Consider the following 72089-nt stretch of genomic DNA (forward strand, 5'->3'; position numbering starts at 1 on the left):
ATACCTCTGTATTAATCCTTAGCCAAATAAATCATTTCATATTCAAGAGTGTTTCAATACTATAGATTACTTTTTGAATTATTCAAATTGGAGATTCCATTCAAAGATGGTATGAATTTAAAGATATCTACCAACACAGACTCGGTAAGCCAACAATTAGCACCTCCATTTGCTTGGTGGAAGCTGATGACGCTAGAATGTGCTGTGCCACATAAAAAGATGTGAAGTAAAATAAACTCATTACCAAAGAGCCGAATTTTCATGGCATCTTTTGGTTCTGTCATAGTGACTTCTCACTTATCGTTTTCTGATATACATATCTATCGATACACAACACAGGTACCTACTAAAGAAGATTAAAAGTACACCTATAAACAATAGGCCAATAGGCAGCCTTAAGTTAAAGAGCAATCTCTTCCAATTAACTCTTGAGCAATTGAAAATGTGAAATAGACATATGCAATGAACAATGAATGGATAACAATTTCTAATTTAGGTTCAGTTTTTTTCCAATTTTATGTTGAAATTCTTCTGTTGTAATGTTAACAACTGTTCCATTAATGTCTCTATAAAGGAATAGATTTTTTTTTTCATATTTTCCAGTTTTAAACTACTTCTTTTACAGCCAAATATCAATTTGTATTTGTATGCAGAAAAATAATGCAACTGAACTACATAACATGATACAAGTAAGTTTAAAACAATCTAATTTAAACTAATATATCAACATCATTTAGGTAGAGTCAATAAGTGAGAAATCACTATGAGAGGTCAAAAAATGCCATGAAAAATTCCGCTCTCTGCTCATTACCATCAATAAAGTACCTACCTAAGCAAAGGCAATGATACAGCCGACCATGTATAATAATAAATTTACTAATATACCAACCAACATAGGTCAAAAATATCCAAGTTGAAGTGGCAATGGGCGGCTCACATCACTCAGAAGAACAGATAGCCGCTGGGGGAGAAAAGTTCTCGAGTGCCAATCATAAACCGCAAGACAAGTGTTGGCAGCCCTCCCACTAGGTTGACTGAGGACATTGTGAGAATTGCAGGCTAGAGTGAATAGGCTGTTACTACTGAACCAGTACACAGATACCTTGGGCGACATCTGTACCTAACATCAGGTGAGATAGCGGTCAATCACGGTCAGTTGTATGGAAAAAAAACTGTGGATTGTGGCGAGTTGTGATTTATATTCTGGCGTTCTAGAGGGAGGCCTTTGTTCAGCAGTGGAAGTCTTCTGGCTGATGATGATGATGATCACACCAATTAACCAAGTCCGAAAGTAACCTAAGCTTATGTTATGAGTAAACATTCATATTTTTCATACAAATATCTGCCCCGCCTGGGTATCGACCTCAAACTTCGTATAAATAATCGCCATATATAAAACATATTTAAGAGAAATCTCATATCAACTCATTACATCTAACAATACTCTTCGCACACGATTCATTACTTGTTATTATATATGGACAAAAATTACTTAATTCTCTTGCTAAAAAGTTTTCAAAACTTCCTCAGAAAACTACGCAGTTTGACATTTGGTTTGCTAGCTTGACGTTTGTTTGTTTGTATCATTTAGGTATGACGAATGCGTGAGAACACGAAAAGTACAAAATTTTCTTGAAATCAGCATAAAAACTTGCTTTAAACCATATCTTGAGCAAGCAGAATGTTGGAAATGTATAATTTGAATTATTTATTGGAATTTTAGGTCCTTTTTTCAGTTAATAATCCATTTACGGTGTTTTACCGGTTTTAAATGAAAATGTGAAACGCGCTTTATTAATCCGTTCGTTCTTTCCATTCACGAAGCCTCCCGAAGATCAACTCGAAAGTTGTCTATGGTTTCGACACAAACGACACGTAAACGAAATTACTTCGTGGTAGCACTCACAGACGAACTTCGTTCAACTTTCGTTGCGGGCGAAGTTTCCAACTTCGAGTTTCGTGGTAGCAGTCCAGATCCTCAAGCGGATCCGAATCCTTAATGACTCCTTTCAAATCTTATTGACTCCGGAGTTACTAACTCCGACTGGATCGAGCGGCTCGCCTCACTCGTGATCGCCGTCACGCTCACTCACACTGACTCGCTCCGTCCGCCTGCTTTCGCTCTCGCTCGGCTCGGATCGGATCGGCAGGGCTACTACGAAACTCGAAGTTCGTATCGTACCGTCCCTCTCGCTCTCGTATTAAATATATAAGTGTCAGAGGGACCGCACGACACGAACTTCGATTTCGGAGTTTCGTAGTAGCCCTGCGGATCGGATCTTGGACTTGGATCTTATTATCTATGTTTGGTTGGTCGGTTCGGTTCGGTTCGGTTCGTAGTAGCCCTGCGGATCGGATCTTGGACTTGGATCTTATTATCTATGTTTGGTTGGTCGGTTCGGTTCGGTACTCGGACTTGGACTTACGAACGAATCTTTCTCTCTCTCACGAATCTGTACTTCAGTTCAGTCAGCGGGTGGGGCACCGCAGTACCGTACCGACACCGACCGACCGAACCGAGCCGGGGCGGATCGGCCATAGATAAATTAATAATCGCTCGAAAGAACCGGAGTCAATAAAGGAGTCGGATTCAATAAGCGGATTCGGTACCGACACCGGAGCTGGATGTAGTGAGTCAGATCACTTCTCGGAGTTGAGATTACCCATGTCTAATACAAATAAGTTGGTAGGTGGTGATCATTTCCCATCAGATGACCCTCTTGCTCGTTTGCCTCCCTTTCATAATTCATTTCATCAACACATCAACATGCTTGGCAATTTTCACTTTCCTTCCATTAAAAATAAAACACGGCGCAACTGTCGCAAAGGGTCGCAAACCATAAAACAATAGTACATTACTGTAGAGGCCGGGAAGTAGGGGGATAGGGATAGACATAGACAGGATAGGGATGCGAGGCCGGCAACCCCATGTTCCGGCCGAGGCTTGTATAGTGCTTTTCTCAAACATTACATGAAATAAAAAAAAAAAAACAAGAAATGAAGCTGGCGGGACGCTAGTCTGGTCGCCCTGTTGTGTACGCGCGTGTCGCGCTGGCTGCTGGCGGTGCTGCTGTGCGTGCTGTGGTGTTGCTGTGCGTGTCGCGCGCGCGCGTTGAAACAAAAGACTGTCGCATTGCCGGCCAGCGGCCTGCAAGGTTGTATGAAATCTCTTTGCAGGCCGCTAGAGTGACCGCGGGCACGCAGCTGAGCCACAGCGCCTGCAGCGCGATACTTCTAGGCCTATTATTTTATAACACAACGTCAATATTTCATGTCATGTTTGAGAAAAAATGTTTGTAAGTTAAGTAAGTATTTATATAGCAACATTATCTGAAGATTTCAATCAAATTGCCGCCATTTCCATATTTGACTGGTAAACTCTCATTTGTAATGAATTAGTTTCTTAGAGCAACTGAGATTAGCTATCATGCTTTTTATTGGGGTTTTAACTTGAACCCATTGTTAAACTAAGCGAAGCAGATATTGATTACCACACAAAATTTCGCCCATAGACCGTAAGGTCGAGGTACTTTGGCACTGAAGGGTAACTTTTGGGATTAACTCGGTCCTAGTTTTATTATTGCTTTGAGAAAATGGCTCTTTGCCATGGTGGCCATGTGGTTGGTGTTGTTTGATCGATCACGTTTTTATGTTTTTTCATGTGGCAGGTACTTACCTCATGCGGAATGCGGTTTTTTATTTGAAAGCAGGTTATCTAGCGATGGTTCTTAGACATGTTTTATCAAAATCGGTTCAGCCGTTCTTGAGATATTGAACTATTTACTTAGCGTACTTCTTGTTGCGTCTGTTAGGGGTTGTCGTGTCGTGTTATTCACTTGGGCTTTCTTCGTTGTTGTATGATTACAAACAACCAAGTAAGAAAGGGTCATACAATAATCAAATCAGTCCAGCGACACTACGTCGTGAAAAATTTGCCAGAAAAAGAGCCTAGGTATTTTTATAGCACTGACAATATCTGTTATTTGCATTTCTTAAGTTTTTTTACCTTTGATATTTTTTTCATATTTTTTGAGCATACGATGGACGGCTGAAAAGTTCTAAGCCTAAGGTACTTTGAGGTTGCATATGTGTTAGCGGTACTGGCCACTAAAAAAGACCATTTAAAAAGTAAATAATTAAAATAAAAAAACCGGCCAAGAGCGTGTCGGACACGCCCAAGATAGGGTTCCGCAGCCATTACGAAAAAAAATCGAGTAATATTATGTGCGTAACACAATTAAAACAATACAGTCTTAAAATCTATTACCAGAAAAAGAGCGTATCTTCCGGTACTTAGGTCCTTTTGTAGAAAAGCGCAGTTTTCCGGCAATAACTCAAAAACGGTATATCCGATCATGTTGAAATAAATTTTCTTTGAAAGTATTTATTAAGCGTTACCTTATCATATTTTTGGACAAAAGGTTTACAAGATTATTTCCGGAAATCTTCACTTAATCAAAAACATTTTTGAGAAAACTTACTATCTTTTCAAAAGAGCTGTCAAACTATGTGCCACATGTTGATGCGAGTTAAAAAAAAATTCTTTCAATTTCTGTACGTGTATGGAGTGCCCCCCCCCTATAAATATTTATTTTCGTAGGTAATTTAACTACAAAACTAAATAGCGGCTTTGACAAGACATCTGTACTCCAAATTTCATTGATATATACATCTAGTAGTTTTCGAGTAAAATGCATGTGACATAAGGATGGACGGACAGACAGACAGACAGACAGACGGACTTGACGAAACTATGAAAATAAGGGTTCCGTTTTTGCCATTTTGGCTCCGGAACCCAAAAATGTCGTGTTTCTTTTAAGAAGAAGAATAAGAATAAGAATATTTATTTGCGAAAATGTAGTAGTAAATACAGTTGGAGAAGCGTTTTTGAGTGCGTACATTTTACTTTAACAAGCATGCAAATTTTACTTATAAACTATTGATTTGTACCATATTAAATAACATTAAAATACTATATTATGTCAAACTCAGAAGATGAAATTTAAAGTTATTCGCTTATTGGATCAAAATAATGATTAATGATATAATAACACTTAAGTATCTAGACAAAAATTACGTAATTTATATTTATACTCAGGCATGTCAAAGTTCCTTATTTCTATGGGTAGATTATTATACACCTTTACCATCATACATAAAGCAATTTTTGTAAAACAAGCTGTTTTCGACAGCGAAGGATAGCAAAGAAGAGTACCGCGGCGAGATTGATGTTTTGTTACGGATGCTTACTTCTAAAGAGGCCCATATTGGTTTTTACAAATAAACCCATTTCATAGATGTATAGGGAGGGTAATGTCATTATTTTTAGCCTATGAGCCTTATTTTATATATTATACTAGCTTTTGCACGCGGCTTCGCTCGCGTTAAATTTGGCGTAACATAGATTTACTTTCTACGACCCTTTTTCAGCTTTCTATTATTGCAAGAATTTAAAAATCTGCCTCGAAATTGAATTCACTTATTTTTAACCCCCGACGCAAAAAGAGGGGTGTTATAAGTTTGACCGCTATGTGTGTCTGTGTGTGTATCTGTCTGTCTGTCTGTGGCATTGTAGCTCTTAAACGGATGAACCGATTTGAATGCGGTTTTTTTATTTGAAAGCAGGTTTTCTAGCGATATTGAACTTTGAAGTGACAGTCGGGGGTTTTCTAACTTTTGGTTGGTTAGGTTGTTATCTTCTCAACAAACTGTTATCGACCTATTAGAAACTCATAAATAGCTTGCGAGTTCGTTTCAAAGAAATCGGAAACCAAACCAAGGCAACAAAATCAAATGTTAGTTAATGATTATATCATGGACAGGAATATTTGGAAATAACTCCGATCCGCATTAGCGATCCCTTCAAATAGCGAGCGAACCTACTGTGTGAAAAATAAAGTTGTGTTAAATACTTGTGATGTATACATATCATTTAATAATATTGTAAATCTGTTTAAAAAAAATATACCTCGTTGAGTTTCTTGCCGGATTCTTCTCAGTAGAGGTTTTTCCGAACCGGTGGTAGATTTTTTTTGACATTCATAAGTGCTTGTTATAGCCTAAATTGAATAAAGATATTTTGACTTTGACTTTGACTTTGTATCTCAAAAAATACAACTAAAAAGTAAAAAAAATATTATGCACTACCTAGCTGTTGCCCGCGACTTCATCTGCGAAAAATTCGTTTATCCCTATCCCGCGGGGACCATGCTGATTTCCCGCAAAATTAGCCTAAGTTAATATAGTATAAGTACCTAGTAATATTTTTTTTTTATCTATCTTTATCTAAGCGCCATCGGTGTCGGGGGACCGCTAAGGTTAATACTTTAAAAAATTCAACATATGTAGGTACTTTAGTTTCCTGTTAACCTTAGCGGTCCCCCGACATCGATGACGCTTAGATATAATTATGTATAGTACATAATTATTTTTTACTTTTGAGTTGTCTTTTTTGGCGGCGTTTTTTTTCGGGCGTTTTTTTATTTTTGCTGGCGTTTTTTTGTCGGTTTTTTTTTTTAATTTTTAATTTAAGATTTTTTATTTCATGTTTTTTAAACTGAATAGAAGAAGAAGATAGATATAGATTACTTTATTCGGTAATTAGTACTAACCTTAACTCAAAAATCTTCAAAAATATCCCCAATGAATGACTCAAATTAAATTATTTACGGCCTGCAAACTGCTACAACAGCAAGCATTTTGACGAGGAATCTCAATATTGCTGTAATATTGTGTACTCGAACGATGAACTGCGTAATAATATCATTGATATTATATCACCTGATTATTTGAGAACTATAAACTGTATTTTTTTACGGTTTTTAAATAAGCAAGTTGGTGAAAATCGAGTTCTATGGTGTCCCCCGGTAGGTACTGACAAAATTAACCGACTGGGTATATCATTGCATCTCAAAACTTTTTAGTAATATTAGAACTGCGTTAAGTTGCAGCTTTTTCATGTAATGTTTTTGATGGGATACATATCGATAGCTTTAGGTTCAATTGGCGTAAAGGACAAAATACCGAAAATGAGTTATATACAGTTTTGTGCAGAATTTTAAGCTCTATCTATCTGTATTGTTAAAATTTTGATATCTTGAAAAATTCGACCTTTACGCCCCATACGAGGGTCAAACTGAAATTTCTTAGAAAAGCAAACTAGCAAGTTATTACTTTTATTATATCTTTTCAAAATAGTGTCCATTCCAAAATATAGTTAATTAGTTACAGTTACGTTACTTACTTGCGTACAGTAAGTATACAATGCATTCATTTACCTTAGGGGATCATTCTTAATTTACTCAAAGGTTAAAAAGTCCTGCTTTGCCGGAAAACAATCTATCAATCCTATAATAAATATGTAATAGATCTTAGATTAGTAGTGTACCTAGGCAATGAAAGTTCTAGCAAAATACACCAACCGTGCCGTCGCCACATCGGTTAGCTTTAGTATTTTCCAAACTGCAAAAGCAGCAGAGCTCAATCTACCCGCGATTTCTGTGACGTAAGGTCCCCACTGTAGTTTAGAATCGAGCGTTATTCCTAAAAATACTGTTGATTTTACAAATTCAATAGTTTGACCATTTAACTTTATAATAGAAACTAAATTCGAGCTAGATGAATTTATCAACGAGAATTTAATACATTTAGTTTTCTTAGGATTTAGTAACAAATTATTGGCAACAAATTATTAATATCTTCTTCGCTTACTCGGGATTCAAAATCAACACTCGCAACCAAAAAACAACTTTGCTCTCTTGTTGCACAAATAACAATTTTATCTAATCGTCGTCGGTGTCGGGGGACCGCTAAGGTTAATACTTTTAAAAATAACATATGTACTTTAGTTTTCTGTTAACACAGTGAATGGATCGTAGCACACCTTTATGAATAGCCAGAAAATCTCCAAAAGAGCTCGTCTGGCTGTGCATAGAGGGGTGCTGGTACCAACACTCATGTATGGAAGTGACAGTTGGGTATGGTAGGAAAGGCATCAGAGTAGAATTAATGCGGTAGAAATAAGAGCGTTAAGAAGTATGTTAGGTGTGAAATTGAGTTGAGTGACAGAATTAGAAATAGTGCGATAAGGGAACGTTGTATAGTCACACGGATTGAGAAAGGGATGCTTGGATGGTTTGGGCATGTTGAGAGAATGAATGAAAACAGATTCACTAGGCAGATCTATGAGACGAGCTTGAATGGGAACGTTGGAAGAGGAAGGCTAAGACGAACGTACCACGATCAAATCGAGGACGTTCTGAAGAAAGGTCGGGTCAGGAGTACTCTAAACCGACGTGCATGCATGAAGAGATTGGTGAATGTAGAGGAAGCGAGAGTTGTATGCCAGGATCGTAGCAAGTGGAAGGATGTAGTCTCTGCCTACCTCGTTGGGAAAGTGGCGTGATTTTATGTATGTATGTATGTTATTACTATTTCACCTTGTGGATGGGAATTGACAAAGAAACTACGAATGCATTGGATTATATAATTATATTATAATTAATATATTTAAAATCACCATTATAATTCCATGGGTGCCAAATAACACGAATTATCTGTAAGTAATAAAACACCTTATCGCAAGAACACAAAACCAACAATTATAAAATAATATAATTTAAGGATTTCTTCCAGTTAATTAACTAAGTAAATACGAAGTAGGTAGTTAGGTACCTATGTACTAAATAACAATTGCAAATATCATGCTTAGTTAAAATTCGCAAGATACACAAATTAATAAAAATATAACAATTTCCTCGACTCCAGTAGCATAAGATCTAATGTAGGTCTTCTCAACTTTTCCTAAGGAGAGCAGAAATAAAATTGATAAATAGTTCTGGTTATAACTGCTGAATTATTATAGTTAACGTATGCAGAATTAAATCTGCACAAGTTGTTGAGCATATTTTAAAGATAAAACGTTCGAAATTTGAAATTTTGTGAATGTCATTTGTTTCCAAGTACATTTTTTAGTAATTTGAAAAATTTTCATAGTTGGGCAGTTTTCGCTGAATTTATTGGGGAAAATCGAGAAGAAAGACGTCGAGAAAAAGTGTGTAATTTTTACACCATTCATTCAGACTGCCCTAAGTCGAAAGTAAGACGTACAGTCAAGGGCAAAGATATCGACACAGCCAAAGTTACAAAATTATGTATACACGACTTTATACACTTAACATTAAGGCCGTATATACATATTTTTGCAACTTTCTTCTTGCAATCTTTGCCCTTGACTGTACTATTTATAACATTTTGTCATCTTATTCCTTACAAAACAACACTAGAAAATCTAGAAACAACATCTAGAAAATGTGTCTCGGGGAAGATAAGCAGTTTAAGCAGTTCTTCGAAGAGGAGTCAATTAAAGAAAATGATGGATGGCTGGTCGTGTGGCAAAATCATACACAGAACTTGGAAAAAAATTGACTGTGACGGGAAAACAGTGAAAAAGCATATTAATAAAATGGGCTTTGTTAAACGAACAAGAAAAGTCAAACCGACCGTCTCTGAAACGCAAAAACTCAAACGAAAAAAACAAGTCTAGTGGGCTAGAACCATAGCTGGGCTAGAACTCGTTAATCCGTTAATCGTTAATTAAGGAAGTTAACATTTCGACTAACGAATTAACTTTTAAGTTAACTTATGAAAATGTTAACGGACTCGTTAACTTCCGTTAAATGTCCCTAAGTCCGTTAATCGTTAATTTGGTGCCAACAATTTACCAAAAGATACCGCACGCACTCGCCGCGCCCTTTGAGTATTCTACTAAAAGGAGATGGAAACACTGACGGGTTGCTAAGGGGCGATGCACTCCCACATTATGCAATTTTACAAAATAATGAAAAAGCACAATGTTCGTACACACGCATGAAAACTGAATTCCTAAACACAGCAGTAATTTTCATTCACACATTAAAAGACGTCTTGTCTGGACATGACATTTGTACGTCACACATAGACAATAACGTAAAATCAGTTAGGGCTTTGGCCATATCGATAATAATGTCGAGCATTTAATCGTTCGTACATTCATTAATTCATTAAATCCTAGTATTTTTAATAGAAAATACGGTTTGTAAATAAATGTGATTGCTATATTAAGGTTTTCAATGTGTTTAGAGCAGGGGTGGCCCAACGGTCGATCGCAGTCAACCGGTCGATCGCGACTATTAGTCCAGTCAATCGTGGCAACGCAAAAATTATAAATACTGAACACTGAACTATGCTGTTTCATTAAAGATTTGAAGAAGTATGTAATTAGTAGATCGCACAGGGGTTCGTCAGTAAACAGTAGATCTTGGGTCTAATCAAGTTGGGCCCTCCTGGTTTAGAGTATCTCTAATGAAAAGTCTAATACACTCTCGTTAGTAATCCCCTTCTTACGCCCTTAATGTACATTGTACTATTGACGCATTATGACTTATCTAGTAATCATACGTAACGTACCTATGCTGTATCAACATTTGCGAAGCAAAAGGTCTATAGTGACATAATGTCAGTCATGGAGGAATACAAATTGGGAAGCATAAATCTTTAAGTAGGTACAAATACGCTGGCCGAAAAGCTTTGAGATGAGAAGTCTTACCATAAAGGTGAAAGTTAAAATTAGTCCTGATGCGTCTCTGTACTTTGGAAAAGACGTCAGATTCGACCTTATGCATTTCAATATCTCTTCAACGGAAAGAGATAGAAATATAAGGGTCTGTGTGGTAGACAAAGAAGTATTTTAAATAAAGTACCTAGTGTAAATAAGTCAATTTCGACGGATATTCACATCAGACCTTATGCAACTCGAGTCGAGTATACTCTCAAGAAAATGTTACCTACTCAAAGCTAGTTGTTCCTTCCATTAAAAAATATAATTTTGAAAGTGTTTAACTTTATAATCATAGAAACACAAAATTATGGATTAATCACAAGGAAAATCTTCGAATCCTTCAGTCTTGCCGTGTTCTTTTTTTATTATGTCTGCTGCCTTCTCAGCTATCATGATTGATACCATTCCAGTTGTCCCTCTTGGCATAAACGGCATTATACTGTCATCTGCAACACTCAGCTTCTTTATTCCTTTAACTTTTAAATTATTGTCAACAACCAAACCCATAGCACAAGTGCTGGCGGGATGGAAGATGGTAGTGGCCATACTTTTAACATAACATGCCCAGTAATCTTCACTATGATATTCTAAATCATCACATTCTGGAAGCGGTGGTCTGATAAATCTACCTTCAACATCAGAGTATTCCGGGGTATTTTCTAAACTTTTGATCTTCTTAACAGCATCTATCATTCTTTCTAAATCTTTTTCGGCAGCGAAGAAGTTGTTAAAGATCTTTGGAGGATCAAATGGATTAGCACTGCGAAGAGTCACCCTACCTCTAGACTCAGGCTTAGTTAGCGCAACTAAAGAAAAAATCTTTTCTTTTTCAGGGTCTGTCAGGTAGTAGGCTGTCGAAACTTCTAAATTATAGTTAAAATTGACTGTCATTATGTAAAAAATAAGTGGCGATAGAGTTCCAAATAATACTGTAATATGTTGTAAATCTAGAGTTCCTGTTGATGAAGAGAAAAAGCCAGAAACTATAGGAGCCGGAAAGGATGACAATTCAGTGAGAGATACAACTGTATCCAATGCAGATATTACATTGCTCTGCCCAGATAAAACAACAGGTACAAACACATGGTCTTGCAAATTTTCGCCAACTGGTAAATCTTGAACTACAGGGATGTCTAGGCGTTCTAAGTCCTTTTTTGGGCCTATTCCAGACAACAATAATAATTTTGCTGAATTAAACACGCCAGCACAGAGTATTACTTCAACATCTGCATATACATTTATTCGACCAAACTTTGTAGCTATTCTCACCCCAATAGCCTCTTTATTGTCATTTATTAGGATCTTAATGACTTGTGCTTCTTTGAGGATGTGGAAATTATCATTGTTTTTTATCGGAAGCAAATATTCTTCAGCAGTACTAGCTCTCCTGCTTTGTTTTTTATCACCCTTAATGTTTAAATACAATTCACCCGTACCATTAGGCATTGGTACGAATGGATCTTCAAGTATATTCATGCCTAATTCTGAGTAACCTTTAAGCATTCTTCTATTTTTTTCTACAAATAATTCATTATTACTTTGAGGTTTAACACTAAATGGGCCTTTATCGCAGTGATATTCTGATGTTGGTCCGTTGACAAGTTTTTTATCAAGCATATTTTCTGCTTTCTTGAAGTACTTGAGCACAGATTCCCAATTCCAGTTGGTATGGCCAGCTGCAGCCCATTCATCGAAGTCTAGCTTGGAACCTCTAAAAAAAAAAATTACTTTATTTTTTATTTATATATGTATAAGAGGGGTAAAACGAGCATTCGGGTCACCTGATGGGAAGCAATCACCGCCGCCCATGGGCATCTGCCAACACGAGGGGTGTCACAGGTGCGTTGCCGTGCCTTTGGGAGATCGATAGGCTCGTTTTTTAAAGATATCTAAGCTGTACTGCTCCGGAAACAATGTCCCAGGAAACTGGTTTCATCAAGCATTCAAAGATCAAGGTGGTGAGGATGAAATGATTGACGGGTGCGCGAAGTACGGCAGTGAAAAATAGCTGCAGGCAACAATCCGAATAATTCAACTGAGCATTCCCCATTACATTAAAGAGTTACAATACAATACAATACAATACATGATATATGCGGTACAAAATGCAGAGATATGCTACCTACATCCCTCTGCATTGCCAGAGGATTAAGCCGGTCAGAGAGTGCCCGGTTGCCAACAAATCTAGCAGCTCTGCGTTGAATGCGGTCAAATGGATGAAGCTGATACTGGGTTTATCTCTAGTCTAGGCGTTTCATATAGGTACCTATACGAACAGAGCCCTCCACCCACAATATCTTTAAACATCTCTTAAACATGCTAAAAGTAACGTTTTCTAAACACCAACATACATTAACAATGTTCAGCAGTTATCTAAGTTTTTGTGGTAGGGTGGGTTATATTTGGACCGATAGGTATATCTAATACTAGCTTTTCGCCTGCGACTTTGTCCGCGTTAAAATAATTAAACTATCGTAAAAAATAGTTAAAATGTCAATAACCATTATATGTAAATTATAAATATCAACATATTTGAATGTCAAAAATTAAAATATCGTACTCTTAATAACATTTATTTTACATAATCTAGTATAATCTCGTTGTTGTGGTCACAGTTTTAACCTAACCGAACCAAATATTTTTGGTAATTCATCATTTAATCGAATGTGTATAATGTTCCATAGGTTAGGTTAGGTTAGTATTGCGTCAAGGCACGAAGCGCCTCAACTGGGCGGAATAGGAGCTCTGCGCGGAGCTCTCCGTCGACCCTGTCACGTGATAGTTCACACATAGGATTTTCGACGCTCTGTACTTCGATACTTTGTACTTCGATATTTATATATTTCGATATATTGGATATAGGTTACCATTCGACAATATAAACTTTCGTTATTTTAATTTTCAATATTTTGAACATCGACATTTTGACCGTAGGTATTTTAATTTTCGATATTCAAATATGTGACCTTCCTAAAAGATCAAAGTTCCACACAAACGTTAAATGCCTTCTTGACCCTTTTAAGGGTAGAATTTTTAAAATCGCTGAATTACGTGTTATTTTATTTGTAATTAAAACCCTTTACAAAAAGTTAGAAACACAAGCTGAGATATGGGGTGCATAGGGAAATTCGTGTCGGTACCCTTGAGCATCAGTGGTGTAGCGGTATAGCACGCGGTACGGAATACCGAGGACCTGGGTTCGATTCCCAGTGATGGTCTTATTTTTCTGTTTTTTCTGTGCATCTATATTTCAGTTTGTATTTTCAATTTCGGTTTTACGGGATGACCGTAAAAGTAAAAATTTGGAATTGAAATAAAAAATACAAAAAGATTCCAAAAAACCAATCTTAAAAGTTTCAACGTTGTAACTTCAAAAATTACGGATTTACATACAAACTTTGAAACACTATTAAGAACCCTTTAGACGTCGAATGTCGAAAAATCCCATCTTAGTGGATCTTTACAACCTTCAAGAAATATGTCTGCCAAATTTCAAGTTTTTGGCTCCAAATAGTTCATCATCATCATCATCCCAGCCTATTTACGTCCCACTGCTGGGCACAGGCCTCCTCCCAGAATGAGAGGGCTAGGGCCGTAGTTCCCACGCGGGCCCAGTGCGGATTGGGAACTTCACACACACCATTGAATTGCTTCGCAGGTTTGTGCAGGTTTCCTCATGATGTTTTCCTTCACCGTAAAGCTCGTGGTAAATTTCAAATGTAATTCCGCACATGAATTTCGAAAACTCAGAAGTGCGAGCCGGTGTTTGAACCCACGATCCTCTGCTTCAGAGGCGATAGGTCAAACCACTAGGCCACCACGGCATCAAATGCACAGACAAACAGACAGACAATAATTCTAAAAATCGATGTTTTGGGTTTTGTTGCGCTAATAAAGGCCCCTAGTAACAGTTTTTCTCAAATATTTCTAATGTACAGACACCGACCTTCTACAGATTTATTATATGAATAGAATAGATATAAGTAGATAGAATAGATAGATAGATTTAAACCCTTTAGAAAAAGTTTCAACGTTCTAGCTTCAAAAATGACGGACTTGCATACAAACTTTGGACCCCTGTTAAACCCCTTTAAAGGTCGAATTTAAACAAATCTCTTCTTAGTGGATCTCTGTGACCCTCAAGAAATATGTCTGTTACGGCTGGGCGATGATGAATCAGTCAGGACAAACTATTTGATATAAGTAATAATAATAATAGAATAGATAGATATATCAAGTCTCTTTTTTTTAAATAGTCATTAAATATTGTTATAAAATACTTTTTATTCCTTATTCCGTGAGAATTTAGAAAAGTCTCTTCTTAGTGCACCTCTTTGGCTCGGGTAAGTAATAGAACCAATATAAACAAAACATATTATAATATTCATTACGTATAACTTCACTTTCTATTTTTTTAAATAATAAAATTACCTACGTTTGCTATAATGCTCATAACGTATAATGATAAAATATATAATTTCATGATGTATAATCAGCTATGGACATAAGTACATTGAGTAGGTATAACAATCAAATAATAAAATATTCGCAACCTCTAACAACCAAAACATGTAACATTAATTTAATCTTACAACGGAAAACATAACTCAAAAATATAAATTAAAAAAATATATATTACTCTTTTACGGTTTCCTTGCTGCAGCCTCGTAAGTTACAAATCTTAAGCAACCGTTTAAATTTAAACAAACATTGATTTACCTTTGTACCAATAAATGATTGATAGTAGAGCTTCCACCGAGTACTTTGCCCCTCGTGTGTGCCGGTCTTTTCCCATGTTGTGCTTGCGACGTACGTTCATCCACTTCGGAACGGAAATCCCAGTCGTAAGGGCTATGGGTTGCTAGTACCCAGAGTCCAGGTATCTGCGTAAAATAATTGTCACTGGTCGATTTTTTCAAATCCCATCTAAAAGTATAATTGCGAAAGTTTGGATGCTTCAACATTTGCTACTCCATCCCATCTCGCAGTAAGCAATAGGTACAGAAAACACAGGTATAACACGTTTATCCTGCTTTATATTATAAATGTAAAAGATTGTGAAGATGTTTGGATTTTTGAATGTTTGTTACTCAATCACGCAATAACGGCTGAACGGATCTCCATGACACTTGGCGTATGATACTTGGCGTATTGAGACATAGGATACTTGCAATCCCGGCAATGTGTTACTGTGTGATAATATTTTAAATTTAAACAAGAATAGAGGGCACTGTCCTGTCTAAGAACGGTGACATACCTACCTCGGCCGGCTCTCAGGATGACGTGTTAACTTCGTCTGCAATCAATGGCTTTGTGCGAGCGAACGTTGTCCTTACAAATAGTTACCGTAACCTTTTTTCAAGCCAAACTCTAACAGCCTTATTCATAAAAAATCCTTAATTGAGGTTTGATCGGTCTGTTACTTAGCAGACTGATTAAGCTTGTTAGACGGTTGTCAAGAAGTATGATTCATAAACGCTTGCTAGCAGTCTGCTAGTTGTTGAGCTGCTGATAGACGGATTAGACGCGTTATGTTGGCCACCTTGACAAATCAAAGACAAAAAATGGCCTAATCGATAATTAAAAAAAAAATTGACAGCAGTGACAGCAAATAAGCAGGAAAAAAAATAAAAAGCGAGATGTTTGTTTTCCCGCCATTTCCGATCCGCATGTTTATGTTGTGCAAAAAGCCATAATTATGTTAATCATCCCAATTTTTTTTTCATATTTATTGTTAATTTATTGTTGCTAATTTAGAGGATTTTTAAATACAAATTCCTGAAAATAAATTTTCCTGTTTTTTTTTAATCTTTGCGTAGCCCTGTCTTCACTATAAATATCTTCGGTATGGTTTTTTGCTCTTGTCAAAGTCAGCTGTTCAAACTTGTGGCGGCCATTTTGTGACTTAGTAGGGAGATAAAGGAGGGTCTACGGTCCTCTAACTTTAGCAGAGCCTTGATCGACTGATTAGCGCTAACAGACGTTTATGAATCATGTTTTTTAGCATCGGGCCTTCAAGGAGCCTTCAAGGAGGCTCTAACTTTTTATGAATAAGGCTGTAAGGCTGTAAGACATTTATTTATTGCGTTGCCATGGTAACAAGAATCGTGTAAGTAAACGGTTGTCGTTGTTTTTTTTTTTATAGATATATTTCAAAAATTGCACGGGATAATTATGAAACAGTTCAGTTATCTTAAATGGCATTGTGCTATTTCTATGTGGTGGGTTAAAGCTAGTTATGACATAATATATTCTAGGACCCACTTCGTTTATCGTCATACCCTGGGAACTAACAATGCAATTTTCTGGGATAAAAACTATCCTATTTCCTTTTACGGGACTCAAACTAATCTGTATACCCAATTTCATCTAAATTGGCTCAGCAGTTTAGACGTGAAGAGGTAACAAACAAACAAACATCAAATAAACATACTAACTAACTACTACTATTAACTTATGATACTACGCGAGGGACAGCGCGGTAAGCGAATTCTTTGTTCATTGCATGGTAGTCTCATCGCACAGCGGTCGATTGATACGGTACCTAATTAAATCAGTTTGAAATTAGCTTTGTCACGACACTGCTCGAAAATGTGGCCATAGATAACCTAAACCCAGTACACAAAAATGCTTATAGGTATTTGTACATTTAACAGCTGACTCATTTATGGCTCGTAAAACACGACAACAATGAAACACGTTACGCTAACAGTTCGTAGCCAAATATAAATTTCATAGTACGATTCGACTTTTTCAAATATATTTCATAATAATTTTCTCGGCCTGCTGCAACGACAAATGGACCAATCAAAACTAATCGTCTGCTACATGTGAAATTAAATTAACCAATGAGAATGCGTCCTTTTTGACTGTTATGAGTTATGAGGTGTTTTTTTTCTTAAACGTATAATATGCACAAAATGCTTTAATTTTTTAAGTATGAAAAAACGCCACAGCATTAACTTTTCAAGCCTGCTGCGCACGGCTCTGTATTGGCTGAACAGCCAGGCTGCTCTGCTCAGTGCGCGAGCATACATCCTTGTCATGCTCGACTTGCGGCCGCAGCCAGGCTGTTGTTTTTATTTTTTTAGGGTTCCGTACCCAAAGGGTGCTAACGGGACCCTATTACTGAGACTCCGTTGTCTGTCTGTCTGTCTGTCTGTCCGTCTGTCACAGGGCTCTATCTCTGAAGCCGTAAAAGTTAGACATTTGAAAATTTCACAGATTATGTATTACTGTGGCCGCTATAACAACAAATACTAAAAATAAAATAAAATTACAAATTAAAGGGGGTCGTCATACAAGAAACGTGTTTTTTTCAGCGGTTTTTGGTTGCTAGGCGTTATTAGCCGTTGCTAACGCGACCGAGTCGCCTAGCAACGGGTAGCTATGTCGTTTGAATATTTACCTTTTAGTTTGCAATTTTGAACTTGAATTGAACTGATTCACCAACTAAGAAGTTTTGCGTAGTTAAGATAACACGTTGCACCTATATTTAAACCTAATGTAATGTACAGGTTAATTAAGACTAAAATAAAAAAAATGTTTACAAAATATACATACATACATACATACTTACATACATACGCTTGAAAAACATAACCCTCCTTCGGGCAGTTCGGAAAAAGTTAACGTTTCAGGAAAATGGGTAAAAATACGAAAAAAAAAATTTTTTCTTTTCCCATAATACCTAAGTAAGCTGATCAGCTGATTGGGCTTTTTAAATGGGAAGACGAAAAACATTTTTAATTTTAAGACACATTCACCCCTTAATTAAATAGTGTCGGGTAACAATTTATACACCTTCAGTGTATATATCACAAAGATAAACATTAAATAATATAGAACTAGGTTATGTATATATAATAATTACGTTAGATACTTAAATAAAATAAGTTACTTATTAAAAATTATCATCATTTAATGATGATAACAATAAAATTCAATTTATTAAAATCTCAACCACGGGGAATTTGATTCTTGTGTACGCGGCAACACAGAACGTCGTTTAGGGTTCATGTTATTTTATTTTGTAATTTCGAAATTATACGATATTTACTGATGGTAAGTGATCCCAGTGTCCTTCTTATTTCTTGTAGTATTATTTTTACACAGTTTCACTGCGCAAACTGGCATTTTACTTCGGTTTATGACCAAAATTTAACAAAACATTCGGTACATGCACCTACGCACAGTTTGCAACGCGACTGACTCGACTCGGGCTCGGGTACGCCGAATTCGGCGTACTATTTGTTGCCGCATTTAGCAAGTACGCCGGCGGTATCTAGTCGAGCGAGCGCGCGAGACCAATCATTCATCTAAGGTTATTATGGATATTTTTGACGTCTTGAGAATATACCTATAATATATAATAACCTGTGTCCTTGATTGTACCTAAATATAGAACCTTTAGGCTGGAAACAGTGCTCGAACGACGGTCAGCGCTGACCGTCCGTCAGCGTAGCTATATCTATGCGAGTCTATGAATGCGCACACAGCTACGCTGACGGTACGCGCGTGATTTGGTGCGCGCGTACGGTCGGTCGAGCCGTCGGTCCGGCTCGTCGGTCGCGCGGCGTCGGTCGACCGTCGAGCTATGAGATTGTATGGATGCGTTCAGTGCTTCGCTGACGGAGCGATCGACCTGTGCCCTTAGTGTAAGTTTTCGGTAACAAAATACGTCTCGATCGCGTTTGCGTTAAAATCTCAATTTGTATGAAAACACGAACATCGCAAACGTTCCGCTAGAGGCGCTGTTCGTGTTTGCATAAAAATTGAGATTTTAACGCGAACGCGATCGAGACTTATTTTGTAACCGAAACTTACACTAAGGGCACTGTGAACTGTACACACGCGTCGCAGTTCGCCGTCAGCGTAGCACTGAATGAATTTTCGCAACCGACGGTCAGCGCTGATGGTCAGGATGTACGATCAGGACGTACCGTCGGTCGAGCAAGTGTGCGAGTATACCTTGAATATTATGACCAGTTTTTCTGTGAGCGCCTTTTGTCCACGGCGGTGACTGTAAGTGGCTTGCCTTTATATTTGGTCCATCTCTTGTTCAGTATCTTATCCTATCTTAGTTAAAACTAACCACACCAAAGGCAGGAGGGTCGGAGCCAGCTTCGATCACCAGTACGCGCCATTCAGACACCTCCGCCATCCGGCGAGCCATCACGGATCCCGCCGTACCAGCGCCCACGACGATAATGTCGAAGTGATCACCATCTGAAAACATAAGATACGTTTTAAATTTTGAGTTGCAAATGCAATTACTTAAGAGCGTTTATACCTGCTGGGCTGGCATTGTTGCATTTTTGTTAGTTTTTCTCGATTATTCCATAAAAATTTAATGATAAAATGTGGGCTGATAAAACTAAACAAAACTAAACTGTTATTATGTTATATAATATATGTTATGTTATATAAGTTTAATGTGTCTACTCCACTAATTATTATTATTATATTTTTATTTATATTAGTCGCCTAGCAACGGCTAGCTATGTCGTTTGAATATTTACCTCTAAGTTTGCGATTTTAATGATGTTTTATAAAAGCTTCGAGTACTGTGTGTCTGATTGTGTGGTTTATTCATTTTTGTGCAACATTAATGAAGCAATTAAAAATGAAAATGAAATGAAATTATTTATTTCGCAGGAACATACACAGGTGTTACAAATATTACACATGTCAGAAGAAATATTACATAGGTACATGTCATGTTTGTTCTGCCCCAATGTGGCATGCAAAATCTTAACCTAATCGCAAATTAATAATCCTACTAATATTATAAATGTGAAAGTTTGTGAGTGAGTGAGTGAGTATGTTTGTTACTTCTTCACGCTGAAACGGCTGGACGGATTTAGATGAAATTTGGCAAAAAGTTAGTTTATAACCTGGATTAAAACATAGAATACTTTTTATCCCGGTATTCCTACGGGATAGGGATAAAATCTTGAAATAACAACCTCTGGGCTTAGAGTCATGAAATTTGGTATGTAGGTAGTTGGACGTTTGGAATAACAGATAGGTGACTTTTTGACCCGATATTCCCACGAGATATCTAGGGATAAAATCTTGAAATAACAACCGCAAGGCTTAGAGCCATGAAATTTAGTATGTAGGTAGCTGGACCTCTGGATTAACACATGGGCCACTTTTTATCCCGATATTCCCCCGGGATAGGGATAAAATCTTGAAATAATAACCGCTGGGCTTAGAGTCATGAAATTTGGTATGTAGGTAGCTAGACGTCTGGAATAACACATAAGCGACTTTTTGACCCGATATTCCCACGGGATACCTAGGGGTAAAATCTCGAAATAACAACCACTGGGCTTAGAGCCATGACATTTGGTATGTAGGTAGCTGGACCTCTGGAATAACACATAATCTATTTTTTACCCCGATATTCCCACGGGATAGGGACAAAATCTTGAAATATTAACCGCTGAGCTTAGAGTCATGAAATTTGGTATGTAGGAAGCTGGATGTCTAGAAAAACACATAGACGACTTTTTGACCCGATATTACCACGGGATACCTAGGAATAAAATGTCGAAATAACAACCGCTAGGCTTAGAGGCATGAAATTTGGATGTAGGTAGCCGTATGTCTGGAATAACACATAAGTACGCTAATTTTTATCCCGATATTCCTACGGGATAGGGATAAAATTGAAATAATAACCGCTGGGCTTAGAGTCATGAAATTTGGTATGTAGGTAGCTAGACGTCTGGAATAACACATAAGCGACTTTTTGACCCGATATTCCCACGGGATACCTAGGGGTAAAATCTCGAAATAACAACCACTGGGCTTAGAGCCATGACATTTGGTATGTAGGTAGCTGGACCTCTGGAATAACACATAATCTATTTTTTACCCCGATATTCCCACGGGATAGGGACAAAATCTTGAAATATTAACCGCTGAGCTTAGAGTCATGAAATTTGGTATGTAGGAAGCTGGATGTCTAGAAAAACACATAGACGACTTTTTGACCCGATATTACCACGGGATACCTAGGAATAAAATGTCGAAATAACAACCGCTAGGCTTAGAGGCATGAAATTTGGATGTAGGTAGCCGTATGTCTGGAATAACACATAAGTACGCTAATTTTTATCCCGATATTCCTACGGGATAGGGATAAAATTAAAATAATAACCGCTGGGCTTAGAGTCATGAAATTTGGTATGTAGGTAGCTAGACGTCTGGAATAACACATAAGCGACTTTTTGACCCGATATTCCCACGGGATACCTAGGGGTAAAATCTCGAAATAACAACCACTGGGCTTAGAGCCATGACATTTGGTATGTAGGTAGCTGGACCTCTGGAATAACACATAATCTATTTTTTACCCCGATATTCCCACGGGATAGGGACAAAATCTTGAAATATTAACCGCTGAGCTTAGAGTCATGAAATTTGGTATGTAGGAAGCTGGATGTCTAGAATAACACATAGACGACTTTTTGACCCGATATTACCACGGGATACCTAGGAATAAAATGTCGAAATAACAACCGCTAGGCTTAGAGGCATGAAATTTGGATGTAGGTAGCCGTATGTCTGGAATAACACATAAGTACGCTACTTTTTATCCCGATATTCACACGGTATAGTTTTGTAACTAAGGGACCCCATACATCCCTGTATTATTATTATTATTATTTTGTATTTTTTTCTTTAATTGTATACTGTAGTTTTTAAGTATTTTATTTGAAATTATTTTATTTTGAAAAAATGACTTTCTGCCAAGTTTCTTGCGGCGCATTCTTCTTGGCAATGATGGTCTTTCCGAAAGCGCTGGTAGTATAAAAAATGACGTGTAAAAGTGCCCATTGCGGCCTATTTACTGAATAAAGGATTTGAATTTGAATTTTGCATTTTAATTTGGATAGGGAAAATTTTTGAAACTTTAGCACTGGGTTTAGTCTTGAATTTTGTACAGTTATTCACAACACAACCTCAATGAAGACCACGATATAAATATTGGAAATATAAATGCTGGCTCGTGCTGAGTCACCGACTTCGAGCTAGTACGTACCTACTTACCTAGAAAAATATTTTTCAAGGGTTTTGTAGTCGGTTCCATTTTGTGTTATTTTTTTATTTTTATATATATAGATTACTTCGCTACCACGACTACCACTAGACATGGGTAATCTCAACTCCGCGAAGTGATCTGACTCACTAGATCCAGCTCCGGTGTCGGTACCGAATCCGCTTATTGAATCCGACTCCTTTATTGACTCCAGTTCTTTCGAGCGATTATTAATTTATCTATGGCCGATCCGCCCCGGCTCGGTTCGGTCGGTCGGTGTCGGTACGGTACTGCGGTGACCGAACTGAAGTACAGATTCGTGAGAGAGAGAAAGATTCGTTCGTTAGTCCAAGTCCGAGTACCGAACCGAACCGACCAACCAAACATAGATAATAAGATCCAAGTCCAAGATCCGATCCGCAGGGCTACTACGAACCGAACCGACCAACCAAACATAGATAATAAGATCCAAGTCCAAGATCCGATCCGCAGGGCTACTACGAAACTCCGAAATCGAAGTTCGTGTCGTGCGGTCCCTCTGACACTTATATATTTAATACGAGAGCGAGAGGGACGGTACGATACGAACTTCGAGTTTCGTAGTAGCCCTGACGATCCGATCCGAGCCGAGCGAGAGCGAAAGCAGGCGGACGGAGCGAGTCAGTGTGAGTGAGCGTGACGGCGATCACGAGTGAGGCGAGCCGTTCGATCCAGTCGGAGTTAGTAACTCCGGAGTCAATAAGATTTGAAAGGAGTCATTAAGGGATTCGGATCCGCTTGAGGATCTGACTCTTTTGAATCTTCAGATCCGGATTTACCCACCTCTAACTACCACCCGTTCAAATGTTACCTACAGATAGTTCAACTCAGTTGTGCGCGCGGCCCTATGTGTGCGTGCGCTTGTAAAATATACAACTTTCACGTGACGCGGCAGTCGTCCTCCGAGCAAGACGTGTTCTAATCGCTTTACCCACACATAGGGCCGCGCGCACAACTGGAGTTGAACTATCTGTAATAAGAATAAGTTAAAAAATAGTTACATTTTTTAAATTTTTCTAAGGACACATAATTACATTTTATTACTTAAAATTAAAAAATGGCAATAAAATATAAGTTCTTATTGAAACATTCATTTTTAAATACAATCTTTTTTGCTGACTGTATTTTTTGTTGATTGTACTTGCATTGTCATCTAAACTACATTTCCGTACCAAATTTCTTATTCATGCCATTAACCATGGAGGAGTTTCCTCCTGCGGAGATGACCCTGGCTGGATCACCAGGCCAGGGTGCCACTACAAAATCATTGTATTGTGTCAAGGGCAGACCTCTTGAGGGGAGGTTTGACCTTAAAAGAGGCCTAGTAGGTTACTCTTTGAGTAAAACAATAAGACGTTTTAACATTTTTTTTTTAATTACAAATTGAACACAAAAAATAATAGGCCTTGTATGACAAAATTAAAAGTAAAAGTATTACGAGAATCTCAGGTATTAAGTTCAAGCGATTTTATTGAGATGTCGGTTCTGATTATTCGGTCTCCCTGGCCTACACTTCCCTGGAGTCGGAGAGAAGAACCCGGAGCGAAGAGGGCTGGCCACAGCAGGGGGGCCTGGTCCAGCTGAGTGGTCTTCGGAGCCGAGGTCAAAAGGGGCCTTAGGGCGGCAGGACGAGCAGCCTGGACAGTGTTCCACGCCGGAACGATCAGGGTCTTGGACGAGCCAGGAAGGATGTGCAGTGCTCCGGAAGTTAAGGCCGTCACCGGATTTACATAAGAAGGGCAGAAGTACCGCTTGTGGCCACTGTACCGTTTGTGGCCATTTATTGTTTAAATATACGTTTGAAACAAATTTATAGTAATAAATCATTACAAACTTTATCCGTTTCAGTATAAATAAACTTTTGAAAACTCACTAAACATATTTTTAATACTATAACTTTATATATATATCTGGCCAAAAACGCGCTTAAGGTGGCCAAAACCGGTACTTCTGCCCTGTGCCAAATCTCAAGTCAATCCGACCACTGGAAGTGGGTTAAATTTAGCCTCCAAGATTTGACCCAAATAAATAAACAGGGCAAGCTAATAAAAGTCGAGAGAAATATAACCAGTCGAACGATATTTAGTACGATTGGACTCGTCGGAAATATTAGGTAGGTACCTACACAAGATTACAAAGTAGGACTTGAGCGCCATAATTTAGGTAAGCGTGCGACTCGAGAGCTTGAGCAGCAAACCGTAGTCGGTACGGTATAAGCTGATTCTCTCTGTCAATTGTAATGGGCAATATAGACAGATTAGTTTAGTAGAAAGTGGTGTTGAGACGCATCAGTAGCCCTCATTCTACGGATAAATAATTGCGCAGAAACAAGCCTCGGACTCGGAGCGGGCTACGGAGGAAGACACAGACTTCTCGCGTAATTTGGATGGGTTTATCATTTTATGGCACGGTCCGCCACATGAGAGGCCCGTCAAATGTAGACTGAACCATAACTGGCGCCACAGTGCTTGCCAACGCACTCGCATAAGACGATATCCTATGGCGAACGCTATTCAATACTGGTGAGAGGCCAAACCGCTGGCTTTCGTGGCTACCAGCACCATCGTACTCTTTAATATTATCTAATACAGCTAGCACTATAGGCTGGATTTATCCGTGGAGGATAAAGAGCCGGAGAAAACCATAGTATAAGAAGCATTATATTTCAGAATTAGTATTTTAAAGTGTCTAAAAAATTTCTTATAGCAGTAAGCACTTACCGTAAGGGTAAGAGAAGTCTTTACTTACCTTGAACTGGACTGTTTTCTGGCCAGCTGACATTTACAAAAGACGCTACTGTGGCCAAAAGCTGCAAAGAGCTGACGACAGAATCGATCGTCGTCGTTGGATTAAAGTTGGCATGATTGCCCAGTGTTGACGAGAGGATATCCATCGCGTACCAAAAACAACTTGAAATTCGTCAGATTTTTCAGGTTGAGCGCTTTTATATAGGTTAGGTACAGATACATACTGCAATTTATTAATTGTTTTATCAACGTGCTCTTTTCGTAGCAATGGGTATGGTTGTCAGAAAAAACAAATACATTTGAATATTCACTTTTGTTCTAAACTATAAAACAAATACCTATTTACCTTCTTAGGATTACACCTCTATAATAGATACGCTCTACTGTACTATATGTCTTTACGGTACAAAACCTTTTTCTCCCTAATATATCTTTAAAACAATATACGTCAAATGACATTAATTTGTCATAAAATGAAAATGAAAAATTATTTATTTGACAATGTTAAAGTACATTAATTGGTATTCTAATGCACATCGTATCTAGAGTTGATATTCAAGTATTTCAAGTCAAGTCCTTATAAAGTGCATGTATGTATGATCACAGTATTTACATTCACTGAATAGATTTCACACAATACCTACCCGGATTTTATAACGACGGACGAAGGCACCCGATGTACTATTTGCAATGTCAATAATAAAAAGAAAAACCAGCCAAGAGCGTGTCAGACATGCCCAAGATAGGGTTCCGTAGCCATTAAAAAAAATCAAGTATTATTTTTCTAAGGTTTTCGTATTGTGTACGGAATCTTCCATGTTTAGGTATATTTTATACCTTAGGCTGCTATTTACGCTTAAACTGCTACTAATTATCAAGCAATCTTAGCAGTTATATTTTTCCTTGTAAATTTACTGCCATCCTGGTTTTTTTTAACCCAATAGTTATGATTTTAGAGGGGGGGGGGGCGGCGACGCTCGATTGTAATGAAACTTGCACTCCCTTAACCACCTCTTAGCAGATTTAAAAATGATAATAATTCGATGCAATCGCGGCGCACAAACTTTTAGTGACCTTGTACCTTTTCCTGGGGGCCAATCAATGGCCGCCATGTGGTCGACAAGTTTGGATGTGTATTCTTTTGAATTAAGTGAGCATAATACTGGCGACCAGGGCTTGTTAACGTTACCAAATTCACACTATACGTAACGTTAAATAACGGTAAAAATCATATAAATACCTAGTACCGGTATTAAAATTTAACGTTAATTGATAACTTAACATTATTTAACGTTACCTAATTACCGTTATTTTTACCGGTAAATTTACTTTACATTGTAGGGCTTGTTAACGTTACCCAATTCACATTATTATAACGATACCGAAGTAACACTATCGGTAATTTTTGCTATGCTACCGAGTGTTGCCAATTTAGCGCGTGCATACTCGCTCGATAAATGAAGATAATCTGTCATTTAACGTTACCCAAGCTTACCGGTAAATAGTAATATAAATACCGTTAAAATGATTTAACGATACTTTTGAATTAACGTTAATTTAATGAATAGCTGATAACGTTATAAGTAAGGGTAAATCGTTTAACGTTAATTATCATTTAACGTTAAATCGGTTTGACAGTTGGTAACGTTACCACTTTTTACCGGTATTTAAAGCCCTGCTGGCGACAACTGTCTCAGAGACCGTAGGTAGGTGGTTGTGTAATATTCATACGAGGTCTCCCAGACCGAACGCAGGTGGTTGTGTGTTTTATTTGTTAACATTTTTAATATAATTAAAAAATATATTTTTTGATTTTTTAGTAAGACATGCCTCCTAGAAAAAAATCATCATTGAAAAAAAGAGACTAATTTGTCTCGAATGTTCGAAAAATTATTATCGATTGCCGACAAAAATGGTTGTTTTGAGGGTTTCCAATTTTATAAAAATAAAATGTTAGTGTAAAATTAAATTAGTTAAATAACTTAGTTGATCATTCAATTTGATGAAACTTTAATAATAATCTTTATATTATGTTCCTATTCTTTTGATCTCATATCCTCTTCGGGTAAGTAATTTTACAGTAGGGATAAGAGAAGTACTGAAATGTGTTAAGTTTATGAAAAAATCTATTGATTTATTTTGTAATATTTATTGCAAATAAATAGCATAGACTGTTAAAATTGTATTTATTACTTTTTTATTAAATTTTAACTAAATTTCTATAATTATTGCATATCCTTTAAAACTAGTGGTCTTCTAGACCGCTCTTTGGTGGTTGTGTTTCTGAAACAGGACGTAGGTAGTTAAGGGTTAAAGTTGAATATTTCGCAAATACTGAATCGAAAAATCGTCCTGGCAACCCCGCAATGGTTTTAAAAGACCTATCCAACGATACACCCCACACTATAGGATTAGTCAAAGAAAAAAATCACCCCCTCTTTACGTCTATGGGAGGTACCCTAAAAAAGTTCATTTTCTTTATTTTACCACTGTCGACGTGAGTGATATGTATATTCATGCCAAATTACAGCTTTCTAGTCTTCTGATCTCTGAGCTTTCTGGTCTCTGAGCTTAGCCACAGATAGACAGACAGACAAACGGACAGACATGGCGAAACTAAAAGGGTTCCTAGCTTGACTACGGAACCCTAAAAAGACAATATAAATAAGCACAAAACTTTATTTTTAACTAAAAAATGTCCTAAAGAAAAACCCCGGTTATAGTAGGTAGGTACCTACTGTAAAAGTCGTTCAGCAGCTGATAGAAGGCAAAGAGGTGGATATGCCGGAGGGCGTTAATAAAAATTGCGTGCAATATTTTAATAGTAGATTGTTCAACAAGGGGCTAAAACAAGCCGTAATGCCGCTTAGCCACTCGAGCAGAGCTTATAGTTCGAGGTTATAGTTTGAGTGGCATTATGGTTGTTTAGGGGCGTTTTCAAAAAAAGTGTACCCATACATTTTTTTTATAATTTTGGAAAAATATGGTTTTTCCTACTTAGAATCAAGAGTACAATCGATTCCGATAGTTTAATTTTTTTTAAACTGACTCGTAAAACTTTGTATAAAAAAATGGGGGCATTTTTTTAAACGATCAGAATGTTAATGTAAACACCTGACACTAGGATGTGTATAATTTTACACCTTTGCCTTTCTGCTATTAAAAATAATATTTTTTTCTTCCCGCTCTTCTGGCTGTCAACACTGTGTCAATGTCAATACCAATCTCGTGTACTTGTGATAAAAATATAATAAAAACACATTAATCTGTAAAATAAATGTCTTTAATGTAATAAACAAATAACACCACAACACAGAATCGATTGTGCTCTTGATTTTGAGTAAGAAAATCATATAATTTCAAGATTTAAAGTACACTTTTTTTGAAGACGCTCTTAAACATTCTACTTTTCACTTTGAATGCGCGGAAAAAAAACAATGTTTTGCACAAATATTATATTTTAGAAGCGTACGCTCAACTAATGGACAGGCCATCTGTACAAAATTTAAATAGTTAAGCGCAGTTTTTCTTTTCTTTTATTGTTTATGAAGTGACCCTTAACTGACACCGGCACACAACTACCCGCGTTTTCATAAACCAGCAGGGTAGTCGCGCGAGCAGAGCAGCGGCGCGCAGTGCGCGTGTTGCAGCAGCCGCTGAGTCGCGTTGCTCCGAAGACGAAGGGCTACGGATTAGCCCGAAACATGTCGAGCTAAACTCGATTTAAGACGTGAGTTATCCGGGGTCATTATATATAAGTTTAAAAAATAATACTTTATTTGTGTTTTTTTTTGTCAACCATACTTTGCACAGCACAAGCAATTGGTCATGCTTCATATTTTTGTTGTATGGTTTTTATAATTTATTTCATAAATAAAGACTACTAGCTTATGCCTGCGGCTTCGCTCGCATTAAATTCGGGGTAACATAGATATACTTTCTACAGTCCTATTTTTCCTGTTTTGATTGATTTTCGGAGCATTATGAGGAACACACAGACAATCGTTGTTTAAGACAGATGGTGCAAACTATTGGAATTCAAAATCGACCTAAATAATCATAATTCATACAAACTTTGAACTCTTGTTTCACATATTCAGGGGTAGAGTTCCAGAAAACGTTAAAGTACCTATGTGTTTCTTTTGCCCGCGACTTCTACACGATTTAGGATAATTCCCGTGGGATAAGAATAAGTAAATTCAATATAAAACTACCCTGTCCCTGATTGAATTGAAACAGGCTACCCCGCGAAATCGAAAAGTTCACGCGGGATAGATATTATGAATCTTTTAATCGATTAAAAAAACACTTTCACTAATAGAAAGCTACAGTTTTTGACTGACATTGGCTACCTACTTTTTCCTCGGAAAAATGCAAAATTCCCGGGAGTTAGAAATAAGCGACTTCTATATTAGGACCACTTAAAAAATCTTTCACTAATAGAAATCTACACTATTTTTGATTGACGTGTGCTACGTCTATCTCGAGAAATTTTATTTTAAAATCCTTAATTGTCAATCTAAGCATTTTAGCTTTCTATTATTGAAAGAATTTTTAAATTGAATTCACTTATTTTTATCACGCGAAAAAATGTTTTTTTCTTAAATAAATAAGTACCCTTGTAATTAAGGATAGTAGTAGTTTTCTATTGGTGAATGGATTTTTTGTAGTTTCAAGCATTATCCCCAACAAACAATGTTTAGACATTCCTTATTTTTAGGCAATAACTCAAAAACGATATATCTATGCGATTATATGAAAACTAATTTTGGTTGAAAGTAGTTACTAAGTTTTGTCTTTGTTATTTTTTAAATGTTTTTAGAAATATTGATTTTCATTATTTAAACCAAAACTAAGTAGCGGCCATCACAATACACCTATGTTCTCCGAATTTCATCTATATGATTTGTAGTTCTTGAGTAAAATGCCTGTGTCTGACATATGGATGGTCAGAACAAAACTATATGGGTTCCGTTTTGTCGTTTCGACTACGGAACCTAAAAATCTGCTTTTAATTCCAAAGATTTAGGCTAAGCGTTAATGAGTTAGTGAGTCAGGTCTCCTCTTTTTAGGGTTCCGGAGCCAAAATGGCAAAAACGGAACCCTTATAGTTTCGCCATGTCTGTCTGTCTGTCTGTCTGTCCGTCCGCGGCTTTGCTCAGGGACAAGTTGAAAGCGGAAAAACCTCATGCAAAGTTCCTTCGATCTTCCTTTGCCCCATCATAAAGACGATGTAGCTCTGTCCACATATCTTTCGACGTTCCACATCGAATTACCTTGTTTAAGGTTTCTTCGGTCATGTTGGTCGTAAGGATAAGCAATGCATGACTGTCGAGACTTTGGTACTTGTACGAATCAGTCTTATATTTTAACAATTCCTCAGATGACGCCGTCGCCGCAGGCGGATCAGGCTTTGTCGCTATACCTTGGATTATATCTAGCGTAGGTACCTCCGCAATAGCAACGAAACTTTGTATTTCCAGGTTTGCCAGTTGGTACTACCTTCGAGTCGTCCAATCTCGAATTTAATGTTTGATTGAACCCATTTTCGTTCGATTTGAATGTTCCGCACTTTTTGAAAATTAGACCGTTATCCGGTTTAAGCTTCAAATCTTATTTTTGCGCTCTGCTACAATATTAAAGAAATAGTTATTTGTGCAACAAGAGAGCAAAGTCGTTTTTTGGTGCGAGTGTTGATTTTAAATCCCGAGTAAGCGAAGGAATCTACAATTGAATCACGAGCGATACTCGTAGCGAGTGATTTTAGCTTAGAATCCTGAGATCAGCGAGGGATTCAAACACGAGATGCAAAAAAACTTTGGTCTCGTGTGAGTGTGACACATACAACTTTTCACCTGAGCAGCGAGAACATTTAAATTAAAGGTTGAAATAAAACCATTTAAATAAATATATATTTAGAAGACAAAAAAATTCAAAAACCTTAAAATATAATGCGATTGTTAAGAAATAAATATAGTACTTACTTTATCATGTTTAAAACTTTTTCTCGGAAATGATTCATGCACAGCTGCAGTCGCCATTACATCTTAAAAAAGTCACTTAATAAGGCCAGACAACGATCAACAGTCTCCGGTAAATAGACAGGTTTTGAATATGGAACGAAAAAGTATCATTAAGTATAAAAATAAACCTTAAAGTGAATATGATTTTATTAGAATTTCTATTGTTTGAAACATGAATATAAATAGATTACTTGTAAATTCATTCAATTTGACAAATAATTTCATTTCATCCAACTTTACCTAAGAGATAGGCAGTATACGGAACGATTTTATAAAAAAAAAACAAGAGCTGGCGGCTTTCGTAGAACGAGGTTGCATACTTTATTAAAATTGCATAATTTATTAAAAGTGGGAAAATTGTAACATTTCGGTAATTTTACGCTGTCATATAATTCACTATGTATTTTTAATTTCACCTCGTGTTTTCGTTTTTCAATTTGACCTTATTATAATACATTCGTTATTGTCATATTTTTAATACCAACGGTGCCAAGGTTTTTTTATTAGGTTGGCAAAATTCTTCTTGCTTAATTAAAAAGTAAAAAGAAACTAAGAAAAAAGTAAAATCGATCGGGATATTCGTTCATTTAGGTACTTATGCTCGTTTTGTTTGATAATTTATCTTTGTACTTTTTAATTTTTATTTGAGATAATCATCGTACAAGCTTCGAACAATAAGTGCTATACTAAACCCCTTTAATAATGCTAACAACGAAACGAATTAAATTGAAAGCGCATTTGTCAGTTCGCATTACTAACATAAGAAGAACAAAATGAAGTCAGTCTATGGCGAAAAAGCGAAAAGCATTGATGGATGAGATTGATGGCGGCAATTTGCCAATATTAATTTCGAAAAATTTCAAATGTTTACGATGTAAACAAGCCAGGCATTACCGCAAACAGTGTCCTAATGTTGAAAATAGTTCTTTGGCGGATTCGATTTGTAGCATTCAAAGATGGCGGATGTAGACAATATCTAATTTTGCTATTTCTGTTTCTTTGGCTAGTTGAAGTATAATCTTGATAGTGTTTTATGCGGCGATTAACCTTAACAGTGAACAGTGATCCCAAAATCTTATATTGCTCTCGTGTCTAACATTTTTTAATGCGCAAGTGGTCTCCACGTGGTTTCTGGAATTTTACAATCAAGTTGCAAAAACTACAATCACCGTACAACGTGCCTCTCAAAGAGAGTTTAGCTTGACACTGGCGAAATTGTCCTATTAATTAGGATAGAAAAACCATATTTTAAAAGAGAAGAAGTACCTAGTTCTTAGGCGTTAAAGAAAAGTACCGCCAAACCCTCAAATGCATTCAGTGCTGTGTTTTTGAGTGGCAATTTTAAGAAAAACTACTAATATGTCGATTCTGGAGCTAGTGTTCACCTGACAGCTAACGAAAGTTGGATTAATAAAAAATGGTCAAGTGCGAGTCGGACTCGTACATGAAGGGTTCCGTAAACAGTTCAGTAAAAGTTTTTCTAAAATTCTTCTAATTTAGGTTTTTTTTTGCTGACTGTACAGAGGGGGTAGGAAAACCTTCGTCAGTTATTAAATTGATTCCTTTACAAAGTCATAGTCTCTTAGTACGTTTTGAAACCAAAGTACTAAGTAGACAAGTGCATATCAAATTATACTTACTTGACATGATACAAGGGTCAAAATAGTATACACCTCTAACATATATCTAGTTTCATATCAATACAAAACCTTTTTAATAAACAACTTCGTAAAAGTTTCAATCAAATAATGTTTTATTTAATTGTCAGCGTTTGTCAGTGCCAAGGTGTAGTGATAGGGTTGCTATGCTCACCTGATTATGTTTAGCAGGTTGACAGATTGACGCAGTATGTCCTACTCAATCGGTAAAGCAGATTAGCGCTCATACTGAGTAGAGGAAAATAGATCTTAGGGTGACAACCTTTTTTTTACTCCGACTGTACTTTATGCCCCTGGTTACCAAAGTACTCGTCAAGACGACAAACGAGTCCAAACTCGATGCGGTCGTGTCGTTTACCACAGAGTTCCTATGGTCACCCGCTAGCTTTATCATCAGATCAACTCCATGTTATAATAATATTGCATTGTCATCGGATTTATACATGCGTGTAAAATTTCAGCTCAATCGGTTGAAGATATCCACTTTAAATTTTAGTTGAAAGATTCCGCCCGAGCATACATAGTTACATTACATTTATTAATAAATATAATGCTTGTAATAAGTTTTTGTAAAAAAAATCATTTTTAATACAAAGTTTTTTTGCCGAATGTACTTTTTATTGACTGTACTTGCATTGTCGTCTAAACTAGATATATCTGTACCAAATTTCAAGTCGGTACTTTAGCTATTATTGTGGAGTTTCCTCCTGCAGAGTCGATCCTAGCAGGACCACCAAGATGTCACTATCAGATTATTGTATTGTCACCAAATTTTCATAAGTATGCCAAATTTTAAGTCGATCGGACCACTGGAAGTGGGTCAAATTTAGCTTCCAAGATTTGACCCAAAAAAACAATAATAAACAAACAAACAGGGCAAGCTAAAGAAAAGCTTCTAAAAATATCGCCGAAATGTAAACACTTATGCAAGTGTTTCGAATAAAAAACAATTTGAATTCTCATCCCCTTTGGTTCTGGCTGTTTGCTTCTGAAACCGTTGCCCGCAACGCGCCGCGCGCGGCAAAAAAAAAAGCTGTCAGCGCGGTTCATTCGCGGGGAATTCGGCGGACTTTGTATGTTGTATAATTAAATAATAAGAAGCTCGACTAGTGTGAATAAATTTTAAACTATATTATAAACCTTGTAAATAGTGTTAAATACTTAGTATGATTTTTTTAGTGTAAAAAAACAATAGCTAAACATAGTGATTAATACGGTGTGGATTTGGCGAGCGCTTTATCAAAGTTGGCTTCATTGAGGTTTGTGGTTCATAAATTGCTTTATTAATTTTCCACAAAAACGAATACACCACAAAATCAGACAGTCACTATTATTATATTATCGTAGCCTTTATAAAACATCATTAAAGTCGCTAACTTAAAGGGAAATATTCAAACGACATAGCTACCCGTTGCTAGGCGACTCGGTCGCCTTAGCAACGTCTAATAACGCCTAGCAACCAAAAACGCTGAAAAATAAAACACGTTTCTTTTATGACGACCCCCTTTAATTTTTAACTTTATGCCACAGTAAGTACCTAATACATAATTTGGAAAATTTCAAGTGTCTAACTTTTACGGCTTCAGAGATAGTCTTGTGACAGAAGGACAGACAGACAGCGGAGTCTCAGTAATAGGGTCCCGTTGGCACCCTTTGGGCACGGAACAAAAAAAAATGGTTCGTATGAGCCGGCCATTCGGGAGATTGCTGTGGTAAACAAGGTAAGCGTTCCTGTGTTGTGCAGTGGCTATAATAGGAAGCGACAGCGAATATGAAATCGTTGTTCTGATGAGTTTTTTTTTGGTGATATTTTTTATAAAATTTGCGTTTTCGCGAAATTAATCTGAGGGTGTCATGGCCACTCAATGGAGTTTTTTTTCAAAACGGCCACGCCAAGGCCACGCCAACTGACGGTAAAATTTTAAATATGGTGCCGCCGCTCCAAGTCTGGGGATACGTTAAGTTATTGCATTTAAAATTTACACCTGTATGCACACACTGTTATTACAATTATATGGATAATTAAAAAAAATCCAATCATCTTCCAATTCCATTGTGAGCGTGTTAAATTGCTAAAAAAACATGCCAAGTTAATTCCGCATTCAAATTCGACATCTGAATCAACATGGTATATCAGGTCTTTAATACGAATTTCCAGACATAACGTCATATAATTATATGTATTTAGTTCCAGCACAATGTAAAGATACGAGACAAACATGAAACACGCACACACATTTTGTCGTAATCACACTGATTTTTAGACGACAACACTAGCACTCGAACTTGTTAAGTGACATGTGTAAAGACCGATTCAATGAGGGCTATCGTTTTTTGTCTCACTAGATGGCGCACTGTTGCGTGAGGTTTTTAAGTATGGCTTTCAAAGTATGTTATTACGGGTGTGAAAACAAATTTTAGATTAAAATCATATTTAATACACCTTAAAACCGTAGCATAAAAATATCGAGCATGCCACAGTGTTGCAAAGTCCCCGTTTTGTTCGGAAAAAAGGGAGGACAAAGGTTTCCGAAAGACAAAACTGTCTCAAAACACAGACATTCATTGCCCCGGAACGCATATTTGCCATAATTAATTACAGATATTGCAAAATATTTACAAAATTATTCTAATTATAAATAAACCCGCGTAGCTCACCCAAAAACTATGAGATTTGACATTTCGGAGACCTCACGCTACACTAGCGCCTCTAGCGGCGAATTCATTCGCGATAGCCCTCATTGAATGGGCATCAAAGAAATAATGAATGAATGAAAAAAAAATACAAACATTGGAACATAGAACATCCTCCTTTTTTGAAGTCGGTTAATAAATTATGATTGGTTTTTTGGAGTCTTTTTGTATTTTTTGTTTCTGGGAGTGCTGGTCTCTTTTTCTGGTTTTTCTGTGCATCCATGTCTCAGTTTGTATTTTCGATATCATCCCAGCCTATATACGTCCCACTGCTGGGCACAGGCCTCCTCTCAGAACAAGAGGGCTTGGGCCATAGTTCCCACGCAGGCCCAGTGCGGATTGGGAACTTCACACGCACCATTGAATTGCTTCGCAGGTTTGTGCAGGTTTCCTCACGATGTTTTCCTTCACCGCATAGCTCGTGGTAAATTTCAAATGAAATTCCGCACATGAATTTCGAAAAACAGAGGTGCGAGCCGGGGTTTGAACCCACGACCCTCTGCTTGAGAGGCGAAAGGTCAAACCATTAGGCCACCACGGCGATATTTTCGATATCGGTTAATAAAATTAATATAATTTCGTCGTTTAGAAAGAAAGTGGTCATTTAGTACAATTTTCGGGAATTTTAATAGTTTTTCACTGCGGATTTACCTACCTATAGGTTGAGTCATTCACGATGACGCGTGCCGCGGTTCTTATTATAATGTGATTAATGGCTAATTTTGACAAAATCACGCGTGTTCGTGGATGGCACTAGGTATACTCGTAATTTAATGACAGAAAATTGTAGAAATCTGATTAATTAGATCCATACGCCTATAAAGCTAAATAAGAGGGTCACTGAATGTATTAGTGACAGTACAAGATAAGTAAAGTACCACTTTATTCAAAGTCTTTCTATAATGTATTAACTCTACCTGCGTACCCGAAGGTTAGGACTGCAAATCTAGGAATTTCCTGCGCAGTGCCAAAAAATAATGTTAAGTACTAGAGCAGCGTTTCTCAAATGTCATTCATATCCCAACTAGCACACAAGCGCTATAAGAAGCTGCATAATAGGCGGATAAAGGATTTTCATAACGGCCACGGCTCCACAAACAAGAGTTACAGTGGATTTATAGGGTTATTCACACCTGTTACCAGTACCACCAATTATCCTTCGGGTTTCAACCGAAGACGATTATAATATTACAGTGCAGCTCGTGAGATGGTGCTATCTTCCTCACACATTTAGAGCTATAAAACTAAAAAAAAATAAAGCTTCGTTTCCGGTTCCGCTCCCCACCACTGCGCGCTAGCAACTCTGCGCCCGCGTCGTCTAGCCTCATTACGTGTTTTTGTGTTATCGGAATCACACCTCCCGGTGCTCCATAAATGGGAAAGCTTATGCCAAGAGTTATTGGCTATGATAATATTAAGTGAAAAAAGTGCAGAAATCATTGGAAAAACCACGTTGTTCAAAATCACTAGATGGGAACATGATCCTTATGATGCTAGCGAGTCAGGTAAAATAATCATTATTACTATTTGTATTAAAAACAGCACTAAAATTGTACTGGAATACAGCTGCGGACAGAAATTAGGTGATGATAAAATACACCTACCCGCATATTTTGACCGTCTTGATCAGACCGATAAAATTATGATGTAATTATTAATATTTAAACTACGTAACGTACGTCCCAAATTCAAATGAATATACTGATGATATTTATACTCTTCATTTAAATAGTGTTGAATCACGACACAAGTATCACAAACCTTTTCTATTTTTACATGACTTGAATATTGTTTAAAGATTAACTAAAGTCCTACCTACATTTCACTCTAATAATGTCTCGGTCTTGGTACTGTACACAAGTGGCGTTAAGGATAATAAATGCATATATTGCTTCACTTTAAAAGTGTTGAGACTCTGTTAAAATTCCTTAATTGTACATATCGACAATCCACTTTAATACGTAGTATAGAAGTCCTGTTACTCCACGTACATCGTGTCGAGGACGCTTGACATATAATATAATTATGTACGTATGTACATACAATTCATTTTAATAGTGTACCTGTCAGCAGTGTCGATATCTTGTTACCCCGCTTTAATAGTGGTAGCCTTTTTGTTACTCCGCGTAAATCGCGTCGAAAACTCATAAATACATGACATGTACAATAATACTCCACTTTTATAGTGCGAGTCCTTGTTGCTCCGCGTAAATCGCGTCTGAGGAACCATATAGAGGTACATAACATATTGGTACAACAATACTCCACTTTTATAGTGTGTGTCTTTGTTGCTCCGCGTAAATCGCGTCTGAGGAACCATATAGAGGTACATAACATATTGGTACAACAATACTCCACTTTTATAGTGTGTGTCTTGGTTGCTCCGCGTAAATCGCGTAGAGGAACCATATATACATAGCATATAGATACAACAATACTCCATTTTTATAGTGAGAGTCCTTGTTGCTCCGCGTAAATCGCATATATAACATGTGCAACAATACTCCAATACTGCACGCAAGTAAGGAGCGTAGATGATGTAAGTATGCTTAAACCTACTAATCAGGTCAATCTTCGTCTTAATAAATTATTATTGCATTATACAAGCCACCTACTGTAAAAAGATCTCGAGGTGCTCTAAACTCTGGGGGGGCGCCGCCGCGCATACCAGCAACGACTGAGTGTCGGGCGCCCCTGCTGTCGACCGCCGTGGGACTACCGCGCCGAGCCGCCGCCGCCCGCCGGACCAGCGCCAAAAACGGAGGAGCCGCTGAGGAACGAGTCGCCACTGGACGAGAAGTCGCCGCAGGTAGCTGTAACCGGCCTCACTTTTACTTACTTTTACTTTTACGATGAGTGATGCAGATTCACAAACGATTAAGTTATCTTGGTTTTGGATCACAAAACAGAACTTTTAATACTCAACCCAAAGCTGAAATAATTGATATCTAAATAATATAATTCTAAATTAATTAATAATTAATAACAATAATTAATTGATATTCTATAATTAAAAACTGAATTTATCTTACCCTATAATTGGTACCAACTCTAGTTTCTGTCCTACCTAAATAGAATTGAATCCAGAAGGATTCAAGGTGTATCAACCTAACACTCAATCATACACCTACTAGCCCGGGTCGGCAGCAAATACCCGGTCAGCAAGCAATCTCCACCGTCACCGGTCAGAGCGTTCTCGCTGACCTGCTGGTGTGTGACGAGGAACCCGGATATTGATGATACATACCGGAGCATTAGTGAGTCTGTGGTCGCCCATGTGACGAAAAATTCGTCTTATCAATTCTCACAATGCTTAAGTCAAACACTGATTTACACTAAATTGACAAGAACTTAGAAATCTGTAGAGATAATAAATATTTTATCATGGGTGACTATTGTACAACGCTTAAGCTATTACAGCACAGCTATTTTATAGCAAAACTAATCTTTAAATGTATGTAAACATATTTATAAAAATAAAAATGCAGAAACAGAGTACGACTTATGTGAAAGAAAGGTTTGTACTCACAAACATACTTAAACCAGCGCTTGAGCACTTAATTTAGGTATGTCTGATTTACTAGATATCTGAGAACTATTCATTTATTCATTGTAGACTATTTTGCCAACTTAATTACTACCAGCAACGAATTAAAGAAATTACCAGTATTAGCACAAAGTAAGACCTTACCGGTTACTGTTTTTTCGCAACGTACCTAACGTTTGGCAACCTGGTTCAGCTCGCAACTTTTCATTTTGCACAAACTCTGTGTGTGTATATGCAATACCACAAACATGGTTTTTATGTTATTTTATTTTTCTTTCAAACTAATAAAAAACTGATTAACAATCGAGACGCATTCATGCTTAGAAGTTGTTTTGCAGAATTCTTAGCGTTTCAAAGTTCCGCATGCTCCGCTGTCAGCTACGACTGGATGTACAGTAAGTTATAGTTTTTAGCACTGATGCTGTACTGAAAATAACAACTAACAAATAATATTGATCATTATTTAAATTGATATTTTGTATGGCGGCGGAAATAAACATAACCTCATGCTGCCCAATTCGTAAACCGAATTACTTACCACATACGCTTTCATGAAGCACCCAACACCCTGGGTTTGGTGTGGTGTGTGGTAATGCATGTGGGAACCAAAAAAGCACCAACGGTAACCATACAGGGACTCATTTGTTTTTCTTGTCATATAAACACACTCGAGTCAACTAAGTACCGTGTTTTATGGCCTAAAAATTTCGAGAGATTAAAAAGATGATGATGTTCTATTAGTTAACAATTGATAACACCACTACTACATATATTACATTTACACCGAATTAATAACATAAATTATTAAAATTTAAACGGATTATAGTGTGGTTGAACATTAGAAACATTTTGGTTTGCGTCTTATAAGATATCTTGTGTGATATACAGTGACTGGTTCATATATACGCGAAACCTTAGTTATAACGCGAATGATAGAAAAATCATTTTAGACATCACGGAAAACCTCTTAATGGTAAAATACCGCTTTTACCGGTCATCCATAATTTGTTTTTTTGGACCTGTTAAATCTTTTTTCTCCTTACAGAAAATGCCACCTACCTACTTCCTGCGAGTCAGTCCTGGTGGCAATGGCAACCAAAGTATTAGGACATTGATAATCTAGATACCACAAGCGTCCTTAGATGTAGTAATGGCCCCTTTTGCAATTACAACTTTAAAATGAACCCAGCCTTGTGGCACTTCTGTAAAAATTTAATTTAAATAGCTAACAAGTTACTTGTTTAACTTTAAAAATTGAATAAAGGGATAGCTTCGACAGTTTAAACACTCTTAGGTCTGCCTTGTAGATCTATAGATGTATCTACGAATATTACTCGATTTATGAAGAGTTTGGAGGTTTTTTCCTCCAAACCAGATGTAATACATCTATTGAACCATATCAATATAACATCCGTACAAAAATGTGACCTTATCAAATTTGTTTTATAAAACCTTAGCTATTGCCGTGCTCTGCCGAAAGAATACAGGCAAATCGTTCAATCAAAATAGAAAATATATCAATACATAAAAACGATATTGTGATTAAAATAAGATATTTTATTAAAACCTTTAGGTCTGGGGCTCATTAACTGTTAATGAGATTACCTAACATCCATTAATCCCCAGTAGTCGTGCTGCACGTTACTGGATGTGCAGACGTACATAATTAAAACTAGATCAAAGATTAACTAGTTACGCGATCGCTCCGAGGAATATCCTTTTTTTGTTAGGACTAAAAAAAATCATATACACATAATAAGTAAAAGTTGGTTGTCTAAACCCTGGCACCCTGGCACATTGGGTTAAAAAGGTACTTAGATATTGGTATCGATACCACTGCCCACAGTCTTTATATTGGTGTTCGCAAGACTCCTGGCTGGAGTTAAGTATATTCTATAAGTGCTATGCTAGCTAACGCATAGGAGTCGAAAAACGAATAATAATGAAAACGTTTTTTGGGCTGCGGCAATCAAGCATTGCCATGTAAGAATACTATTTTAATCTTTCTTTTAAACATTAATAAAGTTAGATACAATAAATACAAGGTTACACCTATTGGTAAAAAAAAAAAAAAAAAAAAACCTTAGGCTGTACATATGAGAATCAAATCAACAATATACGAGTAATACAAGTACCCTATGTTTAGGTAGTTAGATAGATTTACTCTTCTACCTTGAAATATATTTTTATTATTTTCTATTAACGGCCTTGGCTAACATTACTGGGCTCTGACATCTGCACTGTAATATTTTAATCGTCTTCGGTTGAAACCCGAAGGATAATTAGGAATTAAACGAACTTACCTTGTGAAGTTCAATTCCAATTATGCGAGGTTTCAACCGAAGACGATTAGGTCCGTCCATCCCTCCCATGACAGAAAATAAAAAATAATTAGATATACGCCTATAAGCTAAATAAACACAAAAATTGCTCAGTACAAGATAAGTAAAGTACCACTTTATTCAAAGTCTTTCTATAATGTATTAACTCTACCTGCGTACCGAAGGTTAGGACTGCAAATCTAGGAATTTCCTGCGCAGTGCCAAAAAATAATGTTAAGTACTAGAGCAGCGTTTCTCAAATGTCATTCATATCCCAACTAGCACACAAGCGCTATAAGAAGCTGCATAATAGGCGGATAAAGGATTTTCATAACGGCCACGGCTCCACAAACAAGAGTTACAGTGGATTTATAGGGTTATTCACACCTGTTACCAGTACCACCAATTTTTACCAGTGGTAACAGCTGGGATTTTTTCCCCCATCTTTTACCACTAAAGTACTCAGTGGTTACTACTGTGAAAAAAAACCTAGTAGTTACCACTAAAGCAATTGGTCCAGGAGACTGAGGACATTTTAAGTTTTTAGCCAATAACTACGTCAATGCAACATTATATTGAAATTATGCAATTCTGTACTTGTTGTAATTGTAATAAATTTTATAACTACAAAATAACTTTCATCCATTTTGGGCATCCATAAACGGGCATCAAACAATAAAACGCCGACATTAAGCAAACATTTATTATAAATTATTATAATACGTGTCTTACATTACATTAGATATAGGTAGTATTTCTATTCTTTATCTATTCTAGAATTTCGGGCTGCGACTGCGACCTGCGACCCGTGGTTAAGAAACGCTGACAGAACTGTCTCAGTCTCAAATCAAACATTGATTACAAATCAAACATTGTAAAAGATAGTATGTATACCAATAACTTTTCTATTAGGTACGAGTAAATTATCGAGTAATATAAAAAAAAACAATATCAATAAGTTTAATGTAAAACTTGAACCTATTTCTTTTACAGTGTCATTATAATATAATCGTAGCCATGGCACAGAATATATAATAGTACTAACGTACAGAATGGCCACGGTCCGCCCCGCACCGGTTCGAGTTACCTCACCCCTTAAGCGCAGATTGCAGGAAAACCGCAGGAAAGCAGTCGGGTGCGCAACGCGATGTATGTCGGCCGCGCGGCACTAAGTTCGGGAGCAAGTATTTTGCGAAATGGTAACGGTACCCTACCTACTTCCTTTTTCTAAATAAATAATGATTTCTGAAATTATCGCGATTAATACATGAAATAACTACTTACCGAATAATTCGTTTAAGTTTGTAGTCGTATATAATATTGCTTAAATACACAGACAGACACATTTTAAGTAGGTTTACATAAATAGGATTAACGATTGCATTTATTTGACACTCTCTAAGCCATACCTACATATAAGTACCTTTAAATGTCATTGGTAGCACTTATTAGGGTTTTGCGATAGTCAGCCCTGTGTATCTTACGCACATATTGACGCGTGCACAGACATCGTCGTGTCTATGTAGATTCAAGAACGCGTATTTTGTACGGCGTGGCCGCCGTGTGGCTATTGTGCTCTCAGTGGGTCAGTTTTTACCCTCTGCCACCGCCGTGGCCTCCTCCAATGCCCCCTCCTCTTCCTCCAATGCCTCTTCCGCCGATGCCTCTTCCACCAATGCCTCTACCCCCAAAACCCCTACCACCGACGCCTCGGCTCCCAAAGCCTCTTCCACCGAATCCTGGTCCAATACCAAAGCCACCACCACCCAGGATTATGGGAACTGGGTATAATGGGCCTGAAAAGTAAAGATATAGTTAATTAGTTACAGTTACGTTACTTACTTGCATACAGTAAGTATACAATGCATTCATTTACCTTAGGGGATCATTTTTAATTTACTCAAAAGGTTAAAAAGTCCTGCTTTGCCGGAAAACAATCTATAAATGCTATAATAAATATGTAATAGATCTTAGATTAGTAGTGTACCTAGGCAATGAAAGTTCTAGAGTGATTGCTATATTTTTATTTCATTCCGTTGTTACTTTCGTTCCATTTTTAGACATGTCACTAACGTGACAACGTGTAAGATGCAAAATAAAACGGGAAAATGAAGAAAAGAAACTTAATTATTGCACCATAAAAGTTGTTGTTAGTGTCAATTGTAGAGGTGAATAAGAGTTAAGCGATAGACAGGGAACTCTTCCCCAATGGACACTCTGGGTCAGTGCCCAAGGCCCCACCCTAAAGGGCCCTACTGATTGTCACTAACTAGGTACTAAGTTGAATAATTGGAGACTTTGGTTTGTTATTTTAAACTTATATAATAAGTAGTTTTGAGGGGCCCGTTATCTTATAGCACAGGGCCATTAGGGAAAAGAGGGCGCTGATGATAGAGATAGTGAAGGATAAAGTAGACATGATTCTTTTGCCTAAGCGCTATTTTTATACGGGAGTGCAACTTTTGTATTTGTACTAAGTACCTATTACTGATTCGACATAACAAAAAAAAATTTAGATACAATATACAGGACGTGGCCTATAATAGGAGCAATAAATTTAAGTCATGATTCTACAGAGTATCCGCTGTTGTACCTATACCTGACCCGAAAGCTTCAAAGCGCTTAAACTCTGAGATCTAGTAATTTAAAGTTACAATCCACAATCAATGAATTTTATCAACGCTAAAAAATAGGTACCTACCTATCTAAAACATGTGGAAAAATTACCAATTAAATATTACTTATTCTGTGGTGATACTGATACTGACCAATCCAATAAGTAAAAGAATCCTATCAATCTACATTATATAAAAAACCGGCCAAGTGCGAGTCGGTACACGAAGGATTCCGTACCATTATCTAAGTATACAACATTAGACATTAGTGAAAAACGGCAAAAAAACACGCTTGTTCTATGGGAGCCCCCTTAAATATTTATTTAATTCTGTTTTTAGTATTTGTTGTTATAGCGGCAACAAAAATACATCATCTATGAAAATTTCAAGTGGCTAACTATTACGGCTCAAGAGATAGAGCCCTGTGACAGACGACAGACAGAGAGACAGCGGAGTCTCATTAATAGGGTTCCGTGGCACCCTTTGGGTACGGAACCCTAAAAATAAATATAGAAAAATACATGAAAAACAACAAACAATTAAGCGCCTGTTTTCTGTTTTGAAACAAAGGCTCGCGAAAACAGAAATGGAATTAAGTTACAACTTACCTCTCCTATTATATGGGTCTGGGTACAATTGACGCCTCACTCGTAGCGAACCATCTTTTGTTGGTACGGTTCTCCCCTCGTTTTGGTTTAATGTCCATTTTGCCTCACTTCATAATGTTATCTTGTATTGTATTTTATGTTTGTGAAGGTGAATAAAAATTGCTATTATTATTATTATTATTAATACTAAACTGTGTGATGGATTAAAGTTTCCATTGTTTCTGGAGTCTCTTGTCGTCTTAACATCCCGATCCTCTGTCGCCGTAATTTCTGCGGATGTTATGAGTAGGATGACTGCTATGAATTGCTGTAATAAAGAACGTTAGGTACTTACTTTAAGTATATATTAAGGAACAAGCCAGTCTAAGAAGTAAAATTAAAAACGGAAAATATTGCCTACGACATCCGCCCAGCAAATTCGAATCAAATGATAGATACCTTTTCATACAGTGCGACAATAGTACATTACTGCCGAGGCCGGGAAAAAGCAATCCGCTGAGGCATATATACTCGAAGTGCTTTTCTCCAATAATACGAGGAAATAAAGCAACATTTTTAAAATATTAAGGGGCTATTTCACCATCCATTGATTAGCGTTAACCGACGGTTAAATGTGATGCTGTCTCCGTCTATAAACAAATAGAGACGGCATCACACCTAAACGCCAGTTAACGCTAATCAATAGATGGTGAAACAGCCCCTAAATGTAATGTACTAACTACCACAAGAACAAATCAAGAAAGGGTTTTTCTACGTGTGTGCTTTCAGTCATATGATCTGATAATCATTATTTGTTTAGTTTAAAAGTAAATAATCTATACTTACTGAAAATTCCATGTTATTGAATTGCGTATAAACCTATAACTGATGAAAATAATACATGTTCTTCTTATTAATACGTGGAGTTTATGTGCCCATCTACTTAGTCGCATGGACTCGAGAATTGACACACGGAGATGAGGTGACTGTTTCCTGACATTGGATATAAGTACCCACCGTATGTGTCATTATACGATATATTATCACGTATTTTGAGACATGCCCCACAAACAAGCTTAGTTTATCAATTCATCATCATCATCATCATCCCAGCCTACGTAAGTCCCACTGCTGGGCACAGGCGTCCTCTCAGGATGGTAGAACTCGGGTCGTAGTTCCCACATGAGTCCAGTGCGGATTGAGAACTTCACACACATTATTCCATTACTTCACACAGGATTGTACAGGTTTCACCACGATGTTTTTCTTCACCGTAAAACTCGTGGTCAAATGTAATTTCGCACATGAATTTCGAATAACTCAGAAGTGCGAAGCCTAGGTTTGAACACTTTGAACCTACGATCCTTTGCTTGATATACTATAGGCCAAACAAAACCACATCTTAGGTGGAAACACAGCCTTAGTACGGGAGCTCTCGCTCGCGCACCTCAGTCCGACTTGCACTAGCCCGGTTTATTTAGAGTATCTATCTAACTTTAAGTCTCTATTTAATATAGCACACTCAAGGATTTTAATTGTTAGGCCACTGTGAAGTTCTTTTAATTTGCAGTGCTTATTATGGCACTCACGAGCATTTACGAGATTACACGATTAATCACGAATACATGACATACCGCCGGAACTACATAATAAGATGACGGATAAATAAATTGATTAGTTCAAATCACAAGGAGGTTATAGGTTAATCCTACTAATATTTTAAATGTGAAAGTTTGTGAGTGAGTGTGAGTGAGTATGTTTGTTACTTCTTCACGCTGAAACGGCTGCACGGATTTGGATGAAATTTAGCAAAAAGTTAGTTTATAACCTGGATTAAAACATAGAAGACTTTTTATCCCGATATTCCCACGGGATACCTAGGGATAAATCTTGAAATAACAACCACTGGGCTTCGAATCATGAAATTTGGTATGTAGGGAGTTGAACGTCTGGAATAACACATAGGCGACTTTTGACCTGATATTCCCACGGGATACCTAGGGATAAAATCTTGAAATAACAACCGCTGGGCTTAGAGCCATGAAATTTAGTATGTAGGTAGCTTGACCTCTGGAATAACACATAGGCTACTTTTTATCCCGATATGTATGTACGTATGTAAACTCTTTATTGTACAAAAGAAAATTAAGAAAATACAATTGACAAACTTTGAGATACTTGTACAAAGGCGGACTTATCCCTTTAAGGGATCTCTACCAGTCAACCTTTGAGTGGATTAGAGGAGAGGAGCAATACCCCACGGTATATACGGTGGTAAGTAGGTAGCTGGACCTCTGGAATAACACAGGCTATTTTTTACCCCGATATTCCCACGGGATAGAGATAAAATCTAGAAATAATAACCGCTGAGCTTAGAGTCATGAAATTTGATATGTAGGTAGCTGGATGTCTAAAAAATCACATAGATAACTTTTTGACCCGATATTCCCACGGGATACCTAGGGATAAAATATCGAAATAACAACCGCTGGGCTTAGAGGCATGAAATTTGGTATGTAGGTAGCCGGACGTCTGGAATAACACATACGCTACTTTTTATCCCGATATTCCCACGGGATAGTTTTGTAGCTAAGGGACCCCATACATCCCTGTATTAATATTATTATTTTGTATTTTTTTCTTTAATTGTATACTGTAGTTTTTTTAAGTATATTATTTGTAATTTTTTTATTTTGAAAAAAATACTTTCTGCCAAGTTTCTTGCGGCGCATACTTCTTGGCAATGATGGTCTTTCTGAAAGCGCTGGTAGTTTAAAAAATTACGTGAAAAAGTTCCCATTGCGGCCTATTTACTGAATAAATGATTTGATTTTGAATTTGAAAAATACGAAATCCTTAGAAAATTATAACTTAATTTTTTTCGTAATGGCTACGGAACCCTATTTTGGGCGTATTTAAGAACTGCGTTACGTTGTGCGACTTGCAGCTTTTTTAACCCCCGACGCAAAAAGAGGGATGTTATAAGTTTGACCGCTATGTGTGTCTGTGTGTCTGTAAGTCTGTGTGTCTGTCTGTGGCACCGTAGCTCTTAAACGGGTGGACCGATTTCAATGAGGTTTTTTTATTTGAAAGCTGGTTTTCTAGCGATGGATCTTAGACATGTTTTATCAAAATCGGTTTAGCCGTTTCAAGATCATCAGCTCTTTTGTTCGCTGCGGTAGGAATCTTAGACGCATAATGGGTATTTACTTTACTGTCAAACATATTTGGGATCTTAAATTTGAAACACCCATGTATGCTATATTTATAACTATGCAAGATTATGGAATTCTCGGCCTGATACTGCAGCCAGGATATCCAGAACACTAGTAGGTACACTCTTGATAAAACTATAGGAGACTATAATTATATCATGTTTGGATTCGTTTTGATCAGTATTTGATTCTACATACAATGCAATAGTGGCAACAGGATGAGCTGATGCTGCAGCCAGGATATCCAGAACACTAGAACACTCTATAAAAAATAATAGCACATATGTCGTGTTTAGATTCGTTTTGATCAGTAATTGATTCTACATACAATGCAGTGGTGGCAACACGACGAGCTGATGCTGCAGCCAGGATATTCAGCACACCAGTATACTCTTGAAAAAATTATAGCAGATATGTTGTGTTTGATTCCTTTTGTTCAGTATTTCATTCTACATACAATGCAATGGTGGCAACACGATGACCTGATGCTGCAGCCAGGATATCCAGCACACTAGTAGGTACACTCTGTAAAAAATAATAGCACATATGTCGTGTTTGGATTCGTTTTGATCAGTACTTAATTGATTCTACATACAATTCAGTGGTGGCAACACGACGAGCTGATGCTGCAGACGGGATATCCAGCACACCAGTATACTCTTGAAAAAATAATAGCAGATATGTCGTGTTTGATTCCTTTTGATCAGTATTTGATTTAACATACAATGCAATGGTGGCAACACGATGACCTGATGCTGCAGCCAGGATATCCAGCACACTAGTACACTCTGTAAAAAATAATAGCACATATGTCGTGTTTGGATTCGTTTTGATCAGTAATTGATTCTACATACAATTCAGTGGTAACAACACGACGAGCTGATGCTGCAGCCGGGATATCCAGCACACCAGTATACTCTTGAAAAAATAATAGCAGATATATGTTGTGTTTGATTCCTTTTGATCAGTATTTGATTCTACATACAATGCAATGGTGACAACACGATGAGCTGATGCGGCAGCCAGGATATTCAACACACTAGTACACTTTAAAAAAAATATACCAGTTTAAAAAAACATGAAATAAAAAACTTAAATTAAATTTTAAAAAACCCCCGACACCAAAAAACGCCAGCAAAAATAACAAAAAACGCCTACAAAAAAACGACGCCAAAAAATACAACTAAAAAGTAAATAGTTATTTGTTATGCAAGGCTGGAAAGTAATTGTTTGGCACGAGTGCTTATATTGAAAGCCGAGCAAGCGAAGGATTCTAGGATTTAACCACGAGCGAAGCGAGAGGTTCAAAAGAAGAATCCTGAGCGTAGTCGAGGGTTTCTAAGGCACGAGATGCTAAACAACTTTACAGCTGAGCGAAACACACAATTTTTCACCTCACGACAGCGAGAAAAATGTAGATGGAAGAAAATAAATTGAACACTTATAAAAAATCAGTTTCAGGTTATGCTAGCTAGCTTATGCCAATGCTTCTTCTAAATCGCAGAATTCTTATCCCATGGTAATATAAAATACATCCACTTTCTTCTCTCCATAAAAAAAAAGGCAGTTTCGAAGTCCAAGTATAAGTTCAGCTTTCTAGACCCAGGGTTTGGGTTGGACGTTGATAAGTGAGTTAGCCAGTAATTTTTACATTTAATTATGCAAGTAGCTAAACCTACTTAAAATTAAAATAATTATCTTCATTGCTTCGCCGAATAGATTAGAATTATAAACACATGTAGTACCACGTACGGTGCCGCCAATTACACTGAATTTCGAGAGATATTAGGTTTTTTTTTTTAATGAGGGTATACTGCCACATCGTTCCGACCGGTCTCTCCATTCGTCATTCACGTTTACAGTGCTCCGCCAGTTCACACGTTTAAATAATTTTATTAAGTAAATAGTGTTTAAATCTCAGATAAACAGGTATAATTTGGTGCATTATGGGAAAAAGAAAGCGTAATAAGGACGGCGATGAAGCTTATGAGTATTTAGCGTATAAAATAAAAAAATTGGAATGACAATTGAGACGCGGACGGCGCAGCCCTCGGCATGAATATAATACAGAGCATTCTGTTTCCTCAGAACATTCACCGTCTAACACGGAAGCGCGGAAGTTATATATGTACTCTGTGACGGAAGGTTAGTTGACAGAGTACATACATATAGTTAGTTCAACACCTTTATGATTTGATGCGATGCCGCACGACAATACGAAGTACCTACTTTTTATTGTTAGATATATTATCATGATTTTTTTTTATAACGAATAGGTAACGATGTGTTCTCTAAAGAACGTGAGTGTATGGTTACTAATGCGGGCAGTTTTTGGGGCTGTCACTTTACTTTCTGACGTGATATCATACGAGTGATGCGGGCAACCTATGGGGCTGTCACTTCACCGTAATCGTGATTTTATCACAGATTATAATCATCATCATCATCATCCCAGCCTATATACGTCCCACTGCTGGGCACAGGCCTCCTCTCAGAACAAGAGGGCTTGGGCCATAGTTCCCACGCGGGCCCAGTGCGGATTGGGAACTTCACACGCACCATTGAATTGCTTCGCAGGTTTGTGCAGGTTTCCTCACGATGTTTTCCTTCACCGCAAAGCTCGTGGTAGATTTCAAATGTAATTCCGCACATGAATTTCGAAAAACTCAGAGGTGCGGGGGGGGGAACAGATTATAATGAAATTGATGAATTCGATAAATTATATGTTTATATCATAACGATTTTACATGCAGTAGTGTTCGGGGCCTTAAGGCCGCCATCAAGGGGAATAATAATAATAATAGTGTTGCGGGTAGTTTTTGGGGCTATCACTCACTTTTAAATAAACCTGTAAATAGACTCACCGTAAATTACTTACGTCACTTGCAGACGGCGTTTTACCATTCGAAACAAATACCTCCGGGGTAGATGATGAGTTGATCAATGAGAATTCCGTACGTTCTACGGTTCACGTCTCATTACCGTCGACAAGCTCAGTTGAACCCGCCATACCCCAGTCATTGCCACAGGCGCAGCCGCCGCCTCAGACACAACCGTTGCCACCTGAAGAACAGGAACCCATAGAACCTTTGGCACCTGTTACGGAGCTAGATAGTATTATTCTAGAAATATTCGGTGATGATCCCTCAGTAGTTAAGCAGTACGGTAAAGAAATCCAGGCCGATCTCGCAGTGAGGCTGCAACACATTGCTAGTAATGGTCTTTCTAAAGAAACTAGCAAAGAATTATGCGAAAAATACCTACCTCCCAGCAACTGTACATTGATAGACGCTCCAGAACTTAACCCGGAGATAAAAGCCGCTGTTTCTGAAGCGGTAATAAAGCGTGACAAAGGCTTACAGTTAAAGCAAAAGCAGGTAGTAAGGAAGTAAGGGGGGGTAGTAAGGGGTAGGGGAGAGTAAGGCAGCCGGTGAAATTACTGGCACGTGAGGTATCCCATCTTAGGCCTCTAGGTTGGCAACGCGTCTGCAATACCCCTGGTGTTGCAGATGTTTATGGGCGGTGGTGATCTCTTACCATCAGGAGACCCACTTGCTCGTTTGCCATTCAGTCGTATAAAAAAAAGGTAGGGCGAGCCATCACGTGCATTGGTGAAGCTATTAGTACCCTCATATCTACAGAAAATAAAGATATGGCAGTTGTAAAATTACTAATGGACGCTAGTCGCTTACTTTGCGATAACCAAAATCTTAATTCGGTTACGCGACGAAACTTTATCCTCTTTAGCATAAAAAAGGAAATGAAGGATCAGATACAAAAGACAAAAATCGACAAGCTCTTATTTGGTGCCGACCTTGCAGAGACCCTAAAAACCGCCAAGGCTATCACGAAATCTGGAACTGACCTTAAAACATCGGCACCGCCTAATAACAAACCTACGTTTCCCAAGAATAAGACTCCGCTACAACAGGCTACAACCCTGCCACAAAGAAATAATTTAAACTGGAAGGCTCAGGCCTCAGGGGAGCCAGCGGGGCAGGGGGCCTGCTCCGAGGACGCAGCACGCCAGCAGTTCAGGGACGTCGTATCGAGCGCATCAACACAGAAACAACAGCCGCCGCTAGAATCGGTGAGATACGCGGGTAGACTTTCCTAGTTTTACTATCAATGGTCATTATTAACTAATGACCCTGTCATATTATCATGGATAAGTGGGTATGAAATTATTTTATCTCATCCGATTGTGCAAGCTCAGCCTCCGACAAACATAAATCATACAAATGTCGATAAGTTCCACATTAGAAAATGTATTGCCGATTTGATAAGATCCGGTGCTATATCTGAGTGTGAGCCTTGCGACGGACAATACTTGTCAAGTATATTTCTAGTTCCGAAACCAAACGGTGAGTATAGTGTAACAACCACATATCTCTGTGTGAATACTGATAATTAGTTAAATCCTAGACAGCTTAGTTATATTTTAATTTTGTATAATGGCAACACTGACATTGTGAAGGGAAGGGGTAGTCAAGCTAAAGTTATATAAGACGGGTCCCCGATCAGAGAGGGCAATTTTTCTGCATTGTTAACTAGCGATAACTAGTCTAAGCAAAAACTCTGTTCGATTACAACAAGTGAACTTTGAGAAATAAATAACTCTGGTGTTATACTTGTTTTGCTGGTTTTCTCCCTCTGAAGGTTACAACCTTCAGAAGTGGGATGAATACGCTCACAAAAGGTACGTAATTTTTTATTTTCCTTTGTTTCCTAGTAGTGCATCTTAATTTAGTTATTTAATTTCAAATAAATAACATCTAACGGATATCAAAATATACTGCACACGTCTTGCCAGGGCTACTCTCTGGATACATATACATAATTATACTGCACGCGTCTTGCCAGGGCTACTCTCTGGAGACGTACATACGCACTCACATACTGCACACGTCTTGCCAGGGCTACTCTCTGGAGACGTACATACGCACTCACATACTGCACGCGTCTTGCCAGGGCTACTCTCTGGAGGCGTACATACGCACTCACATACTGCACGCGTCTTGCCAGGGCTACTCTCTGGAGGCGTACATACACATAATTATACTGCACGCGTCTTGCCAGGGCTACTCTCTGGAGACGTACATACGCACTCACATACTGCACACGTCTTGCCAGGGCTACTCTCTGGAGACGTACATACGCACTCACATACTGCACACGTCTTGCCAGGGCTACTCTCTGGAGGCGTACATACACATAATTATACTGCACGCGTCTTGCCAGGGCTACTCTCTGGAGACGTACATACGCACTCACATACTGCACACGTCTTGCCAGGGCTACTCTCTGGAGGCGTACATAAACATATACTGCACGCGTCTTGCCAGGGCTACTCTCTGGAGACGTACATACGCACTCACATACTGCACACGTCTTGCCAGGGCTACTCTCTGGAGGCGTACATAAACATATACTGCACGCGTCTTGCCAGGGCTACTCTCTGGAGACGTACATACGCACTCACATACTGCACACGTCTTGCCAGGGCTACTCTCTGGAGGCGTACATACACATAATTATACTGCACGCGTCTTGCCAGGGCTACTCTCTGGAGACGTACATACGCACTCACATACTGCACACGTCTTGCCAGGGCTACTCTCTGGAGGCGTACATACACATAATTATACTGCACGCGTCTTGCCAGGGCTACTCTCTGGAGACGTACATACGCACTCACATACTGCACACGTCTTGCCAGGGCTACTCTCTGGAGGCGAACATAAACATATACTGCACGCGTCTTGCCAAGGCTACTCTCTAGAGACGTACATACTGCACGCGTCTTGCCAGGGCTACTCTCTGGAGGCGTACATACATATACACTTCACGCGTCTTGCCAGGGCTACCCTCTGGAGATGTATACACATACATACACCACGCATTTTTAAAGGGATTTATAGAAATTTGCTTCTGATTTATGAATTATAATAAAACTACAACCTTAATTATTATCATAATCCTACCCCCTGTAGCGCTAGCTTTAGGAGCGAGAGAGAAATTAAACAATTTTGACAATTTTACAAAGTTTAACTATATTAAAAAATAAGAGTTACTAACGCTAACCATGTAGGTAGGTAGATAGACCTCAGGTTAGTGGGTTCTAGAATTCACTGTTACAGAAAATAAGCCGTGTTCAATTAGCACTGTCTTATTGGACAGCCACTTCCCTGCAGTGTGCGCGCGGCCGATGACGTCACGGGTAGTTCCGGGATGATGTCGGGTCCGTCGTGTTGGTAGGAGTGGTCGAGGCGCGTAACCCTCGCAGCCGGCAGTGTGAACCCTGGAAATCCCATTTTTAGACCTTTAGTGAAATGTCCGATTTCACGTTACTGACTGCAACATCCGTTGAAAAGCGAAGCTGGAAGCACTACTAGCAGGATGGGCTACCAACGCATTAAATAGTAATCAATGATGTTGCAGCAGCATACAAAATCATTTAATTTATCAATTTTGTACCTATAAGTTTTAGCTATAATTTTACCAACAATAGATAAGTTATTTGTATATATTTTTTTACTAACAAAGTGGATGTATTTGTCTGAATAAAATTAATAAATGATTATTGTTATAAAAGATTAACTATGATGAAATTCGTTAACGTTAACTAATCGTTATTTTTTCGTTAACGGTTAAAACGGCATAATTTAAAGTTGTAACCTTTTAATTTAGGTATTGTTTATTAATATTTACATACTTTTAAGCAAGTAATTAAAGCAAAATCAAAATTATAATATAATAATTTTGACAAGAGGGTAGATAATTATTAGGCGAAAAAGCAACTATCTACTGATTCACGTTAGCATAGATTATAAGTAATAAATTTGCAACACTCACCCAGCGGGCAAACACAATTCACTTATAAATTATTCGGCACGTTACACGGGAACTGAATGTAGTATCTTATTTAAATAGTTAAATTAAATTTAGAATTATATTAGCGACGGTAATTAATTAGAAGGTGTGTGCTTCGTTGTCGCTGCTCCGGTCAAGTAAGCGAGTGCCGTTACCCTCCCCGCGCGAGTCCTCTCACGTAGATAGGTCATGACCAGGGCTTGTTAACGTTACCAAATTCACACTATAAGTAACGTTAAATACCGGTAAAAATCATAAAAATACCTAGTACCGGTATTAAAATTTAACGTTAATTGATAACTTAACATTATTTAACGTTACCTAATTACCGTTATTTTTACCGGTAAATTTACTTTACATTGTAGGGCTTGTTAACGTTACCCAATTCACATTATTATAACGATACCGAAGTAACACTATCGGTAATTTTTGCTATGCTACCGAGTGTTGCCAATTTAGCGCGTGCATACTCGCTCGATAAATGAGGATAATCTGCCATTTAACGTTACCCAAGCTTACCGGTAAATAGTAATATAAATACCGTTAAAATGATTTAACGATACTTTTGAATTAACGTTAATTTAATGAATAGCTGATAACGTTACCATTTTTTTTACCGGTAAAAAGTTGTATAAGTAACGGTAAATCGTTTAACGTTAATTATCATTTAACGTTAAATTGGTTTGACAGTTGGTAACGTTACCACTTTTTAACGGTATTTAAAGCCCTGGTCATGACATCGCATAACTCCAGAGTAACACTCCTATCGCAATTCAATAGCAACATCTTGTATTGTTACTGAATTACGATCACAGTAGTTAAGGACCTTTAGTTTTAGTTATAGTATTTAAGTTATTATTGTTTAATTAGCGTTGTTAAGTTATTTTTAAGTTTGTAAATAGTAAAATATATGATAGAAATATTCATTCAGGAGACGCTGTAACGATTACGTTACACCCCAACAAAAAAAAAGTGAAAGAACTAAGTAAGTAAGTACCCGTTTAGTCCAATAATTTAATATTTGATTGATCATAGCTAATTGGTATTTTATATACCTAAGGCTTACATGACAGGCTTTTAATGGAAACTGTTCCTAAAAACGGCAACAAACCTGGGTAATGATAGTATGTATCTTGACTTGAGTTGAATTTGATCTGGCATATATGTTGTGCTCACCAAATGCGAATGGGTACTCCATTATTACTCAGCACTGTGTAGCAAACTACTATTAGCGCGAACTAGTACAACACAACCGAATAGCCCTCATTTCTTCCAACGGACATTTATTATCGATATAGTTGTAATTAATGATTTTTCGTTTCGAGTTCCAGAGATGGATCTCGATGATGCAACAGATAACGAGCGGCGTAGCCGCAGCCGCACGAGAAGCACAATTTTGAGATCTCGATACCTCAGGACTCCAGAGCGAACCACGGCTAGGCGCAGTCGTACCGACCGAGATTCACGCGATCGTCGAACTCGTTCACGCAGCCGTAGTCGTTTACAAAACCTACGGGAAAAGGAAGAGGAATTGAAAATTCACAAACGGCGAGTTGCAGCCCTAGAAAGTCAACTTGAGCACGAGAGATCTAGTCTACGAGCTCGCGAGCAACGAGGCGCGTCCAGAAGCAGGCGTGGACGTTCACAAGAGAGACAAAGGTATGACTGAGCATCTGTATTTTTTGAAGAATTTTTGAAATTAATGAAAAATAACCTCTAGACCTAGTGAGCGGGAAACCTTTACTGCAATGAACAACGTTATTCCAGAATTTGATCCATTAATGAAAGAGCAGACTATAACTACATGGTTAGGTAAAGTAGATGAGTGTGCAGAGATCTATGGTTGGACAGATAGGCAGGTCATACACTATGCACTCCCTAAGCTAGTAGGGCTGGCGAAAGTTTGGTACCAGGGCTTATTTACCATCGATCAAGCGTTCATGGACGGAGTGGAAAACTCTTCTGGAGGAATCCTTCCCGTCTACCGAAAATTATGCAGAGCTTCTGACCGAGATGCTAAACAAGCGAGCTCAGTTTGGAGAATCGTTAGAACTATATTATTTCGATAAAATTAACCTACTGAATCGCTGCAGAATTTTCGGTAAAAATGCTGTGGATTGCGTCGTACACGGGGTTGACGACAGAGGTGTCAGGGTTGGGGCTCAGGCCGCGAAGTTTGAAAAACCTGAAGATGTTTTAGAATTCTTTAAGACCGTACGTAACAACTTTGACAGGAACATCAACAGAGATAAACGTGTTCCTACTTCTAATCAGAACGCTCGTGCTAAGAATATCGATCAATCCAACTCATCGAAACCAAACCAGAACCCTTTGAATCCCCACCAAGTGACTTGTTTTAATTGCAAACAAAAAGGACACTCTAGCTTTAAATGTCCGAAGCCGCTTTTGAAGTGCACACATTGCCATTTCATAGGACATACTGAATCAGAATGTAGAAAGAAAAATGCAAAAAAGAGAACTAGACCATTTTAAAAATATTAGTCGATGTAAAATCAGGGATTTTGCCCGCTTAGTTGGTCTACTTAATTCTGCATGCCCTGCCATAGAATATGGATGGCTTTATACTAAAGAATTTGAAAGGCATAAATATCTAAATTTAAAAGATAACCCAGAGAATTATGAGAAGTATATGAACTTGCCCCAATGTCTGGTTTCCGAGTTTGATTGGTGGTGTAAAGCTATCGATCAACCTGCAAGTAAGATCAAATACAAAAAGACTATTATGACTATTGTCTGGAAATTTTTAGCGACGCTTCTACTACGGGGTGGGGAGCTGCTTGTGGTGGGGAGACTGCAAGTGGCCCGTGGTCCGCGGAAGAAGGCAGCAAGCATATTAATTACCTGGAAATATTGGCTGCCTTCTTCGGCCTAAAAGTGTTTGCCAAAACAATGTGTAATTGCCAAATTTTGCTTCGTGTTGATAACACAACCGCGATTTCTTACATAAATCGTATGGGTGGCGTGCAGTTTCCTCACCTGACGCGAGCTGCAAAGGATTTATGGCAATGGTGCGAATCCAGGAACATCGTTGTGTATGCATCATATATTAAGTCTGCTGACAACAGCGTGGCTGATGCAGAGTCACGACGTTCACACCCAGATATTGAATGGGAACTGAACGACGTGGTTTTTAAAAAAAATATTAGTACATTCGGAATTCCAGATCTTGACCTTTTCGCCAGTCGCCTTAATAAAAAATGCAAAAAGTATGTGTCATGGTACAGGGACCCAGACGCATTTGCCATAAATGCTTTTACCTTATCATGGTCGAAGTTTTTCTTCTATGCGTTTCCTCCTTTTACGATGATTTTGAAAACATTAAGAAAAATCATAAGAGATAACGCTACAGGCATCGTTATTGTTCCTTTATGGCCAACCCACCCTGGTTTCCCTTATTCAAAAAGCTGCTTGTATCGAAACCTTTGTTTTTCGAACCTAGAAACTATTTAATTTTGTGTCATTCCAGCGACCGCAGTGTGCACCGCCGGCTTACCCTGGCTGCCGGGGTCTTGTCCGCGAGTCGCTACTAAGAAAAAACGTCCCGGACAAGTCTATTAATATTATGCTAGCCTCTCTTTCAGGAGATTGCATCAAACAAAACGATTCCTGTCTAAGAAAGTGGTATCAACATTGTACTTTACATTTTATTAACTTGTTTAAAACATCAATTTCCCAGATTATATCTTTCTTAACAGAGTTATTTGACGCTGGGGTTCAATATAGTACTTTAAATAGCTATAAATCGGCATTATCCCTTGTTCTCGAAACGCAGGTAGGCAGCGATGAACGCATTAAGCGGTTTTTCAAAGGTGTTTACAGATTGCGCCCACCATTGCCGAAATATAATCACACCTGGAATACCTCAATTGTATTAGAAGCATTAACTTCTTGGTATCCCAACGAAGACTTAACGTTAGATAAAATTACTAGAAAACTTGTTACTCTTCTTGCTCTTGTTACTGCTCACAGAGCACAAACATTAAGTAAGGTTCTCGCTAGCAACATTGAGTTCCAGCCAGACAGAGTAGTTATTAAAATCCCCGATCTTATAAAAACCTCCATAGTCGGTGCAATGTTACTTCTCTTACCATACTTTAACGAAAAACCGGAAATCTGCCCGGTAAGGACATTAAATGTTTACTTGGCTAAAACAAAGTTGCTACGTGGTGATCAGCTGCCCCTTTTCGTAGGACTTGAGAAACCTCATAAATCGGTTAGAATGTGGTATAGACATCACAATGTTTACCGCCCATAGTACGCGTCACGCGGCAACCTCCAAGGCACATAGCCTGGGAGTAAACTTGGATCTAATCAGGAAAACCGCCGGAGCGGTTCTTCTCTTACATTTGGTAAATTTTACGATAAATATATAAAAGAGACAGATGATTCATCTTTTGCTAGAAGTATTATGTCTAATAACTTACAGGTTATTAATGAATAATTATTGATTGAGATGTAATTAATTAATTACATATATTATTATAGATTAGAAATTGAATAATTTTGATTTTCTATTTTCGGAATAATAAATGGTGAAAAGATTATTGAGTGAAAAAATGATTTTTTATACGATATTTTATGAGACCTCTGAAGATCTACATGTGTTTATAATTCTAATCTAGAAGACGAAGCAATGAAGATAATTAGTGATTAAACTACGTGAAGTTCTATCATAATTATCTGAGTTGCTTCGTCGAATAGATTAGACTCCCTCCCTCCCATTTAATGTCACCCCTAGCATAAAATATCTCAAAATTCATTACTGAAACTCTAAACTAAATGACGATTGGAGAGACCGGTTGGAACGATGTCGCACGCAGTATACCCTCATTAAAAAAAAAACCTGATATCTCTCAAAATTCAGTGTAATTGGCGACACCGTACGTGGTACTACATGTGTTTATAATTCTAATCTATTATACGAAGCAACTCAGATAATTATGATAGAACTTCACGTAAGGTAAGTTCGTTTAATCACTAATTATAAGGTAAGTACTAGAATTGGTAATACAGTGTGACCTTTTTCCCTCTGGTAGGTGCGTTCTGAATTTGACCACATATCTATCTACCTATTTGTCGTTATTTTTTGTGAATAAAGACGAAAAAACTTATGTAATAGAACAAAATGTAAATAAATGTTATCTATTTTTTTTGGTATTAATAAATAACAACAATACTTATCTAATAACAAGAATGAAAACACTAACGCATTTATATTAATGAAATAATGACAAACCACGTTTCAGAACGTGTCATTGTGTTTTTTTTTCTCGGGTGTGTTTCCGAATCCCTTTTCATCATTTGATATCCTATTTTCTTCTTGTTTGTTCTGTATTTTTTTTTGTAATTATAGACGCATTTGGAATAATTTCAGTAAACTGAAATGAGCTATATTAATGTTAAGTAATAAGAATAAAGAACAGATTAATTAACAAATTTAAATATTAACAATGTATGAAGAACTTTCTTTGTGAACACGTCAATATGCAACGCTTATATTTCCTCAACCTCGTATCTACCCGAAATGTATACAACAAATCAACACTCTATCGTACGTATTACTCATAAAGATGATTCTTTAGCAATGTTGTGGCCAGATACGAGGTTGTGAAAGTAAGTGGTCGATATGTATTTTCAAGGCGGCACCCGTTCACGATAACGTTCGAATTTCAAAAACTCTTTCCAGCCAAGAGGATAAAAAGCGACTTTCCACGCAGATTTCGAAGGATAAAGACAGCTTTTTGGAGCGTGAGGTGAAAAAATAATTATGCACTACCTAGACTGCGAAGAATTCGTTTATCCCTATCCCGCGGGGACTATGCTGATTTGACGCAAAATAAGCCTACGTTGATTTAGTATAAGTACCTAGTATTATTTTTTTCACCTCAGCACCTCAAACAGGCAGGTTTTGCTATGAGAAATCAGTGATTTTGCTCACCCCGTGAGACAAAGTAACTTGTTATTTTTTTTTAATGCTGTGTTGGGTCTACTCACTGAATTCCAAATATTTGAACCAAAGAGGATTTGAACTTTATTTTGATCTGTCATTTCACTTCAACACGAAAAAAGCGAGAGATAATATCAAATGTGTTGATTACAATCTTAAATTAAATTTTTGGTATAAAAAATATATCGATACCTAATAAATTACATGACGAGATATTACCAAAATGTAAATTTTCCCGATCTTTTAATAAAGAATGCAACCTCGTTGCACGAAAGCCACTTCACTTGTTTTTTTTTATACAAGAATTCCGTACCTTGCCTCTACAGTTGGAATAAATATTTGTTAAATTGAATGAATTTTTAACAAATCTATTTATGTTTATGTAGTATATAATAAACGTAAATGGAAAAAACTTAAACCATTTGAGATTCGCTGACGACATTGTACTATTTGCAGAAAGGCCAGATATATTACAAATTATGTTGCAACAACTAGATATTGAAAGCAGAAAAGCAGGACTAACCATGAATCTAGTTAAAACAAAAAATATTGACAAATTCAATCAGAGAAAATGTAAAAATAGGAGAAGAGACTATAGAATATGTTGATGAATATATATATATTTGGGGCAACTAATATCAATAAAGGACCAATACTCAAAAGAAATAGATAGAAGAATAAGCAACACTTGGAAACGCTACTGGTCGCTAAAAGACATATTTAAAAACGAGACAATTCCCATGCATGTGAAAAGTAAACTGTACAACTCGTGTATACTTACATGCCTCACTTATGGGTGTCAAACTTGGCCTTGTACAAGCAAAATCAGTCAGAAACTAATAACCGGCCAACGCAGTATGGAACGTAGTATGCTAAGTATAAGGCTAAGTGACATGTGGAAGTCATCAACAATAAGGAAAAGGACAAAAGTTAGCGATGTACTACTAAAAATAAAACGTCTCAAGTGGTCATGGACTGGACACATTATCAGAACAAATAGAGAAAAATGGACGAAGGACGTAATGGAATGGTATCCTAGGAATGGAAAAAGACGAAAAGGAAGGCCACTAAAAAGATGGGAAGATGACTTACCAAAAGGATGGAGAAGATTAGCCCATGACAGGGAAGGAAGAAACTAGGGGAGGCCTATGCCCAAGGACAACCTGACCAATAAAATGGTTGCCGAATACATATTTACATAAAATTAAAGTGGGGAGTAAAGTACTGGATAGATGATGAAAAAAATTGTCTAGACTTTGCCCCCCTGACTAACTACCTATCTAACTATTACTACTACTAGTTATTTTTAAATTTTTTTTGTACATTAGTTTATAAGCTTAATTTATACCTACTACTTTTTTTGGTCAGAGAATAAAGGCTTTATTATTATTATTATAGTATATAATTTAATTTGTAAATCTTTAAAATTCATATTTAATATAATTTATAATAAATTGTACGTTTATTGTTCAACCTTTAATGACTCCACGATGAGGCTTTCTGCAGTATTAAAAAATGAGTGTGACATTAGTACAAGAAGTTCTTCAAATTACAATGCATGTTATGAGTATGAGATTTGTATTGTATCTACTGGACACTTTTTTATGATTTTTGATGTGATTCCTATATTTGTTTCTTAATAATCGGATTCTATTAAAAAAAATGTGTTTTGTAAACAGGTAGGTAAGGTATATTTGGTTTTATTATTATGTTACATTTAAATTATTTTCTCGCTGCTAAGGTGAAAAATTGTATGTGTCACACGAGACCAAAGTTTTTTTGCATCTCGTGTAGTTGAATCTCTTGCTGCTCTCTTCTTCGCTTACTCGGGATTCAAAATCAACACTCGCAACAAAAAACAACTTTGCTCTCTTGTTGCACAAATAACTATTTTATCTAATCGTCGTCGGTGTCGGGGGACCGCTAAGGTTAATACTTTTAAAAATAACATATTATTATGTACTTTAGTTTTCTGTTAACACAGTGAATGGATCGTAGCACACCTTTATGAATACCCAGAAAATCTCCAAAAGAGCTCGTCTGGCTGTGCATAGAGGGGTGCTGGTACCAACGCTCATGTATGGAAGTGAAAGTTGGGTATGGCAGGAAAGGCATCAGAGTAGAATTAATGCGGTAGAAATAAGAGCGTTAAGAAGTATGTTAGGTGTGAAATTGAGTTGAGTGACAGAATTAGAAATAGTGCGATAAGGGAAGTTGTATGCTTGGATGGTTTGGGCATGTTGAGAGAATGAATGAAAACAAATTCACTAGGCAGATCTATGAGAAAAGCGTGAATGGGAACGTTGGAAGAGGAAGGCTAAGACGAACGTACCACGATCAAATCGAGGACGTTCTGAAGAAAGGTCGGGTCAGGAGTACTCTAAACCGACGTGCATGCATGAAAAGATTGGTGAATGTAGAGGAAGCGAGAGTTGTATGCCAGGATCGTAGCAAGTGGAAGGATGTAGTCTCTGCCTACCTCGTTGGGAAAGTGGCGTGATTTTATGTATGTATGTATGTTATTACTATTTCACCTTGTGGATGGGAATTGACAAAGAAACTACGAATGCATTGGATTATATAATTATATTATAATTAATATATTTAAAATCACCATTATAATTCCATGGGTGCCAAATAACACGAATTATCTGTAAGTAATAAAACACCTTATCGCAAGAACACAAAACCAACAATTATAAAATAATATAATTTAAGGATTTCTTCCAGTTAATTAACTAAGTAAATACGAAGTAGGTAGTTAAGTATGTACTAAATAACAATTGCAAATGTCATGCTTAGTTAAAATTCGCAAGATACACAAATTAATAAAAATATAAATTCTCGACTCCAGTAGCATAAGATCTGATCACTGATGTAGGTTTTCTCAACTTTCCTAGAATTTTTAATAGAAAATACGGTTTGTAAATAAATGTGATTGCTATATTAAGGTTTTCAATGTGTTTAGAGCAGGGGTGGCCCAACGGTCGATCGCGGTCAACCGGTCGATCGCGACTATTAGTCCAGTCAATCGTGGCAACGCAAAAATTATAAATACTGAACACTGAACTATGCTGTCTCATTTAAGATTTGAAGAAGTATGTAACTAGTAGATCGCACAGGGGTTCGTCAGTAAACAGTAGATCTTGGGTCTAATCAAGTTGGGCCCTCCTGGTCTAGAGTATCTCTAATGAAAAGTGATACTGGGGTTTATCAGAAAATGTATATCTAATACACTCTCGTTAGTAATCCCCTTCTTACGCCCTTAATGTACAATGTACTATTGACGCATTATGTCTTATCTAGTAATCATACGTAACGTACCTATGTTGTATCAACATTTGCGAAGCAAAAGGTCTATAATGTCAGTCATGGAGGAACACAAATTGGCATAAATCTTTAAGTAGGTACAAATACGCTGGCCGAAAAGCTTTGAGATGAGAAGTCTTACCATAAAGGTGAAAGTTAAAATTAGTCCTGATGCGTCTCTGTACTTTGGAAACGACGTCAGATTCGACCTTATGCATTTCAATATTTCTTCAACGGAAAGAGATAGAAATATAAGGGTCTGTGTGGTAGACAAAGAAGTATTTTAAATAAAGTACCTAGTGTAAATAAGTCAATTTCGACGGATATTCACATCAGACCTTATGCAACTCGAGTCGAGTATACTCTCAAGAAAATGTTACCTACTCAAAGCTAGTTGTTCCTTCCATTAAAAAATATAATTTTGAAAGTGTTTAACTTTATAATCATAGAAACACAAAATTATGGATTAATCACATGGAAAATCTTCGAATCCTTCAGTCTTGCCGTGTTCTTTTTTTATTATGTCTGCTGCCTTCTCAGCTATCATGATTGATACCATTGCAGTTGTCCCTCTTGGAATAAACGGCATTATACTGTCATCTGCAACACTCAGCTTCTTTATTCCTTTAACTTTTAAATTATTGTCAACAACCAAACCCATAGCACAAGTGCTGGCGGGATGGAAGATGGTAGTGGCCATACTTTTAACATAACATGCCCAGTAATCTTCACTCTGATATTCTAAATCATCACATTCTGGAAGCGGTGGTCTGATAAATGTACCGTCAACATCAGAGTATTCCGGGGTACTTTCTAAATTTTTGATCTTCTTAACAGCACCTATCATTCTTTCTAAATCTTCTTCGGCAGCGAAGAAGTTGTTAAAGATCTTTGGAGGATCAAATGGATTAGTACTGCGAAGAGTCACCCTACCTCTAGACTCAGGCTTAGTTAGCGCAACTAAAGAAAAAATCTTTTCTTTTTCAGGGTCTGTCAGGTAGTAGGCTGTCGAAACTTCTAAATTATAATTAAAATTGACTGCGATTAAGTAAAAGAAAAGTGGTGATAGAGTACCAAATAATAATGTAATATGTTGTAAATCTAGAGTTCCTGTTGATGAAGAGAAAACGCCAGAAACTATAGGAGTCGGAAATGATGACAATTCAGTGAGAGATACAACTGTATCCAATGCAGATATTACATTGCTCTGCCCAGACAAAACAACAGGTACAAACACATGGTCTTGCAAATTTTCGCCAACTGGTAAATCTTGAACTACAGGGATGTCTAGGCGTTCTAAGTCCTTTTTTGGGCCTATTCCAGACAACAATAATAATTTTGGTGAATTAAACACGCCAGCAGAGAGTATTACTTCAACATCTGCATATACATTTATTCGACCAAACTTTGTAGCTATTCTCACCCCTATAGCCTCTTTATTGTCATTTATCAGGATCTTAATGACTTGTGCTTCTTTGAGGATGTGGAAATTACCATTGTCTTTTATCGGAAGCAAATATTCTTCAGCACTACTAGCTCTCCTGCTTTGTTTTTTATCACCCTTAATGTTGAAATACAATTCTCCCGTACCATTAGGTATTGGTACGAATGGATCTTCAAGTATATTCATGCCTAGTTCTGAGTAACCTTTAAGCAGTCTTCTATTTTTTTCTACAAATAGTTCATTATTACTTTGAGGTTTAACACTAAATGGGCCTTTATCGCAGTGATATTCTGATGTTGGTCCGTTGACAAGTTTTTTATCAAGCATATTTTCTGCTTTCTTTAAGTACTTGAGCACAGATTCCCAATTCCAGTTGGTATGGCCAGCTGCAGCCCATTCATCGAAGTCTAGCTTTGAACCTCTGAAAATAAAGAATTACTTTATTTTTATTTATATACGTATAAGAGCAGTGTATAAGAGGGGTAAAACGAGCATGCGCCCATTGACATCTGCCAACACGAGGGGTGTCACAGGTGCGTTGAGAGATTGATAGGCTCGTTTTTAGGGTTCCGGAGCTAAAATGGCAAAAACGGAACCCTTATAGTTTCGCCATGTCTGTCTGTCTGTCCGTACGCGGGTTTGCTCAGGGACTATCAATTTTAGAAAGCTGTAATTTTGCACGAATATGTATGTAAACTATGCCAACAAAATAATACAAAAAAAAAATTTTACTTTACCTTCCATACACGTAAAGTGGGGGTGATTTTTTTTTTCTCATCTAACCTTGTAGTGTGGGGTATCGTTGGATAGGTCTTTTAAAATCATTAGGGGGTTGCTAAAACGATTGTATGTTTTAAACGGTGATATGTTTGCAAAATATTCAACTTTAAAGTGCAAATTTTCATTAAAATCGAGTGTCCCCCCCCCCCTCTAAAATCTAAACCGGTAAGTGAAAAATTTGAAAAAAATCAGAATGGTAGTAAGTATATCAAACTTTCAAGGAAAACTATAACGGCTAAGCTTGCTTGAGAATTATTAGTAGTTTAAGAGTAAATAGCAGCCTAAGGTATAAAATATACCTAAACGTGGAAGATTCCGTATAAAATACGAAATCCTGAGAAAAATATTACGTAATTTATTCATAATGGCTACGGAACCCTATTTTGGGCGTGTCCGACACGCTCTTGGCTGGTTTTTTAAATATATCTAAGGTGTGCCGCTCTAGAAATAATGTCCCAGGAAACTGGTTCCATATTTTTGTCGTGCGTGGAAGCGGACGGTGCTAGATTGCCAACCATCAAGGTGGTGAGAATGAAATTATTGACGGGTGCGTACAATCCGAATAATTCATCTGAGCATTCCCCATTACAATAAATAGTTACAATGTTACAATGTTACAATGTTGTAATGAATTTGGGAGTAGATGCTGACACCTGAGATACAGGTTTATACTTAGTTCATTGGTCAGTGACTTCATAAAATTATGTACAATCTCTTCTTCATGAATAAAATATTATTATTATTTATTATTATTACAATACAACAATACAATACACGGTACAATATGCGGTACAAAATGCAGAGATATGATACCTACATCCCTCTGCATTGCCAGAGGATTAAGCCAGTCAGAGAATGCCCGGTTGCCAACAAATCTAGTAGCTCTGCGTTGGATGCGGTCAAATGGATGAAGCTGATACTGTGTTTATCTCTAGTCTAGACGTTCCATATACCTATACGAATAGAGCCCCACAATATCTTTAAACACCTCTTAAACTAAACTAAACATGCCAAAAGTAACGTTTTCTAAACACCAACATACATAAACAATGTTCAGCAGTTATCTAAGTTTTTGTGGTAGGGTGGATTATATTTTGCACCGATAGGTATCTAATACTAGCTTTTCGCCTGCGAGTCCTGCGACTTTGTCCGCGTTAAATTAATTAAACTATCGAATGAGTAAAAATGTCAATAATAATTACATCTAAATTATAAATATCAACATATTTGAATGTCAAAAATTTAAATATCGTACTGTTAATAACATTTATTTCACATAATCTAGTCATTTTTAGCACTCGCTGGCCGCTGCCGCGGCACGCTCGCTGCGCTCGCTCTGCTCATGCGTTGTTGTGGTCACAGTTGTAGGTATTGTAACCAAACTGAACCAAATATTTTTGGTAATTCATCATTTTACCGAAACGTCTATAATCTTCAATAGGTTAGGTTAGGTTAGTATTGCGTCAAGGCACGAAGCGCCTCAACTGGGCGGAATAGGAGCTCAGCCAAGCGGAGCTCCATCGACCCTGTCACGTGATAGTTCACACATAGGATTTTCGGCGCTCTGTACTTCGATACTTTGTACTTCGATATTTATATATTTCGATATCAGTTTTGTAGATAGTTAGATTTTCGATATATTGGACATCGACATTTTAACCGTAGGTATTTTAATTTTCGATATTCAAATATGTAACCTTCGTAAAAGATCAAAGTTCCATACAAATGTTCAATCCCTTCTTGACCCTTTTAAGGGTAGAATTTTTAAAATCGCTGATTTATGTGTTATTTTATTTGTAATTAAAACCCCTTAAAAATGTTTCAACTTTCTAGCCTTTTTCTAGCTTCAAAAATTACGGACTTACATAAAAACTTTGAACCCCTATTAAACCCCTTTAGAGATTGAATGTCGAAAAATCCCATCTTAGTGGATCTTTACAACCTTCAAGAAATATGTCTGACAAATTTCAAGTTTCTGGCTCCAAATAGTTCCTCTCCTTTAAAGTTGGAATAAAAAAAAGGCGAATTTTGTATTTCTTAAAATTAGCCTAAATACATTTTTGAAACGAACCAATTTCATAACGATCAAAGTCCCATACAAACTTTCAACCCCTTTTAGACCGGTCTTTTAAGGGTAGAATTTCTACAAGCGCTGAATTACGTATTTATTTTATTTCTAATTTTCCCAGTTATGTCGGTGTTTCCAGTTATGTATTTATTTCCCTACTTTATATATTTTTTTAATTTTGTATTCACAAAAAGGTTAGATATAATAAAGTTAACCAAAGCTTCGGGTAACCTAAACTAATAGTATCATCATCATCATCAGCCAAACATCAGCAGGACGACCACACTGTTGAACAGCCTCCCCTAGAACATCACAATAATCGACAACTCGCCACTTTCATTCACCGCCTTCCTACAACTCTCGCAATGTCGTCCATACTAAACTACCTACAATACATCAATGAAAAGCACATCCACTTTGGTAAAGCCATTCCTGGGATTAGCGCGAGCAAACGCGCAAACAAACAAACTGCCAAACAACAATTTAAAAAAACATTGTTTTGGATTCTATTGCGCTTATAAATATTATTTCGCAAATATTTTCAGTTTATCGGCCAGTCACAGTTTTTATATATATACATATACCCTGAAATAAATAAAATTCTAAAATATCAAATTCTGATACCAGGATAGGCAGGGCGCCTCCGTGTACCATCAGCCAAATAAGTGGTCTATCAATTTTCAAACAAGTTCTATCAAATGAGTATGTCGCTAAAGTCGAACTTTCAAGTTGACAGATACGTCTATTGGCATTATTGTTTTTTGACATGCAAACTATTATCAGCTTTAGGGTGGTAGACCACATAATATATTTGGCTGATGGTACCTAACTACCTAACTCACACGAACATGTCCAACTTAAGATGAACCATATTGTTGTCAGCTCATCTTACGTTGGAAAATAATTTCTAGGAACTATCCATTTATCGAATTTTATATTCCTGAAATCATTTTACAGACTATAATGAATCAAAACATTAATAGATAACCGAAGTTCTCGCGAAATCAACAACTATTCTTCGAAAAGTGCTCAACAAAATTCTATAAATTTAGATTAGCGTGAATAAATGCACAGACAAACAGACAAACCGACAAACAGACAATAATTCTAAAAATCGTTGTTTTGGGTTCTATTGCGCTAATAAAGGCCCCTACTTAGTAAAAAATTTTCTCAAATATTTCTAATGTACAGACGCCGACCTTCTACAGATTTATTATACCTATGTAAATATAGATATAGATATAACAGATATAGATATAATAGATAGATAGAAAAAGGTCTCTTTAGAAAAAGTTTCAACGTTCTAGCTTCAAAAATGACGGACTTGCATACAAACTTTGGACCCCTGTTAAACCCCTTTAAAGGTCGAATTTAAACAAATCCCTTCTTAGTGGATCTCTGTGACCCACAAGTAATATGTCTACCATATTTTAAGTTTCTGGCTGGGCGATAATGAATCAGTCAGGACAAACAGTTTTATGTAAGTAATAATAATAATAGAATAGATAAGTAAGTAGATATATCAAGTCACTTTTTAAAATAGTCATAAGTATTTTTTAAAATTATAACAAAAAATAGAACCGACTACGAATACTTATTTATATATTAGGCTTCAATCACTCCTGCTGGCTCGCGCTGAGGCACCGACTTCAGACTGGTAGAAAATTATTTCCATGGTTTTTTGTAGTCGGTTCTATTTTTTGTTATAATTTTTTTTCACGCTTTTTAGTGTAAATAATCTAAGATTTAATAGTCAACTTAAAATGTCAACTGCTCGACACCTTTTACGAAAAATTGCTTTTCCGATGCAGAGACGTTCATTATTGAGGAGTCCTGGTGCATCACCACTCTTTCCATTTCACCATATACATTACGACGAGCATAAATTGCTTAGAAACTGTGTTAAAGTAATTTAAAATTCAACCCATGAAGTACTTGTTAATGACTAGTACCTTTGTTGGTCAAATGTGGTGTTCATCATCAGTTCCACTTCACCAAATGATGATTTTCAAGAGCAAACGCACAACTCACAAGTTACTACTAAATATTTTACCATAGGTGTCCCTACAATATTTGAAGAGATCCCTCGATTTCCTTAGAATTCAATCATCGGATCCTGATTTGGTGCTTATGGAACCTAATTGAAGCCATTCATTCCTAGACGAACGAAAAAAAATAATTCAAATCGGTTCGCATATGACGGAATTCTGAGGTAACAAACATTAAAAAAAAATACAACCGAATTGATAACCTCCTCCTTTTTTTGAAGTCGGTTAATAAAATACCTTTTATTCCTTATTCCGTGAGAATTTACAAAAGTCTCTTCTTATCTTAGTGCACCTCTATGGCTCGGGCAAGTAATAGAACATATATAAAAACAAAACATATAATATTCATTACGTATAACTTCACTTTCTATTTTTTTTATTGTAACATTACGTTTGCTCATAACGTATAATGATAAAATATATAATTTCATAATGTATAATGAGCTATGGACGGACATACATACATTGAGTATAACGATCAAATATAATGCAAATATTTTCACAACCTCTAACAACCAAAACATGTAACATTAATTTAATCTTACAACGGAAAACATAACGCTCAAAATTATAAATAAAAAATATATATTTTACCCTTTTACGGTTTCCTCGCTGCAGCCTCGTATGTTACAAATCCTAAGCAACCTGTTTAAATTTAAACAAACATTGATTTACCTTTGTATCAATAAATGATTGATAGTAGAGCTTCCACCGAGTACTTTGCCCCTCGTGTGTACCGATCTTTTCCCATGTTGTGCTTGCGACGTACGTTCATCCACTTCGGAATGGAAATCCCAGTCGTAAGGGCTATGGGTTGCTAGTTGCCAGAGTCCAGGTATCTGCGTAAAATAATTGTCACTGCTTAATTTTTTCAAATTTGGCTAATGAAAGATGAACCCAGCTATTATTTGAGTGGCAACATTATTCAAATGTCATGTGCAAACAGACTAAACAGTATAAGAAAACAGACACTTGAGCTAGTACTATTAGCTATTCTGTGACTTGTTGAGTTTAGTACCTTCGTGTGTTCAAGTAAAGTTTTTTGGAAATTTACTGCTGAAACATGAGTGAAACAATCAAAAGTGGTGTGCGACAGATTATTTTTATCACGATAAGCAAATTCAAACAAAAATAAGTAAAGCGGGAAAACTTGTCCAAACAGAAAAAGTGTGTTTAGAATTTAGATGCGGTGACCGAATTTGTAGGTTAGTAGGCATGGCAAAATATTTTGATACTTATAATATCCCTTTCAGATCTGGTCAATACAATTGTGGTTCCTAAGATTCACTTTTTCTCAAAAATATTCATATTAACCTTTTTATGTTCAACATTTCGTTTTAAATAATTACGTTCTTATTAAGATTGTTTTTTTTTGGAATCTTTTTGTATTTTTTATTTCAATTCCAAATTTTTTGTTACTTTTACGGTCATCCCGTAAAACCTACATCGAAAATACAAACTGAAATATAGATGCTCAGAAAAACCAGAAAAATAAGACCAGCGC

The 72089-nt window shown here is 37.1% G+C and overlaps 2 protein-coding genes across 2 annotated transcripts in view; both read right to left on the minus strand.

Moving 5' to 3' along the window:
• Window positions 1-8521: 8521 nt before the first annotated feature.
• On the minus strand, window positions 8522-25610 carry LOC141428969 (ecdysone oxidase-like). The gene is made up of 4 exons (XM_074089058.1): window positions 25437-25610; window positions 19692-19825; window positions 15317-15480; window positions 8522-12308 (listed from the first exon to the last, which is right to left on the minus strand). Exons 1-4 carry the CDS (start codon window positions 25579-25581, stop codon window positions 10910-10912), a joined length of 1842 nt encoding a protein of 613 aa, XP_073945159.1. The 5' UTR covers window positions 25582-25610; the 3' UTR covers window positions 8522-10909.
• Window positions 25611-64711: 39101 nt separating this feature from the next.
• Window positions 64712-72089, minus strand: part of LOC141428639 (ecdysone oxidase-like) — a 12991-nt gene continuing 5613 nt past the window's right edge. Inside the window, exons 3-4 of the mRNA XM_074088644.1 lie at window positions 71261-71424; window positions 64712-66110 (exon numbers count right to left, since the gene is read on the minus strand). Of these exons, the coding sequence (XP_073944745.1) occupies window positions 64712-66110; window positions 71261-71424 (1563 nt within the window). The remainder of the gene's footprint in view (window positions 66111-71260; window positions 71425-72089) is intronic.

Source organism: Choristoneura fumiferana, chromosome 6, assembly GCF_025370935.1.
Source record: "Choristoneura fumiferana chromosome 6, NRCan_CFum_1, whole genome shotgun sequence".
NCBI classification, from domain to species: Eukaryota; Metazoa; Arthropoda; class Insecta; order Lepidoptera; family Tortricidae; genus Choristoneura; species Choristoneura fumiferana.

Excerpts from the sequence above, each read along its gene's own strand:
- LOC141428969 (XM_074089058.1), bottom strand. The coding sequence starts at position 25,581 with ATGGATATCCTCTCGTCAACACTGGGCAATCATGCCAACTTTAATCCA. Across the intron at positions 19,826-25,436 it reads AGAAAACAGTCCAGTTCAAG|ATGGTGATCACTTCGACATT; the intron begins GTAAGTAAAGAC and ends TTATGTTTTCAG. Across the intron at positions 15,481-19,691 it reads ACCCTCCTGCCTTTGGTGTG|ATACCTGGACTCTGGGTACT; the intron begins GTTAGTTTTAAC and ends TATTTTACGCAG.